At 38.9% G+C, this 72,089-nt stretch overlaps 1 protein-coding gene across 1 annotated transcript; it reads left to right on the forward strand.

The window, feature by feature from the left end:
- Window positions 1–28,574: 28,574 nt before the first annotated feature.
- hk2 (hexokinase 2) lies at window positions 28,575–59,479 on the forward strand. Its single transcript, XM_039768431.1, has 18 exons — window positions 28,575–28,744; window positions 39,433–39,595; window positions 40,602–40,750; window positions 41,645–41,764; window positions 44,645–44,740; window positions 44,868–44,967; window positions 45,292–45,475; window positions 45,755–45,910; window positions 47,779–48,012; window positions 48,173–48,477; window positions 49,188–49,336; window positions 49,422–49,541; window positions 50,755–50,850; window positions 51,310–51,409; window positions 51,492–51,675; window positions 53,818–53,973; window positions 55,731–55,964; window positions 58,972–59,479. The coding sequence occupies exons 1-18, from the start codon at window positions 28,682–28,684 to the stop codon at window positions 59,114–59,116; spliced, it is 2,754 nt and encodes a 917-aa protein (XP_039624365.1). The 5' UTR covers window positions 28,575–28,681; the 3' UTR covers window positions 59,117–59,479.
- Window positions 59,480–72,089: the final 12,610 nt, after the last annotated feature.

Genomic DNA, 72,089 nt, shown 5'->3' on the forward strand with positions numbered 1-72,089 from the left:
GTCTTTGAAGATGAGTCACGTTGCGCCTTGTTAGTATTTAGTGACCCAACGTCACTCGGTGCATTATTTGCTTTATTGTTATCGAACTGCTCCATTTTAATTACTTTATTAAAATAAAAAATGAGACTTTGCCCCCATAGTATTGTATCATATTCCTTGCCACTCAGGTACCAAAGCTAAGCTGATGATTCAGATTGCTTAGAGGGACAAGACGTACACACAGACATAGTAAATATATATATATATATATAACTTTATAGTATATAGTTCAGTTTATACAGTAGATAAACTGAAATATCACATTGACACAAGTATACAGACCTTTTCCTGTGCCATTTAAAATATGCCTCAGGTGCATCCCATTCTAATTATCTTAATTGAGATGTTTCTAAACCTTGTTTGTAGTCCACCTGTGGTGAGTTCAATCGACTGGTCATCTTTAATAACAGCGCATATCTTCTATAGAAGGTCCCAAACTTGACAATGTGTATCAGAGCAAAAACCAAGTCACATGGTTGCAGGAACTGTTTGAAGAGCTTAGAGAATGGATTGTGTTGAGGTATAGATCTGTGGAAGGCTACACAATAATTCCTGCAGTATTAAAGTTCACTGTTTCATAAATGAAGGACATCTGGAACAACCACAATTCCTCCTAGTGCTGGCTATCCAGCCAAACTGAGCAATTGTGGGAGAAGGACAATGATAAGAGAGGTTACCAAAAACCCAATGGTCCTTCTGACTGATGCTCAGAGAGTCTGTGTGGAGATGAAACAAACTTCCAAAGTTTAACCAGCACTGCAATAGTCCACTTTATGACAGAGTGAAAAGACAGAAGTCACTCCTTAGTAAAGAATACATGGAAGCCCACTTGGAGTTAACAAAGGACTCTCAGACTGAGAGAAACAAGATTTTCTGGTCTGATGGAACCAATATTAGTGTCATGTCTGATGAAAACCAGACACCATTCACAACCTGTGCAACACCATGAAATCTAATAGTTTTGAGTCAAATATGAATACCCTCCTGAAAACATTGCACCTTAGGACTCTTTCTTCAACTTAACAGTCACTAGTGTGCAACAATATGCCACAGAGTTGCTGCCATGACAGACTTCAACAACCTTTAAGCTGGAGATCTTTGCAACTGTCTCCACTACTAAGTTCTTGAATGTAGTCCTTTCAGTGACCTTATCCAATAAGCAGTTGAGGCTCCTGCAGAGGTAGATCTGCAAATCATTCCTACTATACGTTTTGATCTTCTGGATCTGTCCAGTGGTTACACCATTTATCTGTGCCACCTTACCTCTAAGCAATGATTGGTTTTTGCTCAGTACCTGTCTTGTCAGAGTATCCAAAAGCCAGTTCTTGACATTTGGCCAAATATATTCTAATACCATGATCACTCATACCTACTCTAACCATGTGTTTGAATATGGCATTTGTGATTCACAATCTATGACTCGAATCTATCACAAGAACATTTTCTAGTTGAATTCAGATTAGCATGGCTGGGCTTACTAGTCATGTTCCTCCTGGTATTTCTGTCATTTGTCACATGAGCATTAAAGTCTACCAGTAGTACTAGCCCAGGTATACCAGGACTCACTCACATCCCATAAGACACAGGACATTTTCTGTACTGGTAAGGCTTACCAGCAACCACAACCCCCCAAACAACTTCAGTCTACCCACATTGGCTGCCAGGATAGCCCTCAGATTGCCAGTGTGGGATTTTGTTTCACTCCATCAGACACTATATCTTCCATGTTCCCCTTTGGTGCCATTTTTGCTTGTGAGAGAGTTTGATCAGTAGTGGACTGGTACCCCATCCAGGCTTTTCTTCCACTGAATGATACCCTGAATTGGACACTGTACATACAAAAAAGCGATGGTTGGAATATATACTGTATATAGATCAAAATGAATCCAGATTTAATATTTTCAAATCTGATGCATTTTAATTTATTGTCATGGGGGCCAAAGCCTATCCCAGCGGCCTTATGCAGAAGATGAATCTATCTATTATTCATTTCTTTGGGATGTGACGGAAAAACCCGCAGAGACATGGGAAGTACGTACAGGAAGTAACCGAGTGCAGGATTCAAACCCAGGGAACTGAATCCATGCAGTAGCAGTGAAAGCCACAGTCCACCATGCCAATACAATCCCTGTAAATATTTACATCACAGATAACCTGTGAGATAATTTATACTACTGGAATAATTACAATGTAAATGCATGTCTTACTGAAATATCGAATATTGTAGATGTCAGGTATTTTCTGCCATGTGTTTCTAGCAGCCATATTTTTTGAGTTTATTATGATTTTTCTATCTAGGACTTAAATAATACAATTGTAAATATTGTTACACACATGTGCTTAGGTGGCAGTCAACAAGCCTTGAGGCGAGTGAAATATCGTGAGACAAGGGCTTGATTTGTGGTAATAACACCTTTATCTCTCTTTCATCAGACAAAAAGAAGAAAAATAACTTACCTTTGAAACTTCCGGGTTCCCAAGATGGCCACTTAACATCACTTCCACATTTGGCTTCCTCTGATGACGTCACTTCCGGCTCCATCGCAATGACATCACATCCTGTCTCCAGAAGATGACGTCACTTCTACCATTGCACCACTTCCGGCTCCATCTGATGACATCACTTCCGTCTGCCAGTCACGACATCATCTCCTGCCATTTCATTTCCGCCCGCCATTTTGCTACGGTATATAAACACCATCTTTGTCATTCTCATTTATCAACTGCTGTAAAAAGTACTTTGATCACCAAGATTGCCTTTTTTGCATTCTTTGTCCATTGAACATTATACGGGGACGGTCCCCAACTCTTTTTCTTTGTGGAAGCTGTCTTATTTCATTACACTATATATGCTATAAAATGGGATAAAGGAGATCAACTGAAATTGTCCAGGAATGTTTAACACAGACTGCTAAAGAGGATGAAATTCAGTAATGCATTTTTAATGGTTAGAAATCATGGAAATGAGCTGTCTTTGTCACTGAAGCCCCAGCCAATGGTGTCCTGGTTATCACACTGAGTTTTTGTTATTTTGTTATCTAATCCCATAATGGTCATGTTTAAACAAAATAAGGCCTATCTAGTATGCAAGAGAGTTGATTCCTTAATTAGGTTTCATTGTAATTTGTGCCCTTCCATTTACTTTTACTCTACTGTGTAAGTTATAGGCAATTAAAGTTTAAGTTCAAATTGCCCCACGTAGAGAATGCAGTCAGATACTTAATTGTACATCTGACTCACATGCATCACATCCCTCTTCACCAATGCCACGATCACATTCAAGAGGCTGCTTAGGGTGGGGCTTTTTAGCTCAAGTCTTTGTGTTTGGTGACCTATATCTTTAGGCTCTCCTGTTTAAACCTGTTAGAAAACAAGTAAAACAGGTAAAAGGAAATATTATATTCCTCTTGTGCAATGAATAGCCCCATTTTAAAAGCAGAAACAACAGTCAGAAATAATACAACAGCTAAATGCGTACACCTAGCAGATTCTTTAGGCTGTGCTAATGAGGAAATGCGGTTCAAGATAAAAGGAAAAATGGCAAATATTTATGAGGTGTGAGCTGAATGACAAAGTGACTTAATGAGTAGCATGTGCACATTGGTCACAAGATGACAGTCCAGATGATTGCAGATGTTTAGGTGAGTGAGCACATTATACAGGAACTTGTGACATTGATATTTGATGTCCTAATTGAAACTGACCATTTCTCAAATATTATAAATGTCTTCTTCATTACAAAGTAAGCCTAAACAGGGGGTGCTTTAGTTGGTGTAATCAGCCTTGATTATTGGGTTTGCCAGGTGCCATGGTAAATGCCATCAGCCTTTTTGTGTTAAGAATCTGTTCTTAATACTAATAATAATCTCTTACGTGATACAGCTGTGATTCATCTTACATGCAAACTTACTTACATGCATACTTACTGTATGTAATCCATGCAATGCTTAAAACCAGTAAATCCAGATAGCATTGGTAACATTAGGTGTATATGTGAACCTGCCTTGGGCAGAATGCCTGTGCAGGCCACACTCATACTCTTTCATATCAGATTCAGTTTAATTCAATTAAACTTTGTTTATATGATCTAGTCACTTCACCTGCCTCTGCTCCAATTCGAAAACAAAAGAAATGTAACCAATAGTGTCTCAAATGTTGTCTTGTTGGATAAAAGCGTTAGCCAAATAAAAAAGTAATAATAATGATTGTAATGATTTTCCTAGATATATAAGATTCATGAATATTTTACTAGATGACAACGCATAATCTATGGGAGGTTCCTATAACTCCCTGTGACAGATGGCCGGGGTCCATGCCTGGCCGGGATGCCCCTTCACCACATCTGCCAGGGGGACAAGGGTGGGAAGCCCAGTATCTCCCCCTGGACGCTAGATAGCAGCATCCTTGGGTTGAAGCGGTGCTTCGGACTCCCCCAGGGCTTCATGGAGGTTGGAGTTCTGTGCAGCACTGTGGGGTTCCACAGACACCGCCAAGGGGTGCTGCAACAGGAGCGGCTGGCCCCTTTTGGGCACTGGTTTCACCTTACCCTTCTGGGTGCCTGATAAAAGGGGGCCAGCAACCACCACTCAGTGGCCAGAGTCGGGAGGAGGAGGACTAAGCTTGTGGAGGAGTGGTGGTGGAAGAGAGGATAGTGCTGTTGTGGTTTATTTGTGTTTGGGATTGTGTTGTGGTTGGAGGGATTACGGGGAAGACGTGCCCTCCAGCTGAAGAACAATAAAGGTCTTTTATTTTATACATGCCTCCCGTGTCAAGTCTGTGTCATGTCAGGTGCAATATAGTGCCTTTCTTACACCCTATAAGTTGAGTGAAATTGGTATATTCTAGCTATTTCTATCTGCTCTGAGTAAATCTTATTCTTCAGTTAGTGACCAGCCTTGCCATGTGTAAAGTGTAGAAGGCATATGGTTTCAAACAGTGCCTGGGCACGTGCCTACGTGCCAACGGGCCTACAGGCCTTTTGAGTGTGTGAAGTAACTCGTAAAACAGCACTTATTTAAGTGTTGAGCCATATGTTTAAAGCATACAGAAGAAGAAGCTAAGAATCTTTAAATATGTAAGATGTTAATGATCCTTAAGTATAGAAGAAGAAGTAAAGAACTTTTAAGTACAGAAATAACTAAAGTTTCTCAATAAAAGCTAAGTTTAGAGAAGATTTATTTTTCCTTTTTTTTTGCCTTTTATTCTATGTGTGTAACTATTGTTTCTTTTATTCTTGTGTGGATTATTTGCTTTTAACTTTCACTAAATAATTTTAAAAATGAACTTTTGGACTGAGACATTTTACCAGTGCTTGGTCTTGCCTTATACGTTGACAGCTACAATAATAATAATAATAATAATAATAATAATAATAATAATAATAATAATAATAATAATTCAATTTATGTTTGTACAGAGTACAAGTTTGAGCACTGTATGCATTTATATAGTGTCACACACGTGTGCATGGGAGGCAGCTGAAGGGCTTAGAGAGGACTGATGATACATCTGCCCCCGTACGCTACCACTCTTTCTGAGTTCTCTACAGGTCTTTCCCGGGAAATCCCACCAGGAGCCGACACCTCGAAGCGGGACACATCACTTCCGGTCCCGGCCCCGAGGACGACATCACTTCCGCCATCCGTCCTATAAAGCCTCCTGCCTTTGCTCTGGCAGGCAGTTCTGTTTTGGACTCTGTTGAGTAAACTTGACTCTGAATGAATCAATTACGTTTGCAGCCAGGAAACCAAATTAAACGGGTGGCTGCCCCAAACCTTGCCATGCCTCAAGTCTCTTCTTTCTACAATAGATATAACTCTATTTATATAGATATAACTTTTATTTATCTCTAGGGAAATCTAGCTTTTCACAGAAACTATTTAACCAAATAAGTATGTAAATCGATAAATAGATATACATACATGCACAATATGGTTTAAATATACCAAAATGATAAAACAGAAAGAAATATAAAAAGAAAGAAAACTTCTGATTTGGAACTCCCAGTAACACTGAGGCACTACAGGTAGGTAGGCATATTGCTGTTGGTATAAAGGAGTCCCTGTAACATTTCTTCATACACTTCTGCTGAATGAGTTGTTGTCTGAAAGTTGTCAGTGTTAGTGTGTCAGAGAGAGGATGTGAAGCATTGTTCATAATTGCACTCCTTGAATAGTGACTGGAGACAAAGGTGTTTTGGTGCAATGAAAGTCAATAACCAGTTTCTTGGTTTTGCTGATGTTAAGGTGCAGACAATTCTCTTTGTACCAAAAAGCAAAGTATTCCACCTAACTCCTCTCCTCTGTCTCATGCCCCTTATCGCCGCATAAGTGCAGAATCATCTGAGAACTTCTGCAAGTGACAAGACCTGGTGTTATATTTATAGTCTGAGTTGTGCAGGGTGAAGAGAAAAAGCAGGCAGGACTGTTTCTTGTGGTGCTCCAGTGTTGCTTACATCTTTATCAGAGTCACAGTCCTGAGGTCTCACAATCTGTGGTCTGACCAACAGATGCTCCATTATCCAGGACACCACAGGTCTATCCACCTGCATATCTCTGATTTTACCCCTTAACAGGGATGGCATTATGGTATTGAAGGCACTGGAGAAATCAAAAAATATAATCCACATATTGCTGCCAGCTTGCCCAAGTGAGAATAAGCCTTGTGGAGCAAATAGATATTATATACTGTATACACTACCATTACAATTTTTACAAGTTACATAATGCATACATACAATTGATCAAAATGAAAAGATCCAAACAATGTGTGTCTATTGATATTAAAATTTGAATGTAGCCAATTGACAATGAGAAGAAGAAAACAAAATCTCCAGTTACTAACTCCCAGTATCTCTAGTGCCTTCTCCATGGGCAGGATATCTTCTTAGCAGTATATCAGTGACACCACATGCCACAGCAAGATGCACAGAAGAGAAACAGAATGGAGAAGGGTTAGTAACAGTTTATAATAAGTTGTAATGCATTTGCTTTTGTATAAATGACTGAAACAGAGATACAATAAGAAGAGCTCAACACCATCTCTAATCTCATTTACATTTACATTTGTTTGTTTAGCAGATGCTTTTATCCAAAGAGACTTACAAAGGAAGTCAATATAATCAAGTAAACATTAGACTGGGGGTCTGTTTAGAAACAAGTATTACAGTGCATAGTTACAAAGTTCACCATCACATGTGAAGAGCTGAAAACAAAATAGAAGCTTGTTACAATTCTTAGGTTACAAAAAACATCAGTTGTATTTCTTTTATATTCTAGCAATAAATAACATCTCTCTCATATGTTTTTGCTTCTTCTTTGATTATAAATTCATTTTTGTTATACTTTTATTCACGGTTTGTTCATTAGGTGTGGCACGCTAGGTTGTTGTTGCCATAGCTGGAGAAGCAGTCATATAAACGTAGTTTATAAGTGAATGCTAATATTTACACAATAATCAAAGGAAGAATTTCAGGTATCGACCTTTGAGTTGTGACATGGCAATGTAAATCAGACACAATGGTAGAATAGGAAGAGACTGGAATTGCAAAATGAGAAAATGGAATCTACTGTATATCTTATCGTGATATTAAGATTGTATTACTTTTCTGTTAAGGGCAGAATAGTTCGGTAGAGTTGAAATTCTGCCAATGTTATTGGAAGTGTGAAGTGAAAGTTTGTTTATAGTATATTTAATATTTATTGGTATTCCTTTCTTTATTTTATGGATTGGAGTTGCCTAAAACTAAATCTGTAATCAATAGTATAGATAGTAAAGACTAAAGACTTCTTTGTATACAATGTTTTTGATAAACTCTCAGGTCCCACATGAAAAGTTGGGCATCAAACTAAATAAACTGGAAGTTTATTTTATAGTGTGTATATGGGAGCAGAATGGACTGAAACGTAGGAAGCAGAGGGTGATGGTGCAAGAAACCTTATCTGAATTGGGTGAAGTTAAGAGTGGTGTTCTATAAATGTCAGTGTCAGGGCCACTGCTATTTTTAATATATATTGTCACAAGAATGCGTCAAAGTCATCATGAAGGTTTGGGGAAGCCACCCGCATATTGTTCCGAGGCTGCAAAATTGGTTAAATTGAACAGAGATGTTTGCAGATCTGAGTCCAAAACAGAACTGATGACATGGAGGAAAGATGGCGGCTTTAAAGGCCAGTACAGGAAGTGACATCATTGGAGCCGGAACTGGAAGTGATTTCATCGATAGTGCCAGACCTGGGAGTAACGTCTTCAGGACCGGAAGTGACGCCATCAGTGGCACCGGAACCAGAAGTGACATCATCAGTGGTGCGGGATTTCCCACGGATGGTCTGCAAGAGATTGAGAGAGACAGTTAGGGCACTCTGCTTCCTCCTGATCTGGCATGGAATTACTATCATATAGGCCCTTCAGCTATCTCCCAATCGCACGTATGTGACTAAATATATATATATATATATATATATATATATATATATATATATATATATATATATATATATATATATATATATATATATATATATATATATATGATTTGGATAGGAATATAAATATCAGGGTCACATTTGCAGACACCAAGATATGTGGATTGGCAGATAATCTGAATCTTTTGAATCATTACAGAGGGGCTTGAAGAGCATTACGGGTTTCAGCAGATTAGTGGCAGATAAAATAGTAAGTAAATGTAAAGTATTACATGTTGGAAGTAATAATATTAGGTTTGAATGCACAATGGGAGGTCTGAAAATTTTAATTACACCTCATGAGAAGTACCAAAGAGTTATAGTGGACTTGTCACTATCGACCTGTAACTGTACTGGGTACAATTTTGGTCTATTAGCTACAAAAAAGACATTGAAGCACTAGAAATGGTCCAGGTTATTAGAATAGGTGAAAAGTGACCAGGCTGATTCCAGGACTACAGGTTATGAGTTATGAGGAAAAAGTGAAGGAGTTGAACCTTTTCAGTTTAAGCAGCTGGAAATTAAAATGTGACATGATTAAAGTGCTTCAAATTATGAAAGAAATGATTACAGTGGATTGAGGCTGTTGTTATAAAATGGGTCCAATAAGAACAAAGTAGGCCAGTTGAATACCTGTTAATGATTAATTTCACACAAATATTAGGAAGTTTTTCTTCAGGCAGTGAACTACAGACACATGGAGTAAATTACCAAGTAGTGGGGAAGAAAGTAGAACTCTAGGGACATTCAAAACTCGACGATGTTATTATGGAAGAAATAGATGGAAAAGATTAGAAAGCTTTGTTGGGTTGTATAGCTTGCTGTCATCAAAAAGTTTTCTAATACACTAATTTACAAATGAACCCACTTCATGTGCAAGTTTCCTCAGTGCAATTTATTGCCCATGCTGCACAATCGTAAACATTTTCTCCTAGGCTTCTGACCCTATAACATCCAAGTGTCACCTATTCTTTATTGCATTCATCATAGGTTTCCTGCAACAAGCTTCTTGGCATTTTGCTGTATTCACTTTTCCCTCTACCCTCACAAATCTTCCAGGGCTTACTGCAGAGAACCATCCCCATGGTCTGATGCTGCCACCACCATGCTTCACTGTGGGATGGTTTGTTTTTGATGATGTGCAGCCCGCGGTGTTTAGTTTGATGGCCAAAATGTTCACAGAACCCTCTTCCAGCTATCTTCAAATTCTCCCATGTGCCTTCTGGCAAACTCTAGCCGCCATGTCATGTGTTTTGTTTTTTTCCTTTTCCATTCTTCTTTTAAGCAGTGACTGGTGGAGTAGCTGGTCGGCAGTTGTTGTCTGCACGGTCTCTTCAATCTCATCTAGCTCCTTTAGGGTTCTTTAGGGATCTCCTTTAGATCTTTTGGTGGCCTGCCTCACTCATCTTCTTCTTGCACAATCACTTAGTTTGTGTGGACAGCCTGCTCTGAGGAGATTTACAGCTATGCCATACTTGTTCCATTTTTTATGATTGATTTAACTAGACTCCAAGGGATATTCAGTGACTTGGATATTTTCTTGTCTCCATTCCCTGACTTGTGCTTTTAAATTACCTTTTCATGGAGTTACTTAGGGTGTTCTTTTGTCTTCATTGGGATGATTTAGGTGCGTGATATGAAAGGGTTGCAGATACTTACGCAATCAATTATTTTATATTTTATACTTGTAAATATCTTGGACAACTTTGCATAGGTCTGTTTTCACTTTGAAATTAAACAGCTTGTTCCTGTTGATCAGCATCAAAAAGCCAAATTAAATACACCAAGATTCAATGTTGTATGAATGGATGAGTAGTAATTTTCTCAAACTAAAGAAGAAAACAGAAATTTTAGTGATTGGCAATAATGGATATAATGAGGTTATTAGAAATAAACTTGATCCATTAGGATTAAAAGTCAAGACGGAGGTAAAGAATTTAGGTGTAATTATCGACTCTGACCTGAATTTTAAATCACATATTAATCAGATTAATAAGATAGCATTTTTTACTATGAAATATAGTAAAAGTTAAAACCCTTATAACATTGCAAGATGCTGAAAAATTAGCTCATGCTTTTGTCTTCAGTCGGCTAGATTACTGTAACGCACTCCTCTCAGGACTATCCAAAAAAGACATAAATCGATTGCAACGAGTGTAGAATGCAGCTGCTAGAATCTTAACTCGGAAACGAAAATCCGAGCACATTTCTCTGGTTCTGATGTCACTACATTAGTTTCCTGTGTCATTTAGAATTGACTTTAAAATCCTGCTTATGGTTTACAAAGCCTTAAATAATCTCGCTCCATCCTATATTTCGGAAAGTCTTACGCCTTACACTCCAAATCGTAACCTTACATCTTCAAATGAGTGTCTGCTTATAATTCAGAGAGCTAAACTTAAAAGAAGTGGTGAGGCGGCCTTCTGCTGTTATGCACCTAAAATCTGGAATAGCCTGCCAATAGAAATTCGCCAGGCTAATACAGTGGAGCGCTTTAAAACACTGCTGAAAACACATTACTTTAACATGGCTTTCTCATAGCTTCATTTTAGTTTAAACCTGATACTCTCTATATGCATTTAATTATCAATATCATTCCTGATAACTCCATAATCCAAACTAACCCCTACTTTCTCTTCTGTTCTTTTTCTGTTTCTTTGTGGTGGTGATCTGTACCATCACCACCTAATCAAAGCACCGTGATGTCCCTACATTGATGGATTAAAGGCCAGAAGTCCATATGACCGTCATCATCAAGTCCTTCCACGTGAACCCTGAAAACCATGAGGACTGATTTAGGTCATTTATGTTAGGTAGAATGCCTAGTAGGGGCTGGGTGGTCTCATGGCCATTGGAACCTCTGCAGATTTTTTTTTTTTCTCCAGCCGCCTGGAGTTTTTTTTGTTTTTTCTGTCCTCCATGGCCATCGGTTAATGTTAATTAGTACTCCCTAATTCTATTGTCTTATTTATTTTTTATTTTTTCTCTTTCTTCATCATGTAAAACACTTTGAGCTACATCATTTGTATGAAAATGTGCTATATAAATAAATGTTGCTGTTGATGTTGTATACTAAAAAAATGAGAAGACTTCCAAGGATACCTTTTAAAGGCACTGAATCACTACCATGTCTATCCCAAACATGAACTGCAATGGATGAAGAACAGATTCGTGGTAGATCCTCATCTTTTCTTCAGAACATTTACTGTGCCTCATTCACCATCCCCTGCAGTGCTTTATGTTCATGAGCTGAGCAGGTGCCACACCGGGATGAGATGAAAAAAATGGTGATGGATTGTGGGAACAGATGGAGAAATGTGAGCTGTCTTTAGATATCTGAGAGTTGAAGTGCTTGTAAGCCTTTTTGAAAAGGGTCAAAATGTGGTGTGCTCACTTCAGTTCATCAGTGATGAGCATTCCAAGACATTTAAACGTGCTCATCCTTTCAACAACATCCCTTCCAATATTGTTGGAAATGTGGTCTGCCTTCTGCTTACTGAAGTCTCCAACAAGCCCCAGGCCTTCTCCTACATACTGTAATACTAACAGTTCATCCTAGTGTCCACCTAACTATAGTCTGTGACTGCATAGTGCAGCTTCTTTTGATTTATTATATATTTTTGTTGTAGTTAACTCAAAACAAAGATCACGTCTGTGGTTCTTTTTCTAGACATCGACTGAAATGCCTTCCCAAACACTCACCTAGTTCCTGATTTTTTTTTCTTTTGCACTCTCTGAACTCCTTTACTCAATGGCTGCCAAACCTTGCTCACTCATAAACCTTACATCATTCCTAACCCATCATTCCTAAAATGAGCAGCCTGTTACTTCAGTCTTCCAGAATACTAAGTGAAATTGCATTTTTAAAATAATTTAATAATGTTTTGTGTGATACAATGGTTAGGCACAGCTCTGGTGACAAGCATTTACCCAAACACTGTCTGTTCCTTCTCATGTGCCTGTGGGTTTGCTCCAAATACTTCTGTTCACTTCCAAAGTTTTAAAGATTTGGTTCATTAATTCAAAATTTTCTAGATATGAGTTAGTGGGGTGCATATGTGAGGGTGCACTGTACAGGTTCAGGTAAAGCTTAATTGTTTGTTTCTTTAAAATTTAAAGGGCACTTAAAACAAAACATTGTTCTTTGCCCATGTATCTGCTTTTCAAAGTATTACATATATTTAACAAATTTGTTTTGTAAAATGCAACTTAAAGTTTTATGATTATGATAGTACAAAAGTGTTTAAAATAATTTTGTTTTTTCAGGATGCTGCTGAAAATGTGCTGTAGTTCTTATCATTATCTGTTATTATCAGTCAGAGGAAATTGTTTTTTAGAGATAGGGATAACTCCACCTTTTATGAAAATAAGATTAAATTGCAGAAAGAAAAGATGATGAAAAAAAAAACGTTCAGTAGTTCCTCATTTTTTAAAGGTACCCACACCTTTTAACTTACAGCTTGCTTTTATTTCCATTTTGAATTTAGGTCTATGAAGCAATGGCACAGTGGTACAGTGGCGGCTGTTGCTTCCTCACAGCAGAACACAACTGGGTTTGAACCGTAGTCTGGTTACTGTTTATGTGGAACTTAAACAATCTTCGATGAAGGCATATTACTTTTTGTACATGTAAGTGATCAATTGATTTACTTAAAACCCAATGTTATACAATAATAAAATGTGAAACTTCTAAAAAAAATGTGACTACTTTTTATTGACTACATGCCATCCTTAACATAAACTGCAGCTGAAGAACAATGGATTCCTGGTAAAGCCCCATCTTTACCTCAGAACATTAGCTGTGCCTCCTTCATCAAGCTCTGTAGTGTTTTATATTCTGAGATGGAACCAGTGACGATGGACCTGCAGAGAGAAGATTGAGAAATGAAAGCTGTCCACCAACGTCTGAGGAAGTAAAAGAGCTATCTATCTATCTATCTATCTATCTATCTATCTATCTATCTATCTATCTATCTATCTATCTATCTATCTATCTATCTATCTATCTATCTATCTATCTATCTATCTATCTATCTATCTAAAGAATGTGGATACCATTCACACTGTTCATCCTGAATTTGCTGTCCTAAAACTGCACTGATTATCTTGGCAGGGTAATTCTGCAAATTCATGATATTATATATCATGTGGCTAAATATTGTCAGGCACACAAACAGTTCTTCTAAAATTTTCTCATAATATCAATGCACTTTGTAAAATAAAGGAAGAAATGGAAAGAAAAAATACTGAAATAAAAATGGAAAGTAAGATAAATAACACATTTACTGAAATGGATACAGTACCAAATCAAAGAAAAAAGTATGAACCTGCACCTGAAAGAAATAAAGTAAGGATATTGAGCAAAAAGATAGCCTCTGTGAAGCTGAGTGTGGCACATCATGGGATTTGGAAGACCACCCATAAAGGGCTCATGTTGATCTTAAAACATTAAAATCAAACATAGCTAGTATGCAAAAATCATATTAAACAATTTATTAGGGTTATCAGAAGCTGGGGAGTTGTATAGAGTCTGTAAGTTAGAGTTGGAATTGTTTAGAGAAATGGCACCAGATTTTGTCACCCACCTGTTTTCGAAAATGACAGAGCCAGCCTTGACTTACAGTAATTGCTCATTCAGCCTTTCTCAGCTGGTAGTGTTGAGGACTCTCACATGTTTGACAAAATGAAAATCACTTTTGTGATTTAAAGATGAATTACATCTGGGACATATGAAATACTAGGTGTGATACCTGTTACAGATAGAGAGAGAAAGAGATAGAAACATTAACGGATGTTTGCTGTCTCTTGCCTTACATGTACCTTCTGCTGCTTTCCTCCATATCTGTGTGTGTGTGTGAATGCCTCTTCACCGGTGCTCACTCTCTTGAGTGTTTTTCTGTAAAGCCTTCATCTCATACTCTTTCATTATTTGTTAGGCACCTTTCTCGCCTCCTGTCTGGTTTTATACTTACCGTCTTTGAACTCACACTTGGACTTCCTCTTTTGGCGTGACACCAAAGCCAAACTAACCAGTCAGTTTGCCTAGAGAGACTGGACACCCATTCCTTAGCATTTTATTATATAGTGGATAGTCAGTTAAGTAAATGTTACTGCATACATTTCATAATAACTGAATAAAAGTAATCAAATTTATTAAAATAAAAGAATCAAGATAACCAGAAAATTGAAAATTTAACTTAAAATCAAGACCTAAATGAGTGCTGTTAATCTGATGAAATTCTCCAGCAAATGATGTTCAGATAGTTTTTAATTACAAAACAGAATTGTTTTCATAAAACAGTCCATTTAACTCAACAAAGCTCATCAATTTTAATTTCTCCAAAACAGTCGAAAAGAAATTATAGTGTTGTTGGGCTGAATGGCCTGCTATCATAAAAACATGTCATAATGAAGTCTTCTGATGTTCAGTGCTCGTTAAGAGTATGAAGCTTAATAAGCAAAGCATATTAGAAAATCAAAATTAAAAGGACTGATCAGTAGCTGGATTGTGGGTATTTCAGAGAGTAAGGTAATATAATCTCGTACATTTATTTAAAGGTTTGCATGTTTATAAATAAAACAAAGGCTTTTGTTCTACCATGACATTAAAGTATCTATGACAGAAAAATTTGCTTCATAGAACAATAGCCAGGATGTTACAGCATTCTGTAAATGATAATAATAATAATAATAATAATAATAATAATTCTTTACATTTATGCAGTGCTTTTCTCACTACTCAAAGCGCTTTTCAAAGTGAGTTGGGAGCCACTTCAACTACTAGTAATGTATAGCATTCATCGGGATGATGCAATGGCAGCCATTTTTGCGCCAGTACGCTCACCATACATTAGCGGTCAGAGGGTGAAGGGATACGAGATTAGTTTCAAAATGATGTGATTACATGAATACATCTGGAAAATATTCCAAAATAAGAAGTATGAAAATATTTCAGATTTATGGGTTCTGATAAAAGGCGGCATGGTTGCGCAGTGGTAGTGCTGCTGCCTCGCAGTTAGGAGACCTGGGTTTGCTTCCTGGGTCCTCCCTGTGTGGAGTTTGCATGTTCTCCCCGTGTCTGCGTGGGTTTCCTCCCACAGTTCAAAGACATGCTGGCTAGGTGGATTGGCGATTCTAAATTGGCCCTAGTGTGTGTGTCCTGCGGTGGGTTGGCACCCTGCCTGGGATTGATTCCTGCCTTGATCCCTGTGTTGGCTGGGATTGGCTCCAGCGTGACCCTGTGTTTGGATTCAACGGGTTGGAAAATGGATGGATGGGTTCTGATAAAATAAATATATTTCAAAGCAAAACCACATTTGGTTGACATTGATTAGACAAGTGCAGGAAACAAGCATTGTGAACTCAGTTAAAACTAGTAAAAAAATCCACGATTAGATTAAATAAAATGCAACAATAAGGTTTTCCACATGAAAAATATCAAATATCTAAGAAAGATAATCTCTCATAAAATGTACAAAACTGTTTACCCAAGCAGATGACGAATTTCTGATAATATCTGGCCAAGAACTGAACTCCTTATCTATGACTTTTATCTGAAGTCTTGTAATCTATGCATTTATTTCATTAAACACAAGCAAAATTTGGTCAATAGCAGCCACTGTATCTTCTCTTCACATATCTGCAAGCAAACCAAATGTTCCTCATGATATGTGACTCACACACCCTTATCATTGTAAAACTCCACACCTGATCTTCTTGTAGATAGCTTGCATGTCTGCCAAGTTGTTGTTATAAATTGTGATTTAGGTCATGGAATAGTATTTGTAGTTTAATCCATCAATTATTCATACCCACTTATTCTAGTTGAACCTATTTCAGCAGTACTGAGTGCAAGGCAGGAGCTAACCCTGGATATTTCCCAGTCCATCACAGAACACACTTATGTGTGCAGTACACCCACGTTAACTTATACTAATAGCATTTGGTACAAGGCAAGAACCAGTCCATCTTAGGCCCCAGCCTCTCACACAACCTCATAGCACCAGTTTAGAATCACCAGATAACACAGTCTGCACATATTTGGTAATGTGGGATCAAAAAGGAGTTCCTGGAAGAACGCTCACACAGACAGCCAGGTGTGAGATTTGATCACTGAATGCTAGATGCGGTAGACAACAGTGCCAACTACTGCACCACTAAAAGTGAGTATACTTTACAATATTCAGAAAATTATAAGCTGGTCAGCAGTTTTTAATAATGACTTGAAACTTGGGGTGCACCCAAACAATCCTGAGCAGCCGTATATCACCATTGCTGGCGCCTGAGAAAATGCACAAAGCAATATTAATTGAGGTTAACTGAAGTGACCTTCTCCCTCTAAGGTCTACAATAGCTACTTATGTCTGGTATTATTTGGAGATTGAGTGAGAAGAACTTTTACTTTCATCTTTGCCAGGCTTACCTTCCATCAACCATAAACAACGCCAGCTAGCAAAAGAAATCTATTAAGTAGCCTAGAGAGACAGAAAATGTAACTGTAATTATTAGAAATGTTTCAGCTGTAAATTGGCTAAAACATAATTGCATTTCTGTCCAGGCATTCATATTAGGCTTATAATGAAGAAATGATATATGTATTCACCACTTTAAATTCTTATAAGGAAAAGCATTTGCTTTGTATAGCAAAACATCCTCAAACTCACTTAACCAAGAACAAGGTTGCACGTAGCTAAAGCCTGTCCCAACAGCGGCGAACAGCCCAGGACAGAGTGCTAGTCCATCACAGGGCATGCAAACCACTAATGACAGCTAAGGAGAAAGTCCCTTTTAACCTGCCAGGCATGTCTTTGAGGTTGTGTGACAAAAAACAAGATTACTACCCACAAGACATGGAGGAATAGGCTAAATTTACAAGAACAACAACAAGGTGTGGGACTTAAACCCAGGACACTGGATGAATAAGATGGTAGCACTACCCACTGCCCGACACTCTATTAATGGAATTTCTATAAAAACAAATTTACAGGATGAACAAATAACAGAATTTGAGGACAGAAAGGCTACTAAAAAGCTGCATGTTATGAAGTTTAAGAGGCATGACTATTCTTAATATGTAAAATCGTTATACTCTATAAGCTGATGTGCAGTGCCTTTAGAAAGTATTCAGACTCCTTAATTTTTCACACATTTTGTTCTGTTACAGCCTTCTACTAAAATTATTTAAATTGTTTTTCTCTTTCAATGAGCAACACTCAGTACTTCAGAATGACAAATCAAGGAGAAGATTTTAGACATTTTTGCAAATTTATTAAAAATAAACAACACATTTCACATTGACTCAAGTATTCATTCCCTTTTACTCAATACTTTGTTGAAGTTCCTTTGTCAGTGATGACAGTGTGAGATCTTTTTGGGTGTGACGTGAAAAGCTTTGCACACCTAGATTTAAGGATTGTTTGCCATAACACTCTGCAAAACCCCTGGATCCCCTTGGAACTAGGCTGTCAGTGGATAGCTATTTATCTGTTATTTCGCTGCCCACCTTTACCCAAGGTGAGTTACAACATTTGAGAGGTACAATTGGTGACATTTCTTTTGTTTTTACAAAATGAAGCACAGGCAGGTGAAATGATTTGCTCATGTTCACAAAGCGTCAGTAGTGGGATTTGAAACAACAACCTTGGAGATTGAGGTCCAAAGCCTTAACAACTATGTGACAAGTCTCTCCAGAGATGTTTGGTTAGGTTCAAATCTGAGCTCTGGCTGCTCCACTAAAGGACATTCCTAGAATTGTTTCTAAGCTACTCCCATGGTGCCTTTGCTTTGTGCTTAGGGTCATTGTCTTGTTGAAATGAGAGCCTTAGGCCCAGTCTGAGGTCCTAGATGCTGTGGAGCAGGTTTTCATCAAGGATATCTCTGTACTTTGGTTGGTTCAGCTTTCCTAAAGCAGTATCTAGTTTTCTAGTGCTGACAGCTGAGAAAGAATCCCACAGCATGATCCTACCACCACCAGACATTCAAATGGTATTATGCTGGTGAAGAGCAGTGCCTGGTTTACTCCAAACATCATCAGAATTGAGGCCAAACAGTTTGTTGCTGGTTTCATCGGATCAGTGAATCTTTTTTCTCATAGTCTGAGAGTACTTTTGGTACCTTTTTTGCAAACGCCAAGTGGACTTTCATGTGTCATCTGGCCATTCTGCCAAAAAACCCAGATTAGTGGTGTGTTGCAGTGATGGTTGTCCTCCTGGAAGATTCTTCTATCTCCACACAGGTTCTGGAGCTCTGCCAGAGAGACCATTGGATTTTTGGTCTCTTTTCTTACCAATGCCCTTCTCCTCTCATTACTCAGTGTGGCCAAGCAGCTAGTAAGAGCAGGTTGTTCCAAACATCTTCCATTTAAGAATCATAGAGACCACTGTGCTCTTAGGGAACTTTAATTCTGAAGAAATTTCTTGTAGCCTTCCCCTGCTCTGTGCCTTGACACAATCCTATCTCTAAGCTCTGCAGGTAATTCCATTGGCCTCATGGCTTGGTTGTTGCTCTACCATACATTACCAGTTGTGGGACCTTCTATAGACAGTAGTGCTCCTTGGATAATCATGTCCAATCAACTGAATTGACCCGAGGTAGACTTCAAACAAGGTGGGGAATCATCTCAATGATGATCAATAGAATGTGATGCACCCGAGATAATTTTTAAGTGTCATAGCAAAGGGTCTGAATACTTGTGTTAATCTGATATTTTTGTTTTTTATTTTTAAAATATTTGCAAATTTGGGCATTAAGTGTTGTCTGATGAAGGAAAAAATCAATTTTAATAATTTTACCATAGAGCTGCCACATAAAATGTGAAGAAGTGAAAGCACTGTACGTTGATTAATGATGTTTCAGGAATGCCATTTGGTGTTGCATTACATGAGTATGAACTTTCACCCTGTTCAAGACAACTGGTCTGAGCATAGAATCGTATGTAAATCAAGAGTATTACTAGAGACTCCACAGAGCTGAGCTGTTTATAAACAAATGTAATGGATGTAAATTTTTAATATCAAAGAGGAGTCCTTTACAATGCCTTTATTTCTGATCATAGAATCAACTTGTGTTGTATCAATTAGGGTTGGGGAGAGCACAATCATTTTGCTTATTTGCTTATTCAAGCCCATGACTAGAATTTCATATTTACCTTATAAATCTCATACTACAGATTTCCATATTAATAATATATTAAAGTAAAGATCTGAAAAACTGAAAAAGCATGAAGATTTCGAAGTGAGGCAGACTGTGTCCTGAATGACCAGCTTTTTTCCCCAAAGACAGTGGAGTGGTGGGGCCATACGACTTGATGTAGAAATATTTTGCTTTCTGCACTCATCAGTGAACACCACACAAAAAATACATAAATTGAAGTAAAGTAGTGCTGAATTTAAGAGCAAAGGCAGGGTGGCCACATAGTTCCTTAAATTACAGCTGATCCAACTCATGAGGACGTTGTCTTAGTCGGATGTGATTAATGTGGCTAATCTGTTTCAATCTACTGCTAATCATCTTAAATTAACATGTTTAAATACATCATGTAATGGATCTGATATACTTATCTCTCCTTCTGGGTTTCATGAAGCTCCTGCCCTGCCTTAGACTGAAAGGAATGTATTTTACTTACATATGAGCAAACAGATATCTGCAAGAATGACTGCTTGTATTTACTTAATTGACTCAAAGGTCTTCCAGTAATTCTATCCGTCCATCCATCATGATCCAACCCTCTGTATCGTAACTACAGGGTCATGGGGATCTGCTGGAGTCAATTCCAGCCAACACTGGGCACAAGGCAAGGAAACAAACCCTGGGCAGGGCGCCAGCCCACCGCAGGGTGCGCAAACACACACACACACCCACACCCCAAGCACACAGTAGGGACAATTTAGAATCACCAATGCACCTAACCTGCATGTCTTTGGACTGTGGGAGGAAACCGGAGCACCCGGAGGAAACCAACACAGACACGGGGAGAACATGCAAACTCCACACAGGGAGGACCCGGGAAGCCAGTAATTCTACTTGGTAGTTAAGTCCAGAAATCATCAGGAAACAAAACCGGAATACTTAAGTAGGCATTATTTGTGTTGGACAATATTAAACATAAGCATCAAGTATACAGTGTAAAAACTATGCTGTGACATTTGGTGAACTCACAAAAGTCCACATGCCATTTATCACTTGTACTGCACCATTCATTTGTGTTGTGATAAGCATGTCAATGTACTGTGTGTTTGTTGGTAGACACTCCTTTATCAGGTAGGTTATTGTGTTGTTTGTTAAATTTTTTATTAATGTATTGCTATTTGCTTCAGTGCAAATACAATTTTCAGATAAATGTGTGCCCTTTTTTCAGGGAACAGAAAGTGTCTTGGCGTCTCTGAACCTTCCAATCCTTCAGTCCACAATTCCTTATCACTTCCGGGTCGGATAAAAAGTCCTTTTCTTCTCTCCGGAATCACGTCATTCCTCTTGTCCATGTGACTCGGACGTACTTCCGGGACGTAGGGCAAATAATCTCTGAAGAAAATAAAAAGGCTGACAAATAAATGCAGACCATTTAGTCTTGGAAACATGTCTGAGTATAAGCTAATGGCAAATATGTCTCAACAGCCCATCTAGATACTGCGGTGTCAAGGTTTCCATTTCAACTGAATGGCTTCCTAGCTTGTTTTGTTTCAGATTTCCACAACCCTCTGTCTGAAGAAATGCATTGTGATTTCATTCTTAAATAATGCACTTCAATTTTTGCTTATTGCAGGTGTGAGAAATGAAACTTTTTTTAAGGATGAATAGTAAGTTTTATTTTCATTCATGAACACAATAAAAATATAATTAGAATGTTCCATCACATCACATTTACATACAAAATTGAAAAGAAATATAACTAAAAGTTAAAAATAACAAAATTATTTAATTTATACAATAAAATAATTTAACAAGAAAATATTGAATCTAATCTAATCTAATATTTTTAAAAATATATTTAAGATAACCACAATATATATTGTGACAGATAGGAGCTGCTTTCGCTCCTTTGAACCCTCAGACTTGACTCCAGACACCAGGTAAAAGTCCAAATGTTGACTTTATTATTACACAACAGTGCACAAAGCACCCTTCTCTCCACAATACTCATTAAATACTACGGTAATCACAATAATAAACTCTCCACCACTCCCAGACGCGTTGCCACCCTTCCACCCAGCTCAGCTCGCCGTCTGGGAGTTCCCACAGTCTTTTTATATTCTCTGACCCGGAAGTGTTTCCAATCCTTCAGTCCACGATTCCTTATCACTTCCGGGTCAGATAAAAAGTCCTTTTCTTTACCCCGGAAGCACGTCATTCCTCTTGTCCATGTGACTCGGACGTACTTCCGGGGCATAGGGCAAATAATCTTTTCTCCTCCCTGCAGCTCCATCTAGCAGCCCCTGTGGTATCCAGCAGGGTTGAGGATGAAAACTCCACTGTCCATAATTCCCTGCTGGTATTCGGGCCACCTCCATGCTGCAGGGAGGGCTCCACCTGGCGGTTTTGGGGTATTGGCCGGGAAGACTGGCCGGTCATAGACCACAATATTTGTTAACTTACATATTCAGTCATATGAAAAAGTTTGGGAACTCATCTTAATTTTTTGGATTTTTCTTTATCATTGGCTGAGCTTTCAAGGTAGCAACTTCCTTTTAATATATGACATGCCTTATGGAAACAGTAGTATTTCAGCAGTGACATTAAGTTTATTGGATTAACAGAAAATATGCAATATGCATCATAACAAAATTAGACAGGTGCATAAATTTGGACACCCCAACAGAGATATTACATCAATACTTAGTTGAGCCTCCTTTTTCAAATATAACAGCCTCTAGACGCCTCCTATAGCCTTTGATGAGTGTCTGGATTCTGGATGGAGGTATTTTTGACCATTCTTCCATACAAAATCTCTCCAGTTCAGTTAAATTTGATGACTGTTGAACTTGTCATGGGACTGTGACGGTTATTCCAGAACATTGTACTTCTCCCTCTGCATGAATGCCTTTGTAGATTTCGAACTGTGTTTTGGGTCATTGTCTTGTTGGAATCCACCTTGTGACTGATGCTTGAAAATTATCCTGAAGAATTTGTTAATATTGGGTTGAATTTATCCGACCCTCAACTTTCACAAGGGCCCCACTCCATGAACTAGCCACACAGCATAATGGAACCTCCACCAAATTTGACAGTAGGTAGCAGGTGTTGTTCTTGGAAATGTGGTGTTCTTCTGCCATGCAAAGTTCTTTTTGTTACGAACAAATAACTCCATTTTTGTCTCATCAGTCCAAAGTACTTTGTTCCAAAATTAATCTGGCTTATCTAAAGGATCATTTGCTTACAACAAACGACGACTCTGTTTGTGGCGTGAGTGCAGAAAGGGCTTCTTTCTCATCACCCTACCATACAGATGTTCTTTGTGCAAATTGTGCAGAATTATAGAGCGATGTACAGATACACCATCTGCAGCAAGATGTTCTTGCAGGTCTTTGAAGGTGATCTGTGGGTTGTCTGTAACCATTCTAACAATCCTGTGCATATGCTGCTGCTGTATTTTTCTTGGCCTGTCAGACCTGGGTTGGTTTAATAGAAACTGTGCCTGTGGCCTTCCATTTCCTGATTACATTCCTTACAGTTGAAACTGACAGCTTAAACCTCTGAGATAGCTTTTTGTAGCCTTCCCCTAAACCATGATACTGTACTGAACAATCTTTGTTTTCAGATCTTTTGAGAGTTGCTTTGAGGGTCCCCTGCTGTCACTCTTCAGAGGAGAGTCAAAGGGAAGCACAACTTGCAATTGACCACCTTAAATACCTTTCCTCATGATTGGACACACCTGTCTATGACGTTCAAGGCTTAACGAGCTAATCCAACCAATTTGGTGTTGCAAGTAATCAGTATTGAGCAGTTACATGCATTCAAATCAGCAAAATTACAAGGGTACTCACATTTGATTTAATTTCATACAACTAAATACTGCTTCACTTAAAATCTTTCTTTGGAAAACACCCCAGTACTCAGAAGTTCATAGGAAATGAAAGACATACTACTGTTATCTTTTTTGTTGAAAGTAGAGTCAATTATTATGCAGGCTGCAAACTTTTTCATATAACTGTAACTTTTCTAGTGTTCCACAATTCGTAGTTTTTGATCTAAAATGCCATTTGGTGGCCTGTCATTCATATACTTGTTGTGGTGCATCACTATGAACCAACCAGCAGTAGTCCACCATCATACTGACATCCCAACGTCACTTTTTCCATATTCTTTATATCCCAATGGAATCTCTTACTCTGCTCTTTACTCCAGGATTTTCCAGGTAAAATTTCAAATGTGAATCCAAAAGTGAACTATAAGACTCATGTTACAATTCAATTCCTTAAACTAATACATTTTTCACAATTTATTTATAATTTATTTATTCAAAGGATACCTAAGCTTCTCATTTGAGGTTACACTATTAAATTCTGCATCAGAAAACTGTTTTATAATATCAGATCTGGTAAAAATGTCCTCTTTTTAAATTAATCTTAGGCAAACAAGGACACATTTTGGCACAAATACATAAAACAGGCTCCATCTTTTGGTAGGGTTTGGACAAACTGCTTCATTATACGAATATCAGTATTTAGTGGTAGTAGCAGAACTTAATCTGGATCCATCCAGTTAGAACCTTAGTTTTTAGAACCAAGCTGTTGTTTTTTTTTCTAGCAGGCCATTTCTTCTGAATCCAAAGTAAATTCTTGGCTCTGCTGTCCCACTCAGGGGAATTTCGTGCATCCTGATTTCTGTCCCTTTAAGATACACAATGCACAGAACTTTCACAATCATATGAGCCTCAGTGGACCATGTGGCAGTTACCAGATTCTAATTTTGTTTTATTGCACTTGCAATTTTGCACCATATAGTCAACAGTAAATCCTGTAATGGAATATTTCTGTGGTGCCCCACTTCCTTTGATGCCCTAAGGATGTGCTTATTTTGCACAGGGGATGCACAAACCAGTGTGTCTCTTCGTGCCAGTCCCAAGCCCAGATAAATGGGGAGGGTTACGTCAGGAAGGGCATCCGGTGTAAAATTTTGCCAAATTAATATGCGGACAATGATACAAATTTTCATACCCGATCGGTCGAGCCCCAGGTAAACAACAACCGCCACCAGTAATGTTAGTCAACAGGGTGCTGGCAGAAATTGGACTACTGTTGGCTGAAGAAGAAGAAGGAGAAGAAGAGGGGGGTGACGTGGCAGGAGGAGAGGAAGAAAGTAAAGAGAGTGGAACTGAAGGTAGGAACTGAATGTTGGCAGTATGACTGTCAAGGGGAGAGAGTTAGCAGATATGAAGGAGAGAAGGAAGGTTGATATATTGTGCGTGCAAGAGACTAAATGGAAGGGGAGTAAGGCCAGGTGAATTGGAAGTGGATTCAAATTGTTCTATCATGGTGTGGATAGGAGGAGAAATGGAGTAGGGGTTATTCTGAAGGAACAGTATGTCAAGAGTGTTTTGGAGGTGGAAAGAGTGTCAGGCAGAGTAATGATTATGAAGCTGGAAACTGGAGGTGTGATGATGAATGTTGTTAGTGCACATGCACCACAAGTTGGGTCTGCAATGGGTGAGAAAAAGTTTTGAAGTGAGTTGGATGAAGTGATGAACAGTGTACCCAAGGGACAGAAAATGGTGATTGGAGCGGATTTCAATGGGCATGTTGGTGAAGGAAACAGTGGAGACGAGGAGGTGATGGGTAGGTATGGTGTCAAGGAAAGGAATGAAGAAGGTCAGAGGATAGTGGATTTTTCCAAAAGGAGGGAGATGGCTGTGGTGAATATGTATTTTCAGAAGAGGGAGGAACATAGGGTTATGTGCAAGAGTGGAGGAAGATGCACACAGGTACATTACATCCAATGCGGAAGAGTTGATCTGAAGGAGATTGAAGACTGCAAAGTGGTGGCAGGGGAAAGTGTAGTTAAGCAGCATAGGATGGTGGTCTGTAGGATGATGTTGGAGATCAAGAAGAGGAAGAGAGTGAGGGCAGAGCCAAGGATCAAATGGTGGAAGTTGAAAAGGAAGACTGCAAGGTTGAGTTTAGGGAGGAGGTGAGACAGGCACTGGGTGGCAGTGAAGAGTTACCAGACAGCTGGGAAACTACAGCAGATGTAGTAAAGGTGACAGCAAGAAGGGCTTGGCATGACATCTGGAAAGAGGAAGGAGGAAAAGGAAACCTGGTAATGAAATGAGGAAATACAGGAGAGTATACAGAGAAAGAGGATGGCAAAGAAGAAGTGGGATAGTCAGAGAGATGCAGAAAGTAGACAAGAGTACAAGGAGATAAGGCGCAAGGTGAAGAGAGAGGTGGTGAAGGCTAAAGAAAAGGCGTATGATGAGTTGTATAAGAGGTTGGATACGCAGGAGGGAGAAAAGGACCTGTACTGATTGGCTAGATGGAGGGACCGAGCTGGGAAAGATGTGCAGCAGGTTATGGTGATAAAGGATAAAGATGGAAACGTACTCACAAGTGAGGAGAGTGTGTTGAGCAGATGGAAAGAGTACTTTGAGAGGCTGATGAATGAAGAGAATGAGAGAGAGAAGAGGTTGGATGATGTGGAGATAGTGAATCAGGAAGTGCAACAGATTAGCAAGGAGGAAGTAAGGACAGCTATGAAGAGGATGAAAAATGGAAAGGCCATTGGTCCAGATGACATACCTATAGAAGCATGGAGGTGTTTAGGAGAGATGGTAGTGGAGTTTTTAACCAGATTGTTTAATGGAATCTTGGAAAGTGAGAGGATGCCTGAGGAGTGGGGAAGAAGTGTACTGGTGTTGATATTTAAGAATAAGGGGGATATGTAGGACTGCAGTAACTACAGGGGAATAAAGTTGAAGAGCCACAGCATGAAGTTATGGGAAAGAGTAGTGGAAGCTAGGTTAAGAAGTGAGGTGATGATTAGTGAGCAGCAGTATGGTTTCATGCCAAGAAAGAGCACCACAGATGCAATGTTTGCTCTGAGGATGTTGATGGAGAAGTTTAGAGAAGGCCAGAAGGAGTTGCATTGCGTCTTTGTGGACCTGGAGAAAGCATATGACAGGGTGCCTTGAGAGGAGCTGTGGTATTGTATGAGGAAGTTGGGAGTGGCAGAGAAGTACGTAAGAGTTGTACAGGATATGTAAGAGGGAAGTATGACAGTGGTGAGGTCTGTGGTAGGAGTGATGGATGCATTCAATGTGGAGGTAGGATTACATCAGGGATCATCTCTGAGCCCTTTCTTATTTGCAATGGTGAAGGACAGGTTGACAAACAAGATTAGATAGGAGTCCCCGTGGATTATAATATTTGCTGATGACATTGTGATCTGTAGCAATAGGGAGCAAGTTGAGGAGACCCTGGAGAGGTGATGATATGCTCTAGAGAGGAGAGGAATGAGGGTCAGTAGGAACAAGACAGAATACATGTGTGTAAATGACAGGGAGGTCAGTGGAATGGTAAGGATGCATGGAGTAGAGTTGGTGAAGGTGGATGAGTTTAAATACTTGGAATCAAGAGTACAGAGTAATGGGAATTGTGGAAGAGAGGTAAAAAAGAGAGTGCAGGCAGGGTGGAATGGGTGGAGAAGAGTGTCAGGAGTAATTTGTGACAGACAAGTATCAGCAAGAGTGAAAGGGAAGGTCTACAGGACGGTGGTGACCAGCTATGTTATATGGGTTGAAGATGGTGGCACTGACCAGAAAGCAGGAGACATAGCTAGAGGTGGCAGAGTTAAAGATGCTAAGATTTGCGTTGGGTGTGATGAGTATGAACAGGATTAGAAATTAGTACATTAGAGGGTCAGCTCAAGTTGGATGGTTGGGAAACAAAGTCAGAGAGGCAAGATTGCATTGGTTTGGACATGTGCAGAGGAGAGATGCTGGGTATATTGAGAGAATGATGCTAAGGATAGAGCTGCCAGGGAAGTGGAAAATAGGAATGCCTAAGCAAAGGTTTATGGATTTGGTGAGAGAGGACATGCAGGTGATGGGTGTAACAGAGCAAGATGCAGAGGACAGAAAGATATGGAAGAAGATGATCTGCTGTGGCAACCCCTAACGGGAGCAGCTGAAAAAAGAAGAAGTTAATCTAGAGCTGTGGAAGTTGTAGAAAAACCAGGCAAAACTAGTTTGGATGCTACTATATCTCTTGAAAGGTGGAAGTGGAACAAAGAGACCATGGGAGGGATGGGAACCGACCTTCACAATGTCTGAGGCTTTGCGGATGCAACACTTTATAAAAATGTCTTTACTTAAGATCATAGAGGCCCTAGTGTGTGAACTATCTGTTGTGGGAGCCTTGTGGTCAGAGACACTGCAGTTGTCAAACGAGACAAGGATGCATCTGGCTAGTACAGCTCTGATGGTACCCCACTAGAATGCAGTGAAGGAAGTTGACATTTCAGTTCCTGGAGGTGGCACAAAAAATATTGAGTAGCCCTGCTTAGATTAATCAGATGATATTTGGTCATATGCTGTATTCACGAACCGTCTGTTATACTTAAGCATTAGCTTTGAATTATACAGTAGATCTGCTATTATCCAAAATCACGCTTTGGGACCGCTGTTGGCCAAAACCGAGATCCATGATCATGTCTAGCTTCGCACAATTGGGTTTATAGTAATGGGAAGCCTTGACCAGGTGGTACAACACTTTTGGGGCAACTTGCCTTAAAGAAAGTGTGTGAATCTCTGCTTTAGGAAGACTAATTAAGTTAAGCAAGTTCAATGGAAACGGTGAACAGTTTCCATCCCAAATCTGCAATATTAAAATTACCACTCAACACTTCACATCACACGGAAGCGCCAGCTCGTTAAGAAAGAATTCGATATTCTTTTGGATTCTGGCAAGTGAAAGTCAGAGGCTTGCGTGATTGATTGCGTTTGAGTGTGTGTTGGGAGGGGACTCTCAACACAAAGGACGAACCCATAGGCGCTGTCTCCTTTATCACACTTTGATTGGTTGCTGCTTACCACACCTTCGTTTCCCGCCAATGAAGTCATCGCAGCTGTGTGCGTCACTACACTCGAGTTACATGTGTTTGAGTGCGGTAGCCGGTCGAGTAGGAGAGACGGACACGGACACTAAGAAGGGAAAAGTCGGGGTGTCTTTCTCCACGAGGTTATCGGGAACATGATTGCATCGCATCTTTTAGCATATCTTTTTGCCGAACTGAGCCATGATCAAGTGCAAAAGGTAGGTATAGGATGACGGAGCCATGTGGCTTTCATCATTTTCTAAATGTTTGCCGGCTTTTGGGAGTTTCAACTCCCAATCATCTCTTCTTCATGATATAATCCGAATTATACGAAGAAAGGTGTACTTGAGTAAATCAACGTAAAAACTTTGTTGGGTGGGTTAAACGCCGGCTTTCTGATAAATGAAGGCTGACTCAGTTGAAGTTTCATTGTAAAAGTCTTCAAAGTTCGATGTACCTTTTTATCTGATATTTTGGGCCAGAGGTGAGCTTTGTATTTAGGAACTAAACTGAATCAAATAATACTTGAAGTAGATCGTGTATTGCACGAAGTTAAAATATTACTGTTTCGAGTCATGTGGTAAGCAGGAAAACTATGTGGGAATGAGCCCAAAATGAGAATGACGCTTGCTAATTTGTGATGGGTTTTTAACCGTTTTTAACACATACTTTTGAAATTCATTTTTTAATCCGTTCACGTTCTTCCCGAAAACTTAAACCTTTTAAAATATCAGCACAGGCAGAAGTTCCCTTTTTTTTTTGTGTGCGTGTGTATAATTTCCGGAAAGGCAATTTGATACCTGCCTACGTTGTTGCATTCAAGCCAGATGTGCCTTGTTGTATCCGGCCGGTTCCGTGTGGATGGTGTTAAACCTCGGCGAGGACGATCATCTGTGCCCTCCCTAGTAGTGTCTGTCTCCTTTCCAGAGTGGTAGGGGTAGCAGGCACCGGGCACGTACGCCAGTGTTTCGTCACAAAGAAACTTTCCGATTTTTTTGGGCCCTCCCAGTTCTTTTGAAACGTACCATCGTCCTTAGTCACCCTCAGTACGACTCAGAAGAGCTGGGGGCTGGGTTAAGGATCAGTTCCCTTACACGTCATTTATGTCTTTTTTTTGTCCGATTGACCTTTTTGTGTGGGTTAGCAAACCGACTATTAATGAAAGACAATTTTCATTTTGACTATTGTAAATTATCCTTACTCTTTGTTTTTTTTATTTAAACATACAACTGATTGATAGAAAGTATGCATTTTCTTTGGGGAAAAAAAAATCATCTTTGAAGAGGACAGTATATTTAAATGTAAAGGGGGAAGGAGGCAGTTGCTTACAATCGATATCCAATGAAGTAAAACAAATTTATTGCTTCTAGTCCAATTTATTTTTCAAAAATGGTAAAGAGTCGTCAGAGTACAAAAAGTGGCTGGGTGCAAGACTAATAATACATTTGTCTTTAACACTAGCAAACAGTTTTTGGTTATTTTCATAATCCTGAATAGTTCAGAATTTTAACAGTGTGAACTATAAATGATTGTGTATATACGTGTTCATTAACACTTCCACAAAGCATAATGTGTGTGACTGTAAAATTTTTCAGGGGGTTAATTCTTAGATGAACTGATTTAGTCCCAAAAGCTGAGTGTAGTTAAGTCATCCTCTAGCAAAGTTAACACATATAGTAATATTAATCTTAACACCAACAAAAATTGATTTTAATATTTATTAGTATCTGTTGTATTGCTCATTTTTTAAACCTGTGAAGTTAATAGTTCATTTGTAATAGTGAACATGGTCTTAATTGTACATTTAGTAACATGCACATAATTTACACTAATTTATTTTGCTTATATAACTTGAAAGTCAATTATTTATAAATATTAAGTTTTATGAAATAAGTTGATTCTTTTTACTATGAATCAGTTTTTTTTGTTTTTTTTTAATCTAAATACAGGATATTTGATTTCAATGGATCAGTTTTACCACTTAGATATCTATCTATCTATCCTTTTTTCAAAAAAGAAAAAAAAGGAGCATTGACCGTTTAGTCAATTGTTCTGACCAAAGACTTGTAAGTGGAAATCAGTCTGCGCTTAGTTTTTTTGGGGGTAAAGGAGCTTTGCTGATGACCGCCATTTAGTTACATGAATAAACCATTCATGTTGTCATTCAGAACTGTTTCAATAAATATCTAGCATTATACTTTGGTTTTTCATTCATGTGAAATGTTCATTTTTGTTATGTAAATTTAATAGTGATAATTTTGCTTGTGAAGAACATGAAACTTGCGTAAATTCACTTTAAAACATGCTTTACCCAATTTGAAAAATAATAGTTTGAAGCATCTGGGATGCTCCACCTTCCAAAATTCCTTATTAGATTTGTGACAGCCGTTATCTGTAAAAAGTTTAATTGAGCGGCATAATGTCACAATTCCAATTTTGTTTTTTAGTTTTAGCAGATGTCTTGAGATAAGGCAACTTTAAAAAATTAGGTTTGATGCAATATTGAACACTTCAGAAAACCTGGAGCAGTTTTGGATATCTATTCCAGTGGAGTCATTGAAATACAGCAACCTTGATTAATTAGAGGAACTACAGTATAGTGCCTCACGTAGTTTTATGACTACATGGAAAAAGAACAACCATTAAAGGACATGGGTTATCACAGGACCGTGACTTTCAAAAATTGTTTCTGATCCTAATTACATCTTAATGGTAGAAAGATTAATCAACTCCATGCTGATTATTATGGCGAGACAATGATAGTTTAACTTTATATCGCAGGAGCAGTTTTAGCATGATAGTGTAAAGGCTGATTCGACTATTTTATCTCTTAACTGTCGTTTCCAATGACATTCAAAAAAACAATCAAATGGAATATTTATGAAAAATTGCTCATGTAGTACAGTATGTGTTTTTAGATATGTAGTGTGTGCTGCCCTGCAAAAAAGGATGAAAATGATCAGATGTTGAGTGTAGTTGTATTAGATTGTTTATATGCAGTAAATTTCATTTAATGAGTCAGTTAACAGAATTTGGTGTTTTAATTACTGAAATTGTATAGTATTTAGATGTACAGCTTGGGCTATGTTGTCAGGCTGCAAATATATTGTAAGAGTTTTTTGAGATCAGATGTATTATAAATACTGCACAAGCGATCATAGTTCAGTTATAAGATAGATAAGGTTACAATTTCTTCTGCTAATTTTACATATTTTTCACAGTACAGTGAGGTGTATTGTTTTCATATCATTTGTGAAAATTTTACCTAGGCATGTTGAATTTTTTTTTTTTCTCTCGCGTCCTTTTAGTCCAAAGACATGGTAACTGAATAGCATCTCAAAACTGATCCCTTTATGGATGTGTTTGCGAGAACATTAGTTTGCATGCTGTAAAGAACTGGTATTCCAGTCAGAAATCGTTTCTACCATTCACTTGTTGCTGAAAGATTTTTCTTGAAGAAAAAACCTGATTAATAAAACCTTGGCTCAGTTAATACAACACAGTGATCCTCCTTCAGTAGTACTATATGTGTCATTTGAATGCGTTTTTAGTATTGTATAGGATACATTCTTTCATAGATGAACTGCTGCATGGTTGTTTTGTATGTGTGGCCAGGCTTTGCGGGCTACAGCTTGTTGTTTGTGTTTTTTTATTTGCACACAAAATATTTATTGCTAAGCTCCTGGCTGTCTTCAGTTGTTTGTTACAATAATAGAGGTTTCGTTTTAAAATGAAGTACAGTTTTTGTCGTATAGCTTTGGTTGGTGAAATCCTAAATGGAATATGCTGTTTTAGCATTAAACATTTTAAAGAAATCTAGGAGTCCTTTTTTCTTTTCTCTTAAATACGCTATAGGACCTGTATTAAACTTCAATGATAGCAGTATGAATATTCTGATGGATTTAAAATAATATAGAATTTGTACCTTGTTTAATCAGTTGTGAGCACCAATACTGTACATTATAGCTCATTGATGACTGACTTCTGTCTTTATATTTTAGGCAAATTTGGTTATTCCATCTTGTTCGTTTATTAGGCCGTAGTATAGGCTAGGAAGCGGTGGCCTCAATTTTACCTGAATATTCTTATGAGCTAAGTAAGTAAGTCAGTCAGTCATTGTCTAACACGCTATATTCTAACATAGGGTCTTGGGGTCTGATGGAGCCAATCCCAGCCAGCACAGTCCGCAAGGCAGGAACAAATCCCTGGGCAGGGCGCCAGCCCACCGCAGGACACACACACACACCCACACATCAAACACACACACTAGGGACAATTTAGGATCGCCAATGCACCTAACTTGCACGTCTTGGACTGTGGGAGGAAACCCACACAGACACGGGGAGAACATGCAAACTCCACGCAGGGAGGACCCGGGAAGCGAACCCAGGTCTCCTAACTGTGAGGCAGCTACACGCTACCACTGCGCCACTGTGCTGCTGTTATGAACAATGTATTCTTATAATATGGAATGTCCATTTTTTTTTTTTTTTCTCTAGATGACTTTTAAAAGTAAGATTATATTCATTCTTGCTGACTACTTATCAAAGGATTTTTCTTGTTTTCCTTTTACTGCCCCTCCTTTTGGAAGTCTGGGTATAGCTCTGGGAGACCTGCAGTGTGAATACTGATTTTAATTTTAATTTTTTTTTTTTGGTAACCATTAAAATAATTGTAGTGATTTGGGACACCAAGTGAAGCCTGGATGAGCACATATATAACAGAGGCCCTAGACGTCTGGATGTTATATGATCAACTGTTTTTTAATCCCTATGTGCATGCTGTTCTTGTTCATCATCTGCAGGCCCTATGACCGAACACTCTCATTATGTGATGACTCTGTACCTACTGTACTTCTAGGACAGCACACTTTTTCTGAGAATAGCACTGTAGTTCACATATTGCCCTTAATGACTCTTGGAACATCAGTTTCATCTGAACTGGAAGGTGTAAAATTATGTGATTTGAGCTGAGCTTTAAGTACACATTGCCCCCAAATATGATGTTTTAGTTTATATGAAATAGGCAAATACGTAATGTAGTCAATAGGTTTTATATTAAGTTTATTTAAAAAAAAAAAACTGGATCCAGACATTCTATTGGAATCAGTAGTTTTAGAAAATAAACAAATGAGTTTCAAAATTAGAATGTTTTCTGATGCATGCTAAGAAGCTTTACAGATGCATAATACAGCTGAGCTTAAAAATAAGAGGTAGTAGTGTTAGGTTTTTGTTAGACAAAAAGTCTTCTTTTTAAAGCAAACCATAAAACTGTTTCTGAAGCAGCTGCCAATGCAATCAGAGGAAGTGTGTTCAGTGTCCCGTTTTTTCCTTTTTCCCCTTTGGGCAACCAGTTTGTGTATTAAAGTCACATGATGGTCAGATCTACTGCTGCAGCAGAAATGAACAAATGAGTCGAATAATGCAGCCTCCTAGAGAGAGAGAGACACACACACACCGAGAAATAATGTATGGGAAGGGTCACCATGAAATTGGATCATTGCCTTATAGGGATTTGCTAACTGAATATGGATGTTTTCAAATGTATGCTGTCTATAAAATGCTTTTTTTTTTGGGTCGGGGGAGTAATACTAAAGTATAAAGTAAGTAGAATAGATGCTTTATGTCCAGTGGTCTGAGGACAGTACAGCAGACATGTGAGAACTGTGGAGTGTTATGATGTTTTACACTGTACCTGCAGAAATAATGTTCCAGTTGTGAAGAATATGTACATTTGTATAAGTATGACTGATGCATTTATCATCCGGTTTCTCCTCTTGAAAGCCAGAGTACTTTTGTAGGTTGATAATTCTTTTCTTTTTCCTGCTCAGAGTGGGTCGTGCTGTAGTTTCATAAGCCATTTTAGTATGCCGAGCATTTTGAGACTTGTAATTTGAGCCTTTTGCCCAGTTCACGTTTATTCTCCTGTTAACTGTTTGGAATACTCTGTCTGTTTTTCGCTGACAGGGTGTCCTTTTCCTCCAGAAGTGGCTTGCTGTTGACCTTCTACTAAAATTCCTCTAGTATATGCAAATACAAATATTAAGGGAAGTGATCTCTCCTGGCAGCTGAAATTGTTTCTGTTAACGCACAGCTTAGGACCTGCTTATGGAAGTATGAGAGGAGTGTCCAGAGTGCGTGATTCTGAATCATCATCTTGGAATGTAGCCGACTGCTATTTAATTGCAGCTGGGCTTTAAGCTGGATTAAAACAAACTCGAGCGAGCCTGAGACTGTTCCTAAAATGAGTTTACAGTGAGTGAACAAATAAAGAGGTGCAGCCTTCCCGGTAATCACCACTGCTGATCTCACAAGCTGCTGCAATGGCACAGTCATCAAATCAGCAGATTTTATAAACCAGGATTTCCTGTAGAGATAAGAAATTTAGTTGTAACAATATATAGTAGATGCATGTGTTAAAGCAAAAACATAGGCTAATGTTAAGTCCTGAAAGCAAGAGTTGAACATGCCAGTTTAGCTTAAATGGGGAGTAAGCTTAGGTGAATAATGGACACTTACTATGGCCGTATAATACGGAAGAGTGCCCGTGTTGCCCATGTAAGCATTGAGAACTTAAAGTTTGCAACCTGAGTTCTATCTCGTGTATGAAGTTCAATGTGCATATAGGCTGGTAATTATATTATTACATATAAATGTTAAACGCTATCTTGCAATTGGCATACTTTCAGTTAAGATAAAATTCTTATTATCTAGGCAGTGTACACAAGTGGTCAAAAATATAATAAAATGGGTAGTTTATATCAGTATTACATGCAGAGGAATCTTGGGTTAAAATTCCTGATTTGCTAATGAGAACATGTCTCTAGTCAATTTGTTGTAAAAATAAATACTAGATGCTATGCAGAGAAGAGCAGACATTAATGCAGGGTTTGTCCATTTAATACCATAAGAGAACTCTATTGGAAAGACAGATGTGAAGTGCTGCTTGCATACTAGTAAGAATTGTGCTTTGATTGCTAATTAAACTAAAAGAAAAGTCTGCTAGATGCATTGTCTACAGAGGCCTTTTATGGCAAGTGGCTTGTGCCAGCCATAACACACTTTTTTTGGTAACATGGTCACTCTCTTGGGGCCATTTTGTTTGTTTGAGTGGAAATTTAAACTGTGGTATTAATTACTTTATTTCATTCATTCACTATGTATGCTTCCTCACCTCAGATTTGTTCAGCTGCATTCACAGTAGTTAATGTATGTTGGTTCAGTTGCTTGTCTTGTATACCTTCAGTATCCTCTGGTAGCCCAGAATCATAATGATTTTAAAATTAAACATTTTCCTTTGGATTCTGTTTATTTGAAGTAGCAGCTGAAAATTCTGCAGATTTTGTTTTGGACCACCTGTCTGTTTATCCAGTTCCAGTAGGGAATTCAACAAAAATCATCTGTTTCTGCCAGCCCCCATTGAAAATGATTTAATTTGTTCATAAGAATCATTCTTTGATGCTCTCCAAAGGTCATGGATGACATACAGCTGGAGAGTTAAGCAAATTGTAATTGACCTTTAGCGGGCACAAAGATCAGTTATCTGAATGTTCCAGAATGGTGAAGACATGTACAGTGTACCCTCTATTTGTAACTTTAAGTCTGTATAACCTAATATACAAGGCTGGAGATGATTTGCTCTTGTAACGTACCTCATATTTCTGTATAGTGCTTTGTGTGCCCCTGTTTATTTGTCTTGAGCATAAATCATTGGATAGGTTATCTGGGTAATTTTAAAAGTTCATTTTGTTTGCCACTGTTGTCCTTACTTTTTATAGATAGGAATGCCCCATTTACTTGATGAGGGAAATATTGATTCATGACTGTATTCTATGGGGAGCAGTAGGCCAAAAGAGTCTTGTTCTGATTGAAATGCACTTGCTATTCTCCCAACTGATCCCTCTGCCAAACACCTCTGTTTCTGTTACATTCCATTTTTTTGGCATTATCAGATATGTGAAGAGGTGCCTCTAGGGCAGAGTGTTCATATTCAGTCCTTTTGATGTAAGGTTGTGATCCTAACCATTTTCACAATTGGTGAATCATTTTTACTTTTAATTATTGTGTGTTTTCCATTTCCATTTTTTTGTTTGTAATATCCAGTTCAGCGTTGCCGAGAGCTACACTGGTACTGATTCAGCCTTAGGGAAGATACCAACCTCGTACATATGGTTTACACATCATTCCGAAATAAAATTAACTAACTTAGTTACTGTTTTAAAATGTGTCACATTAGCAAGCTATTCATTAAAGTTTTGAAGCACAAGGCAAGTTTCTTTAACTGTTAAAAATGCAACGTGTTAACAGAATTGCATGCTATCAGAGATGTGCAACTAGTGGGGCTACTGAAATGGCATATTTAATTACTGAAAATGTAATACATTTTTATATTGTCCAAAGTAATGTGCCTTAGTATAACAACTAAAATTTGAGTAAAGCATATATATGACACATTATTTATTTGAATGGTGTAAATGAGACGTGATGTCTCTAATTTTTGCCCTTAGTCGGTCCAATTCAGTGACTTACTATTGCTCATGCCCGTGTATTATGGCAGTGTAACATCTAGCCTCTTGTGTGAGGCAGCTTAAAAGCAACAGAACAAAGCCTATTTTATAGGAATGACAATGAAATAATAATCTTGAATAGACTAATTTGATTTCACAAAGGCCGGCCTACACCTAAGAAAAATCTAAGAAGGCAGAGATTTGGAAAATTAAAGCATCAGATGTGTGACATTTTTAATTACTTTGGCCTATCTATTTAAATCTTGCTTTTTAAGTGTCATTAACCAGATCATGTCTCCTCCATATACTGATGTAAACATAAATCTCACAAAACCAAATGTAACAAAATTAACAAAGTAATTTTATTTACAAACCTTGTATAAAAACTGTATTTTGGAAGAGTTTGTGTCAATGAAAATATCCTGAGTTATTGTATTCAACTATTATTGTCACTTGTATTACTGAACTTGTATGATTAGTATTAATTTTAACTTCTTCACTTTTGTGCTCATTAGCAAATAATGGCTTAATTGACAGGAACATTGACAAAGAATAAAATATTAAACAACACTTTTTAAAAAAAAACAAAAAACTGAAAAAACTCAAATTAACACAGACACACATGCTTGTTTCATTTGGTAACCATTTAACATTATCAGTTTCTGAAGTGACACAAGAAAACAGAAAATCTGTAAAATTCAGCTGCAGGGGCTCCCCAGGACTGAACTTGAGAACCTGCTCTAGTATGTTTTCTTATTACAACATATGAATACTCTGAATTCCAACAGAGCAGTGAAGCATTTAAGGCAGAACATAGATTCTTTCAGTTGAAGTGGAGAAATAATTCTCAGTCAGTGAAACAATGAAGTGATGGTGAAGTGAATAAATCTACAAGACGTGGAACTCTTAGGACCTCTTAAAAATCCAGAGAAAAAGGCCATGGTCGGACATAGCAATAAGGTCCACCCAGTGATATTATTTCCCCCTCAAGCAGTGGATAGTATAGATGGTGGTATTTGATAATTAGTGCTGCTCCAAATATTTATATGATGTTGAATAAATTATTTATGATCAGAAAATATAAAGTTTCATCTTTTAAAAAGTATCCGTTGTCCGTCCGTCCGTCCATCCATCCATCCTCTTCCGCTTATCCGGGGTCGGGTCGGGTCGCGGGGGCAGCAGCTTAAGCAGAGAGGCCCAGACTTCCCTCTCCCCGGCCACTTCTGGCCACTTCTTCCAGCTGTTCCGGGAGAATCCCAAGGCGTTCCCAGGCCAGCTGGGAGACAGTCCCTCCAGCGTGTCCTGGGTCTTCCCCGGGGCCTCCTACCGGTTAGACGTATCCTGAACACCTCACCAGGGAGGCGTCCAGGAGGCATCCTGATCAGATGCCCGAGCCACCTCATCTGACTCCTCTTGATGCAGAGTTGTAGCGGCTCTACTCTGAGCTCCTCCTGTATGACTGAGCTTCTCACCCTGTCTTTAAGGGAAAGCCCAGACACCCTGCGGAGGAAACTCATTTCAGCCGCTTGTATTCGTGATCTTGTTCTTTCGGTCACTATCCACAGCTCATGACCATTGGTGAGGGTAGGAACGTAGATTGGCTGGTAAATTGAGAGCTTTGCCTTACGGCTCAGCTCTTTTTTCACCACGACAGACCGATGCAGAGCCCGCATCACTGCAGATGCCGCACCGATCCGCCTGTCGATCTCGCGCTTCATTCTTCCCTTACTCGTTAACAAGACCCCGAGATACTTGAACTCCTCCACTTGGGGCAGGATCTCTCCCCCAACCCTGAGAGGGCACTCCACCCTTTTCCGGCTGAGGACCATAGTCTCGGATTTGGAGGTGCTGATTCTCATCCCAGCCGCTTCACACTCCGTTGCAAACCGTTCCAGAGAGAGCTGAAGATCATGGCCTGATGAAGCAAACAGTATCAGTTGTGTGAAGGGTAATTGACTACCTAAAGTGGCATGTGGAGACCTGTATATGGGCCCCCCATCTGCATCACACTTGATTATCGTTTTTGTGAAGGAAATATTTTTTATTGTACTAAACTTATGTCTTTTAAATGCTGAGTCTCCAGCAACTTATTTGCCATGCCTGGCCACTTGTATTCTGTAGTTCTGCAGAATTGTGAGAACATGCTCCATATCCTGATTCAAGAGACTGTTTAGGACTTTTGCTTATAGTCTGATCATGTGCAGTAAATGGATAGTTAACTGTTAGAGATAAAGGACACTTAGTGTTTTCTCTTACTGTTTTTGAAAAGGCTTTCTAAGTCTGTTGCATAGGACCCATAGACAGGATAGGCCTTGGATCTCATGTTGCTGTTAGGGTTTCTAGTTTTCTTTCTCTGTTCCACTGTTAAACCTTTTGTTTTATTTTTCTCCTCCTCTCTAGGTTGATAAATATCTCTATCACATGCGATTGTCAGATGAGACACTTCTGGAGGTCTCAAACCGCTTCCGGAAGGAGATGGAGAAAGGGCTTGGCAGAGATACCAACCCCACTGCCTCAGTAAAGATGCTGCCCACTTTTGTCTGCTCAACCCCAGATGGCACTGGTAAATATACTTCTACTTTGGGAGCATGCAGGTTATTTTCACCGTTTGTTGTTGTTGTTTACATAAGTCCCCAGTTTTAATCTTTAATTTTTTTTTTTTAAATTCACAAATACTATATGACCTTCCTGAATGCTGCCTAGTGATTCTTTAGAAGGTCAATTATAATATTTTCATTTTGTGATGAACGGTTTGGTTGGTAGTCATTACAGATTACTCTTATACTGCTTTGGTCAGAGAAATGCTGTATTTTGGGATAATATGCTACATTAAAATTAAAAGTCATTCAGCAAAAGAAATGTCTGGTGATTAAGAAAAAGTTGTTTTGTTTTAAGATTAGATTACCTTAAGTGTCCAAAGACCCTCAAATGGTTCTTTCTGTGTGGGTCATGGTGTTCTTGATGAGTTAGTTTGTGAAGTACTGTATTTGGATTGGGGGGGGGGTTAAATATACAGTTTAAAACTTATTTTCACGCTTGCTTAAGCCCAGTGTTTGCCTTTGCTGTTTACTCTGGCATATTGTGCCTTTCTGTGCTATCATCTGAGATAACCCTATAGTTGTGCTGGCAGTTTTAACTTTCAGGAACAGGGGCCTGCTATATGTGATGTTTCTCAGCCAAAATCCTTCGTTCCATTTCTTCTTTTTTAATTGCCAGAATTACTTTTTTTTTTTTTCTTCTTTATTTGATATTCTTAATGTTTTATAGTGCTACCATTTTGTGTTTGGACAAATGATGTGAGGTTGTAACAAGCCAGTCTGCTAGTTGTTTAGCACTGGGTTTTAAACTGGACTTTCATGCTTCACAGATGTGACTTCACCTCTTAACTCCAACCACAAATCTTTTTCTCTAACCTTCTCACAGAGAGCAAGTTCCTAATCCAGCAGCACTGGGCATAAGATGTTATCCAACCTTAAATGAGATGTCGGTTGGAGACCACTACTTAAAACTTTTTCACGTTAAAAATTGTACTAACTGACTTTATTTTCGTTCTTTTTTTGTACCCCTAGAAAAAGGTGATTTCTTAGCTTTGGATCTTGGTGGCACCAACTTTCGGGTTCTGTATGTTAAAGTCTCAGATAATGGGAAGCAAAAAGTTGAGATGCAGAATCAAATATATGCTATTCCTGAGAACTTGATGAGGGGAAGTGGATCACAGGTGAGTAAAAGTTTGCATTGTTGTGACTTCAATATGATGATGTCCATAAACCACAGACTTCACCCTGCTGTTGAACACCTTCTATGGAAAGAGTTTAGTCAAGTAGCAGAATCTGTCCAGTCTGGATACCTTCATGGATAGTGAACTTGTATAGAGAAATTTTGCTTCTATCAGTGAAGTGTGTTCAAATGACACTGGTAGCATCATAGTTGTGGTAATTTTATATTTGGCATAATATTGGTTAATTTTATCAGAGATGCTGTGGAGCTTGGAAGTTTAGTATGTTTTTGAACATACTATATATGTTGCCTGGGCGGCACGGTGGCGCAGTGGTAGCGCTGCTGCCTCGCAGTTAGGAGACCTGAGTTCGCTTCCCGGGTCCTCCCTGCGTGGAGTTTGCATGTTCTCCCGTGTCTGCGTGGGTTTCCTCCGGGCGCTCCGGTTTCCTCCCACTATCCAAAGACATGCAGGTTAGGTGGATTGGCGATTCCAAATTGGCCCTAGTGTGTGCTTGGTGTGTGGGTGTGTTTGTGTGTGTCCTGCGGTGGGTTGGCACCCTGCCCAGGATTGGTTCCTGCCTTGTGCCCTGTGTTGGCTGGGATTGGCTCCAGCAGACCCCCGTGACCCTATTCGGATTCAGCGGGTTAGAAAATGGATGGATGGATGGATATATGTTGCTATGCTTGTGTAGCTAACCTTTTTTCATCAGATATATCTCCTTATAATAATGTGGAAGACAGACACTTGTGTACATTTTTACTAATATGAATATGAAGCATTTAAGTTGTCTTGGAATTTCCTTTTTTCACTTCTTGGTGTGTTAATGTGTTATAGACAAAGTGTGCCTTGAACCTTCTTCCAAATTACTCTTTTCTTCTTTTTGTTCATTTGCAGCTCTTTGACCACATTGCAGAGTGTCTTGCCAACTTCTTGGAAAAGCTTGAAATCAAGGACAAGAAGCTCCCACTAGGATTTACATTCAGCTTTCCCTGTCAACAGAATAAACTGGATGAGGTGAGATCTTCCTGCCATGTGTTGTGTGTGTGTGGTGTGTGTGTTTTTTTTTTTTTTTCCTGTCAGTGGGGGCAGGCGGTGTTAATTTAAAACGCCTTTGACATTTACTGTTCACTTGTATGTATGACAAATGTGCAGCTTTCTCTGACAGATATAGACCGGTCAAGGCAAGTTATTTGTCATGCAACATTATAGGAGTATGTATTTATGGGAGACAAAAGAACTTTCTTGACCTGTTGGTTTCTTTAATTTTTGACATGCAAGGTGACATTGGGCCGTGAGAGAAAAACACCAAGAGAGCTGTATTATATGCTACTGCTGGATTGTGAAAGAGTTTGCAAAATGAAAGGAAACATTTCTGTTTAATAGAAAATTCAAAGTTCTATGTGATATCTTTCAGCTCTGAACATACAGTAGAAAGCCAGTTTTAATTTTCCTTGCTGCTCCAGCCATGCAGACTGGGAAGGCAATTGCGTGCTTCTGCCCAGGTGTCTATATCTGTGATGGGTTTTTGTGGTTAATGCTTTTCCAGGGCATGCAGCAGATATACAAGGGGTGGATGTTAGTTTTTGGCAGGCAGGCACCTTTAATACAAGTGTAACCCCTGTGTATAACTGCGATAAAGAGAACTATCAAAGTTATTTTCAACTTTCTAAACTTTTTGTAGAAATGATGTCAGTTGTTCATAATTTGATTTACCTAAGCTTATATAAATGTAATACAAATACATAAAATCCACCCCACAATTAACCAATTCATAAATACATGTAATATTGTATGCACTACTTTAAGAACATATCTAAGGTCAGATTGGTAAATTTTGAAATGTGCTGTAAGGAAGTACTACTGTTGGTGCTTCTAATTCTTAATACTGCTAATGTTTTGGTCACCCTTAAAGCACTGTAGGCTAGAGTCTTTAACAGTGCACCTCTAGAAACCAGAGTGGATCTTGCAGACTGATGTACTAACCTTTCACTTAATGTTTTGAAAAGTGTGGTTGTATTATTCTGGGGTTAGTGGAACTTGTCTGTTTATAGCTTGGTACACTTTTGCACCTACAGTTTAACCCAAAGCCCCTATCCACTTAAGTGATGTTTGAACACCCATCACTCCTTACGACTCCACATTGGGAGAACTAGTTTTAGCATGAACAGCACACAGATGTCACCAGATATTAGCTAAACCTAAAAATTCACACATTCTGATACTCAAGAATAGCCTAGACCCACTGAGGCTGATGATACACAATTGCCACTTTGTTGGGATGTGTCTCTCCGCCTGTTTACTCTGTTGAAAAGAAAGTGGCAGGCTCTCACACCATGTGCACTTAATTTACTTCAATCACTCAAGATATGCAAAGTATAGAAATTTTAAAAGTATAACTGTATTTATTAAGAATGATGGGGAAGCAAGTTAACTAAATTAAACAATTGTTACGGCTTTACATCCAGAATTTGCTGCTATTCACTTTTGAGATTTTTGCTTTAAAGTCACATACCTGAAAAAAATTCGGATCTGTATCCGAGGAGGAGTCGTTTTGTGTAGCTTTTAGATTCAGCATTCAGATTGGTGTATGGATGGTGTCTTCAATGTCCAGGTGAATAAAATGTCTGATGGAATTGAGTCTCTCTCACTCACACACACAAACATACACACATATACTGTATGTCTGTGTTGTCTCTGTTTTTTGGAAGGTTCATTCTTTATACAAAAAGACATGCCTGGGGTTCTATAGTTCTTGGCATTATAGAAAGATAATTGGCTAGCGGCTCTGCCTAAAAGCTCTGATGACAAATGTATATGCAAAACACTTAATCTTGCTAAGGATGTTTTTCTGGTTTTTTTTCACCAGTTCTGTTGATGTCTCTCATTCGCTTAGGAAAGTAATATCCCCCCATCTAACATTTGAGTTCTGGAATATCTGGTCTTTCTAATTTTAAGATTATAAATAGATAACAATGAAAGAAAATGTGCGTACAGTTCAAAGTGTACAATTATATGTAGCATTTAAACTGTGTCTGTGCCACTTGCAGCATTGCTCTTCACAGAATTTTAAATGGTGCATTCTGTCTGGATGTTTCATTCACTTGACATCAGTCTATCTGAGCACAAACTTGTGAATGAGGCAGACTGCATTGTACTGTTTAATGTAGTGCCTGTAGTCCTAATATGATGTTTATCTACTCCATAACTGGCTACTTTCATAGAAAGGTACAAAATTATGTGCCCTTTTAAGTAGCTATTTCTGTTAATAATGTAGGTTGTACTATTTATTCTCCACCAGCTGTTTATTTTATACATTACAAAATGATTAGCATATATTGTTTGATGATGAAAATAGCTAAAAATTAGAGACTTTCATCTTGGATATTATCCGAAAAGAAGGCATTTTACTAGCCCTCTGAGCGAGAAGAAAGGTGTTTTTGTTTTTTGCTTCATTGTAGATTCTAGTTTCCCTGTTGTATTTAAGAAAAATATATTGTACTAGGGTGTTGTACCGTGTTAGCCATTATGAATGTAGAGAAAAGCCAAGCAAAATGACACCTTTTATTGGCTAACTAAAAAGATTACAATATGCAAGCTTTCGAGGCAATTCGGGCCCATCTTGGCAACCCAGGCCCCTTCTTCAGGCAAGATGGGCCCGAATTGCCTCGAAAGCTTGCATATTGTAATCTTTTTAGTTAGCCAAGAAAAGTATATTAAAATAAGTAGATATCAACAACAACAGTTGTTGCCTTATGAAATCGTCCTTGAAAGTTTGTAAATTCTTTATTTTGCGGAGGAATTTGACCAGAAACATGTACATGGCTGAACATGAACTACTATTTCAGAGCTGAAACTCTCATGTGCTGTTTGTCTTTATGATTTTGTTTTTTATAGAGCATCCTTCTAACGTGGACAAAAGGTTTCAAAGCTAGTGGTGTTGAGGGTCGAGATGTTGTTGGACTGCTGCGAAAAGCTATTAGGAAGCGAGGGGTGAGTTTGTGTGTTTTTTTTTTTTTTTTTTTTTAATTTATTTATTTTATTTTTTTTTGGAGAATTCAAAAGGTTTGTCATTATCTTAGATGTCTCACTTAATCTCTGAGGTCTCTGTGTGTTCCAGGATTTCGACATTGATGTTGTTGCAGTTGTTAATGACACTGTAGGAACCATGATGACCTGTGGCTATGATGACCATAACTGTGAAGTAGGGCTGATTATTGGTGAGCTGTTTTTTTTAGTTTCTTTAATTTTGCATAGCACCTGAGTTTGTTTAGTGTTGTGAAGAACTTTTCAGCATGCCTAGCAAGAACCTTTTTGAGTTCTTATTTCTGATTTTCATTATTGCAGTGCTACTTTATTGTTTTGACTAATATTCAAGATGAATGTTGACAGCTCTTCACCTCTACTTAGGCTTGAAAACTCTTTTGCATGCTAGATTGTAGCCAATAAGCATTTAACATGAATGCATTCTTGACATGACTTTTCTCTTCTGATTTGCTTATGTCTAGAAATGAGCTATTTAATAGAACACTCTCTACTCACAGGCACTGGTACTAATGCATGCTACATGGAAGAGATGCGCCATATAGATCTTGTGGAAGGTGATGAGGGACGGATGTGTATCAACATGGAGTGGGGTGCGTTTGGAGATGATGGTGTTCTGGATGATGTACGAACAGAGTTTGACCGTGAAATAGACATGGGCTCCCTCAACCCTGGCAAGCAGCTGTGAGTAACCTCCTTGTGCAGTCATTTTCTGAAGAAGGGATTAACATAAGATTGAGTGCCCTCATGTGGGCCCTCTTAAGAGACATTAACAACAGGAGCTCCAGTCTGTAGGGCGTGTTTTTTCTAAAATATAAGCTAAGTTTGTCTTAATGTAATATTCAAGCTTGGTCTATTTGCTTACTTTTCACTTTTGTAGTTAAGGATTTAAAAAATCTGATTTTGCACATAGCCCAAAACTACAATAAATTGAGGTCAATTTTGCATCGCTTTCTACCTTAGTTTTGAGAAGATGATCAGTGGAATGTACATGGGAGAGCTGGTGCGACTTATTATGGTTAAAATGGCCAAAGAAGATCTGCTGTTTGGTGGCAAGATCACCCCCAATCTATTGACCACAGGACACTTTGAGACCAGATTTGTCTCTGCCATTGAGAAGTAAGTTTGTTTTTCTTATTTTATTTATATAATATTATTATTATTATAATATATATATATACTATCTCTATGCGCCACCAAGAAACGCCTGTTTATTAATTCTTCGTAATCTAAAACCTTGTAAAAGCTTCTGTCAGTTCACCCAACAATTAATGTTTAGACAGCTTAAAAAAATCATACATATACACTTTGTGTATATAAACTGTATGTGTGAAGCATCTCCCACTTTTGGGTCCTGTTTAGTTAGGTGACACACAAACATTAGTCCTCCTTTTACATGCTGTGCACATAAATAAAGTTCTTACAAGAACATTTCCTAAAAGCATCACAGCATAAGTACTCGATCTGACTCGCACACACCAAAACTTGCAGCATTCTTTTTTTTTTTTCTCCCCCCCATATAGAGAGTGTCTCCTTTTTTACTTTAAAATTATCAAAAGAACAACCCTTCATTCAAAGTATGGCCAGTACTTCAAATGAAGGTGTTGTAGACATACCAAATCTGAAGACCTTTTCATTGTAACCAGTTATTGCATATACATTGTTTTCTGCTTAAATTTCGAGATCTTGCAATTCAAATAAACCTATAAGTATATGCATTTTTAATTTTGTATCCACTTTCAGCAATTGCTTTATTCATTCAAATGGTACCAAACACTTTCACACGTTGTTTTTTAGCCCATAACTGGATATTCTCTGACTCGGCTAAACTTTTTCTGATAGACATGAGGCAAAGAAATTGCCTTCACATATTGTACATACTGTATATAGATTGCTAGAGGATTTTTCAATCGAGGTATTACAATCTGAGAACAAAGCCCATTTTATAACAAAATCGGCATAAAATTTTTAATTTTTGGCTGCTCCCGTTAGGGGTCAACATAGCAGATCATCTTTTTACATCTCTTCCTGTCCTCTGCAGCTTTCTCAGTTTACACCCACCACCTTCAAGTCCTCTGTCACCACATCCATAAACCTTCTTAGGCCTTCCTCTTACCTGGCAGCTCCATCCTTAACATCCTTCTTTCTCACAATATACCGAGCATTTCTCCTCTGCACATGTCCAAACCAACAAAATCTCGCCTCTCTGACTTTGTCTCCCAACCTGAGCTGACCCTCTAATGTACTCATTTCTAATATCCTGTCCATCCTTGTCACACCCAGTGCAAATCTTAGCATCTTTAACTCCTCCAGCTCTCCCTCTCCTATTTTTTTTTATTTATTTTATTTTTTGTTAATGCCTCCATCTCCAACCCTTATAATATAGCTGGTCTCTCTACTGTCTTGTAGACCTTCTCTTTCACTCTTGCTGATACCCGTCTGTTACAAATCACTCCTGACACTCTTTTTTACCCTGCCTGCACATCACCTCTCTTCCACACTCCCAATTACTCTGTACTGTTTATCCCAGGTATTTTAAACTCCTCCATCTTTGCCAACTCTACTCCCTACATCCTTACTATTCCTCTGACCTCTCTCTTATTCGCACACATGTATTCTGTCTTGTTCGTACTGACCTTCATTCTTCTCCTCACTAGAGCATATCTCCACCTCTCAAGGGTCTCCTCAACCTGCTCCCTACTCTTGCTACAGATTACAATGCAAACCTCCTAGTCCATTGGGATTCCTGTCTAATCTCGTCTGTCAACCTGTCCATCACCATTACAATTAAGAAAGGGCTCGGAGCTAATCCTTGATGTAATACCACCTCTACCTTGAATGCATCTCACTCCTACTGCCACTGTCTCACTTTCTTTATATTTATCCTGTACCACTCTTAAATACTTCTCCGCAACTCCTAAAATCAGAAAATGTGAAAGTTTCTTTTTTTTTGTTTTAATTTCTTCACCATTAAACTTTGCTTTCAGAGATAAGGAGGGCCTGGAGAAAGCTAATGAGGTCCTTTCAAAACTTGGCCTGGATCCCTCACATGAAGATTGTCTAGCAACACAAAGGATCTGCCAGATCGTTTCAGAGCGTGCTGCCAAACTGTGTGCTGCAACACTGGCTGGCGTGCTGCGGCAAATCAAAGAAAACAAGGCTGTGGATCGTTTGCGAACTACAGTTGGGGTGGATGGTTCGGTGTACAAGAAGCATCCTCAGTAAGTGGTTGTTGGGGTGTTTTTGAGGTGTGGGTTCCTTTAAGTGTTTGGCTGCAATGTTCTCTGAGCAGGAAAAAAATGTATATCTAAACCAGTAGGAGCTCAGCCAATTTGTGAAATGTTTTTATTCATTCAAGCACATTTCTCTCCCTTTTGGTAGGTTTGCACGACGCTTGCACAAGATGGTGCGCCGCCTGGTCCCTGACTGTGATGTGCGCTTCTTGCGCTCTGAGGATGGCAGTGGCAAAGGTGCTGCTATGGTGACCGCAGTGGCATATCGGCTGGCTAGCCAGCAGGCAGAACGGCAGACCACATTGGACATGTTTCGCTTGAATAAGGAGCAGCTATTAGAGATCAAGCGGCGAATGCAAGTAGAGATGGAACGTGGTTTGAAGAAAGAAACCCATAGCAGTGCCACAGTTAAGATGTTGCCAACTTATGTACGGTCCACACCTGATGGCACAGGTTGGTATACACTTTGTGATATATTCATGAATAGAATTAAATTCTGCAGAGCCTTCAAAATATCAGGCCCCTGGTAGCCTGAAGAATATTAACAAAAACTGAAGAAACTGAAATAATGGTGTTGCATATTTCATACAGGCATTTTACATATGTGCTTGAGAACATTAGAAAAATGTTTAAAAAAAATGGGATTGGTCAGCAAATTTTGCCAATCTTGTCCATCTAATTTCTCCAGAATAAGTTGAGTTTTCAATGTCTCTATAGTCCTACTCTCTACTACATTAGTGTTGTGAATCCACTTTATATTTTTGAAAAGGATATAAACTTTTTAAATCTTGCAATTCAGATTTTTTTACTTTTAAGCAAATTGTAAAAGGATTCCTGTTTAGAATCTGAAACAAAATGTGAAAAATGTTTTGGAGGTCTGTATGTACATCATGGCAACATTTATTTAGCTCCAGTGTGTTGTTTTTTTTTTCTAGCATACATTTTAAAGTTTAAATGGACGTTCTGTTGTCATTTGATGGTAGACAATCCCATTATAGACTTGAAGCGCGTATGTTGCTAAAGCTCGCCCAAACCTAAGTTTAGGTTATGTAAGGATATGTATTATGTATAATCTTATAAAGGGACAGTATAGAATTTTTCTTTTTCAGTCCATAGTTTTACTGTGTTTAAAACGGAAACTATATATTTTGCATTGCTTTTAGAAAAAGGGGATTTCCTTGCTCTGGACCTGGGTGGGACAAATTTTCGAGTGCTACTGGTACGGGTGCGTAATGGGATGCGACGTGGTGTGGAGATGCATAACAAGATCTACTCGATCCCAGCTGAGGTGATGCAGGGCACTGGTGAGGAGGTGAGTAAAAGTGTTTGAATGTACAGGGGAAAATCTCTTGTTTATTGTGGATGGTCATAACACAATTTTTTTTTTTTTCCTTTAGCTCTTTGATCATATTGTGCACTGTATCTCGGATTTCCTAGAATACATGGGAATGAAAGGTGTGTCACTACCCATGGGCTTTACTTTCTCCTTCCCTTGTCACCAGAACAACCTGGATGAGGTGAGAAATTTTAGCCAGCATTTTGAATCTTTGTATATAAGACATTCACAAAACTAACCAGTACTTAGGAGTAATCTTTATCCAAAATATTTAAATTATTTAAGTCACTTTAGGGCTTAACTTATTTTGGAAGATATTTCAAAATGGCCTTCATTTAATTGTCAACTTCAGTTAAATGTGTTTTCTGAGTCCTTTAAAGCAGGTGAAATAGAAGACTTTTTAAGTATCCTACATAGATGGTTACATTATCTCCTATGTATATTTATGACTAATGTGGACGCTGAAGTGGGAAAAACAATGGGAGTCAAAAACACCAATTAAAATAAAAAAGTAATTTCTTTATTCTTGGTGAGAATAGGCAGCAGACCCTGAGAGCTTGGTTTGTTACAGGCAGCCTAGTCAAAAAATGGCAGTTAACTCGGTTTTATACTAGTTTGTTTACTAAACAAAAAGAGGAAGTATGTCAGTTCAATTTGAGGTCACGCAGAGTTTACAAGTAGCTTAAGATGACACATGAAATCAGTATGTACAAAAGTACATGGTAGTCGGCATGCCCAAAGTCCCAGGTTCCAAATCCAAATTAGGCTATGCAATTCAGCTATGGCTAGTTTTATAGAGACCACACTTTGCAAAGCATGTACTTCCTTATTCTTCTGCACCATCATGGTTACAACACTTCAATGGCTATGTGGCAGTTACATTTTAAGAATCTTTTCTCAGCTTGTCAAAGGATTAATGTTATACTATCGGTTAATGTACAGCACATTCTTATTATAGCTTACATTTCAGTTGATGTTTTTTCTTTCTTGCTAATTTATTTATCCAACGCCACTTTTAATTCATACAGTTGTTCCTCTTATACAGTTACAATGCTCGCTGTTTAATCGATTTAAGTTAACACAATGGGTTCAGTGTTCAGGAGATAACCAGGCAGCTAGTGGTTGAAAGCCCACCACCTTATAGAGTACACCATTCCTAGTGTAGGTAGAACAAACGATGGCGTTATTACCTTGATTTGTGGTAGATTTGTTAGAATATGTATTTGAGTGTTTGCCTGCACTTCTAAAAGTTAAAAGCACATTCCTTTATTACTTACATTTAAGAAAATGGACTTGCACAATTTGAAAATCAAAAGTAACTGTTTTTTGATAGAATACTGGACATCCTTCTAGAAAAAAACAACCACTCATACAAACTCTCTCTCTTTCCACAGGGTATCCTTTTGAAGTGGACAAAGGGGTTCAAGGCAACAGGCTGTGAAGGAGAGGATGTTGTTACTTTACTAAAAGAGGCCATTCACCGAAGGGAGGTCAGATACTTACTTGTCAATAATTCAAAAATAACTTGACTATTTAAAGTAATTTAGAACAGACACAATTTCCTGTCCCAACAAATCAACAGCTTTATGTGCACTTGTTTGCATTTAGAGTTCTGGTCAGTTTCTAGTCTTTCAAATGAGGCGTGTACTTTGTGTTTGAGCCAAGACAGTATCTGAATTCTCCTCCTTGATGTATTTTATTGTCACTGGGGAGTCATCCTGCTCAGAAGAATTATGATTGTAGTTCAGCACATATAGGACTCTGCTTCCAGTTTGAATGCGAAACCATTCAGGCCCCATGTATACAATGGAAGACTGCTGTTTGGAGGCGTAAATTACTTTTTACCTGTGCCCTGAAAAATTTTCTTGAAGATTCAATTTGTAGTTAACTCTTGCAAAAGATTTTAATATTTTTAGGCTGAAAAAATTTCTTCTTATTGTCTTTCAAAGGAATTTGATTTGGATGTGGTAGCAGTTGTAAATGATACAGTTGGTACAATGATGACCTGTGGCTATGAAGATCCTTATTGTGAAGTTGGCTTGATTGTAGGTGGGTACTCTTGCTTGGCCAGTGGTGATGTAATGCCATCTGCGGTACAGAGTCAGTGACTTTTTTTTTTTTGGTCATTTAGGGACTGGCAGTAATGCATGCTACATGGAAGAGATGCGAAATGTGGATCTAGTATCTGGGGAAGAAGGACGCATGTGCATTAATATGGAGTGGGGAGCCTTTGGAGATAATGGCTGCTTGGATGACTTCAGAACCCCCTTTGATAAGTCTGTTGATGACCTATCCCTCAACCCTGGAAAACAAAGGTAATGTTACAGCAGATGTCTAGCGTGTACAGTGAGTGATGTGCACAATTAATTTTATTTGTCAATCTGATAAAACCTGTTCTGCCAGAGCCGAAGGCATGCCTTAATTGGGGGGAAAAAAATCCTTTGTAGAACATTTACTTGGATTGCCAAGTACAGTATATATGGGTTGGTTTCAGTGTCTGAGGGTGCTTTCACACCTATAGTTCGATTGCTTTAGTCCGCACCAGTCAGAAAAATGTTACAATGTAGTAAACAGACGTGGGTACAGTTTGCTTTCACATATGCCTTGTTCTAAACGAACCAAAATAGACCGCGAAGCCCATCGGCACCAGAGAAACTTGTCTTTCTCTTTTCCAGAACTTCCCGTCTTGCTAAGTGCATCACGCACTTCTATATACTTCGCCCGAAGTTTTTTTTGTCTTAATACGGCATTGTTCAACTGTCTGAGGATAGCCTTTCTCCCTTAGCTGCTTACTGAACAGCGCGTAAATGCAGCTGTTTTTATGTGTCGTGGACAGTTGCTTTTGGATATGCTCATCCGACCATATATCTATGAGGCACTTAATTTCTTCGGCACTCCATGTTTCTCCGCAGTTTGATTTCATTGTGAGTCGATAGCGTGAAAAATTTAATGGAGTCAACAGGAAGTGAAAAGAATTTTACCCACAACCCCGTATCTCTTATACCCAAAGTGCATTAAACTATACCATTTCGTCAGATTTGGTTTTGGTTGCTTTCACACCAGACGAACCGTACCAAAGTAGAGTGGATAAAGCGGTCCGAGACCACCCCTTCAGGTGATTTTGATTTGATTTTTACCAAAGTACCGAGATTGCATTCACATCAACGCAAATGAACCGATCCAAGGGACCAAACACGTTTGGTGCACACCAAATGCTGTAGGTATGAAAGCATGTTTGCTGCACCAGAATTTTGCTACTCTTGTTGGACAGAAATGTCAGTTAAGCACTTAATGGTGCCTACCCAAGATTAGAACAGGATATTATAGTAAAGAATACTGAATAGGTATATTTAAGCCAATATCTCATTATGCAGCATCAAGTTTGAAGGGCTGGCGATCTCATCAACTGCGCATGTCATATGACACAACTAGAAATTGCAGTGTATGTCAAAATAGAGAATTGCATAAACATTTCCCATCACAATTTTAGATTTCCAAAGTATTGCAAGCTTGCCCCATTTTCACAGCCAGTAACATGTTGCCCAAAGGATCCAGTGTCTGTGTCAAGGCATTACAAATATGGCAAGTCCCACCCCCTAACCCAATGTACAATCACATACACAGAAATTCACCCCAAAAACGGATTTTTGTCAGAGCAATTCACAAACTGAGTGTACCAAGTCATTGGGCTTGTTAAACTACATGACATCCTATCCTGGGAGTTCACTGCAACAGACTCGCTAGGATTATGTAAATAAAGTCTGCCACTGAAAATTTTTGTAAATGTCATGTAACACGATGTGGCTCTTATTGATAGACTTTTTTCCTTCTAAGATAAAGTAAAATTCCTCTTCATAGGCCACAAAATTGCTTTTTGTGACTTTTAATGTCATTGTGTCACATCACGGAAGTAGAGAATACTCCTGTCCCAGTCATGTATGACTTAAATTATATAAATCTGTGACAGTTGGGTTGTTTGCAGTAGATTGTTTTATCTAGCCAATAATTCTATTCTTGCATTCTTCCTGCAACTATTTTTGACTAGCTTTAGCAGCCTTGGTGAGCTTCTCATAGCTGTTTAGAAACTATAGAATGTGGTTCATTTTAGTCTGGCAAGGGGCAGACAAATACAGGAATAATTTAGATTTATTTTAAGGCTGAAACATACTTATCTGCCAACTGTGCAGCACTGTTGGTATACTTTAACATTGTAAACCAATTTACTGATGTTGCAATAAAAATTGTTAAAGCCTTCGAACACCTTGCAGCTAAGGGACTTTTATGTGAATAGAATTAACTTGATGGGTTTATATTAATTAATAGAAGTACTGATTCTAGATGGGTTTCACATTGGACCAGGGGAAGAAACTGTAAACTTCCATACTTATAAGTAGCAGTATCTTGAGACTCCTTGCATCATATCTGCTATTAATCTGACAACTACTTGTGTCTGACAGGTATGAGAAGATGATCAGTGGAATGTACCTTGGAGAAATTGTCCGTAACATTCTTATTGATTTTACCAAAAGAGGCCTGCTCTTTAGGGGCCGCATCTCTGAAAGGCTGAAAACTAGAAGTATCTTTGAGACCAAATTCCTGTCGCAAATTGAGAGGTATGTTTGGGGAACTAGATTTAGAAGATAGGGTATGAAGAGAATGAAGGAGATATGCACCTTTCTATAGAAACTTAAATGATTTCAGTGAAACATTTCAATTACACTTAAGCTATTTTTCATTTATTCATTGAATCTCTATGAAATGTAGTTGGTGGTTTCTGTAAAGTATGACTTGCTTTGGTCCATTTTGTCATTGTATTTGAATTCCCAGGCTCCTTTTCTTGTTTTCTCAATAATCTGTGTTTTGCATTTTGTACATTAAATGACAAATTTTATTTATTACTAGCAGATTACCCAGTGGCTTCGTTCACTGAGTGGAAGGGAAAAATGTGTGGCTCTCATGATGCAACGGCATTAGTGACCCAATTCTATGATAGATTTGCCCCCGCATTTTAAATGTCAACATAAAGCCAGACTCCTCGGTAGCAGTCGTGGTGTCAAACGATGTCGTCTGAAAACACTAATTGTATTTCCTAATGTTCTGTAGAAAATGAGTTGAATGTGGATTTGCGCCATAAATAGGAGACAACAACAGTTCAGGCGGATGGCTTAAAGGTGTTAATTTCACCTTGCCGTCTGAACAGCACATCCCACGTGATTCAAATGTAACCCCATTGTAACTTTTGGATGTAAGCAATAATCTTTTTCAGTGTTATAATTGAATCCCTCCATATATAGACCCTGACACCTGTGTGACGTGGTAGCCTGTGAATACTACATCTGACGAATTTGATTCTGTTCAGCACATTGTTCGGGTGTTTGTGAGGCCATCAATTGTGATTGTCGTATACGCTGATCAGTGAGCCTTCTCTCTTAATCTGCTTCTGTCTCACTTTCTCTGTGTAACTTGACTGTAGTGGTCATACGTAATTTCTGTTTCAAATGCGAAAATAATTTTTTTTATATAGAGATAGATGAAAATTACTTGCCACTGAAAAACACACAGAAAAGCTGTTTCAATACCTTTTACAATTGGAATGCTACTGTGTTAAATCGCTGGTTAATGCTGTGTTCAGGTGCCGTAGGACAGGTGGGAAATTTCATGTGAACTCCCTGCTAAGTGATAAAACCCAGCGAAAAAAATAGAAAATAATGCTGTCTGTCTAAGTCATGCTACAATGTTGATGTCTCTCTCATTGAATAATAAAACAAAGTGTCATTTCTGGATAACATGATTTTTCATATTTTGTTTTTGCACCTGAAGTTAAAGGGAAGTATGCTTCCTGACCTCAGTCTTAAATTCATATTTACTAAAAGAGTTATTCAGAATCTGTAACAAACATCCAAGTCATGTGATTTGCATGCAACCTTTAAGAAGTCCCAGAATGAGACTTTTGGGGCAGCTTAGCTGAACAAACTTAATGAACTGAATAGTCTTTTCAAGAGTCAATTTTCTTGTGTAATTTTGAACGATGTGATAATCGTCTTGCACTTACCAACTTTTATTTTCACCAAAAATTAGAGCTGGTCATTAACTGCATTTTGTGAGCACTCAGTAGCAATTTTTTGCATTTTTAAATTTAATTCCAAACACCTTTTGCGAAAATATACAAGATGCATTTAGGCACTGTTGGTATTTTTGAAAATTTGCAGATAAGTATAGTATTCATTGTATTTCTTATCCAACATAGATAATCTCTGAATGCTTCTGAATGAAATTATGTAAACTGTTCAATGTAAGGGTTACTTTCCTTGGGTCTATTCAATATTTTCATGCGACAATGTTTAATCAGCTTTCTCTTGCTGTTACACAGTGATCGTCTCGCCTTGCGTCAGGTGCGCTCAATCCTGCAACACTTGGGTCTGGACAGCACTTGTGATGACAGTATCATTGTCAAGGAGGTGTGCACTGCTGTAGCCCGGCGGGCTGCTCAGCTGTGTGGTGCTGGCCTTGCTGCTGTTGTGGATAGAATCCGTGAAAACCGTGGCCTGGATTTTCTCAAGATCACCGTTGGAGTGGATGGCACCCTGTACAAACTACATCCCCAGTAGGTGACAAGCCTCTTGAGGCTCGTATAAACACTTCATGTTATATAAGGAAACGCAGGCTGATCATTGCTGTTTGAGAGCGGAGGACTAGAATTAATATCTGCATTAGAAGAGTCTGAAAGTAATGCATGTAGACACCTACTGACCGAAAGAGCAGTGTGCTGGACTGTGGTAGAACTGGCACAGCAGCTGAAGAACCTACTCAAACATATGTTACAAGTTCCTGTAATTTGAAGTAGACTAATTAAGAGAGAGGTCAGGGAAACTGTTTGTGTGAAATTCCTTTACTTTTGCATAACACTGTCAAAATTTGCAAAAAATATTTTTATAATGTTGTTGTATAGTTTGGGTATCTGTTAATGCATAGATGGTAAGACCATTTGAGCGTCTCTTCCCTGTCAAGTTCAAGCCAAGTCAAATGGCTTTATTGGCATACCTGCAATACACAGTATTGTCTCATACAGTGGCATGAGGCAACATTCCCCAGGACCATTGCGCAACATATGCATACGTGCAAAACAAGTAAATAACTATAATATACTATTAATGATAAAACAAATAATAAAGAAAACCAGTAGTAACAGATATCCTGTATATAAATAAACTACTAGGAGTGTATCTGAGGGGTGAGGGGCAGCTCAGGGTTCAGAGTCCGGACAGCCAAGAGGTTGAAGCTGTTGCAGAAACTGGCAGAACTGGTTTGATTGCTGCCGTACCTCCCAGCAGATGGAAGTCAGACTATGAAACCACGGGAAGGGTGGCAGTGCACCTGTCAGCTGTGCAGGTGCAATATTTGATAATGATGACTTTATTGGAAGGTAAAGAGGTCGCAATGGTCTCTGTTTTTTGCTGTGTGTACAATCAGTCGTAGGATTGTGGTCCTACACTGTGGTTTCCCAAACCAGATCACAGTGCTTCTGACCACAGTACTGTCAATGGTGCCCCTGCAGAATGTGGCAAGAATGGCAGTTGGGGGGCACTCTGTCCTTGAGCATTACTGTTACTACATAGTGTTACAGATGTACTGCTAGTGTCAAGGGTCCAAGCCTTCTATTTAAGAAGAATCTGCCTTAGTTTGGCAATTTATTTGTTACTGTATGTTTAATGTCTATATATAGAAATGCTCATTTGTTTTATAAATTCATTAGAAAAGTAAAGCAAGGATCTGTTAGTAATATTCCTAAACTTGTATTAGTTAGTTTTATCTTCAACATATTGCACAACTTTGGGTTTTTTAAAACCACTTGATGAGTACATGTTGTATATGTTGAATGAGCAGACCCTATTCAGTACATGGTGTCCCTGACACTGTTGCTCATAAAATATTTAGAATCAATTAAGAGGGTATACTTTAGACCAGTGGTCTCAAGCTCCAGTCCTGGAAGGCCGCAGTGGCTGCAAGTTTTCATTCTAACCCTATTCTTAATTGGTGACCAGACTTTGCTGCTGTTTAAACTCCTTTTCCTTTTATTTTAATTGACTTATTAAAGATTTGTTCCACTGATCATTCCTCTGCATTGCTTCATTTCTTTCCTTAAATGGCACCTAAATAGAAATTAAAATGTGACGTGAGTGAGCCAATATAGCACCAACTATGTCTGGGCCTCAAAGTCTAACCAGTTGTTCAATTAGGTGCTGAATCTTGTTAATTAAACTTATTTAATTACATGGCTTGTTGCTGCTCTAATTGTGCAATAGAATATATTTCCAAAATTGATTTTTCTCTTTTCTAAGAGCACCGTTAAAATTTTGGTGACCTGAGCAGATCAACATTCCTGAGACCTTCATCTTTCCTTATTTTCAGATATTGTATGATGGACAAAGTTTGCTAGTCATGTTTTGGCTCATTTTTGTATCTTATTGTTTGGCTGCTAATTAAGAAAAGAAAACAATTAAGGGGTCAGAAAAACCAGGTCACTAATTAAGAAAAGGGTTAAAATGAAATCCTGCAGCCACTGTGGTTCTACAGAACCGGAGTTTGAGACCACTGTTTTAGACTGATGTCTCGTGAATGAATCGTTTTTTATTGAACCATTTGTTTTCTATAGTTAAATTACTTATTCCTGTTGTCAGAAATCTTGGTACTTTACTTGATTCATCTCTTAACTTTGAGCTACACATTAGGTCTCTGTCCAAAACCATTGTATCATCTCTGTAACATTACCCACTTCCATCTATTTTTGCCCTTTAATGATGCTGAAACTCTGGTTCATTGTTTCATCATGTCTTGTATTGATTGCTGTAGTTCCCTCTTCATTGGCCTCCCAGCAAAATCTATGCAGAAGTTACAGTACATTCAGAACTCCACAGCCAGAGTCCTCACCCACACAAAGCATTCTGCTCACATCTCCCCTGTTCTCTCCCAACTTTACTGGTTACCGGTTCCATCAAGGATTAAATTCAAGATTCTACTTCTCATCTTCAAAGCCCTACATAACCTTGCCCCTCTCTACCTCACTCAGCTACTAGCTCCATACACTCCTTATCGCTCTCTCGAGTCCTCGAGCAGTAATCTCCTTACTGTCCCACGCAGCAGACTCTCCATCCAGGGAGGCAGGTCCTTCAGTGCTATAGCCCCATAACTCTGAAACTCTCTTCCTCAGTCTCTCCGAGATCGCTTCTCCTTCTGCACCTTTAAATCTCAGCTGAAAACTTTCCTGTTCTACAAACTTTTGTCTTCTGTGGAAATTTTTTTTTAACTCTCTATGTAAAGCAATATTGAGTTTGTTAATGACACTCTATAAATGCAACTTAATAATAATATTACAATAACTACATATAAAGGAAGCAGCTAATACATCATGAATCATGAGTTAATATTAGAATTCATCCCTCAATATATATCCGCGTACTTCTCCCTGAATCATATAAGCATACTTAATTTAGGAGACTCTGACTTAAAGCAGCAGTTTTTTTTTCACAAATATGCATGAACTTGTCTGAGATTGTTCAAATCCGAAAAAGTAATTTTTTTTTTTTTGTTCTCCCCCTCATCTGTTCCCTCAGCTTTGCAACTGTTTTGCATCAGACAGTCCAGGACTTGGCCCCCAACTGCAGTGTCACCTTTCTCCAGTCTGAAGATGGAAGTGGCAAAGGTGCAGCGCTCATCACAGCTGTGGCCTGTCGGATTCGTGAAGCAGGGCAGCGCTGATCAGAACATAAATGAGCCTCTGGTAGAGGACGATTAAAAATGTGGGACAATTTACAACTAGGTTTCCCTCTAATGATCATCTCTTCAGCGAAGGACTGAAACAGCAAAGGGATTTTTGAAAGGGCTTACCTGGCATTGTAGCACCCTGGCAGTTGGGTTTTTTTTTTTTTTTTCCCTCTCCCTCCAAACAAGCCCCCCCAAACATACATAGGTTCTACCTTGGCAGCACTCGAGTGTTTCTTTTTGTTATTTTTCGTTTGGTTTACAGGTATTTGACTTGGGGAATAAGTCTTCCAGTTTTGGAGATTTAAAAAGCACAATCCAATATAAAACCGCTGCTGCTACTGGTTTTTAAACCAGCGAAGGGGCTAATCATCCTCTTAACAGGTGCACTTGTTTTATTTTTCTTTTAAAACCAACAATTTATTTCAAAGAAGAAAATACCTGAATTATGCGCAAAATGTTATTTCGAGTAGCAATAACTGGGATCAATTTTGATTTCTTCTTCTTCTTTCTTGTGTCATTGTGATGTCGGAATTCATTTGTGACCCTGTTTTTGTACAGGTATGTTGACTGGAATAAGAATCCTGGCTTCACAGTGAACCTGAACAGAGCTCTTCCAATGGGTTTTACTATTGCAGTACACTTTGCCTGACCACCATCCTAACATACAGTGCTCTTATTTTTAACCCCGCTCCATTGGCTAGTGTGGGGGACACTTGGGAATGTCACGCGTTTTAAAGATTAACTAGACTGTTAGTACCTCTTGTAAACCAAATGAGTATTTTTGACATCTTGCCGTTTTATGGCCAATATTTTTGCTTTTCTTTTGCACAATGGAATGAGTTATATTGGTTCTTTATTTCAAGTAATTTTTGAGAAATTCAGTGGTGGAAGTACATTTTATTGGGGTTACCGAAGAACTAGAGTGGCAGCTCAGATGACGTCAAGTCAGTTGCTACCTTAAATGGATGCCTGCAGTTCTTTTCTTCTGCATGTCCTCTTGGCCATATACACTTTCATTTTGGTGTAATGATACTTGAAGTTATTTATTGAAGTTTATTTGAGAGAAGAAATCTAAGCCAAATGATTCTGTCTGTAGAGAAATGTGTTAAAGCTGTACTTAAGCTCGGCTGTGCTCAACGTTTGAAGCAAGTTCATATTTATTGTGATATTTTGATGAGACTTTAGTACCCTCTGCTGTTGGCGAATGGCATTGCAGTATTGTGGGAAATGCATGGAGCGATTTAGACAGGGCGTGTTCAGGGCGATTTTTTGGTGCCTGTTTTTTTACTAAACAGTGCTTGTCTGAAGAATGTTTGTTTTCCTTTGGAAAGAAAATGAATTTCTTATGTGTAATTTATTTGCTTATAGGTGCACCCTCATTTATTCCGTTTTCTTTTTTTCTTCTAAGCACAAATAACCAAACCAAAAATCTGGTATCCTTTAATACAACTTACACTTTGTGTGTGTGTGTTTTTTTTTTTTTTTGTTGTTGTTTATAGATCTACTATTTGAAGTTTTTTTTGCTTTGAACACTTATTTAAATTGTTAATACAAGCGTCATTTGTAGTAATATTTATCAAAGTAGCTTAGTTATATGTATTCTTTGATGCAAAGAAGATGGTTATTTATATAGAGATTATTTAACAATAAAATTTCTAATAGATTTATAAATTTACATTTGATCTCCTGTGTTTTATTCATTTTTATGTGTGGCCATTAAATGTGTGTGCATGTAGGCCGATCAGTAATGCTTACAGGCAGAGACAAAGCAGCTTTTAATTGTGACTTATGGAAGGGTAGTCGCATTATTTTTGCATCAAGCTCAAAGTTTTAAAGAATTTGAAATGAATTCCAAGGCTAATAACATTTTTTTAAGAGAATGGACTTTGTGCTCCTCTATTTATCACTGCAAGGTCCAAAGTCTAATATTGATTTCTGTTCAGGGGGGACTGAATTGGATGCAACACCTGCTGCTTACACTCGGCCCATCTCACCTGGCGCTGGTCCTGGCAGTAGCGCAGCCACTTTAACTGTGTAGCACACTGTTTTGTGAACTGTAGTGCAGATGTTATCGGTGGAGGGGTCAAAGTTTGTCGACTGTATTTGATTGGTTAGCTTTGATCTTAGCCCCCCTTTGCTTCAGGGTGGTTTCCAATCCCTCATCCACGCTGATCGTGTGTTATTTCTTCACAGCTCTTGATGCTTTGCAGGATACCCCAATCCCAAATCAATCAATCAACATTTATTTATATAGCACATATTCATACAAAAAAATGTAGCTCAAAGTGCTTTACAAAATGAATAGAAAAATAGACACAATAAAAAATAGGTCACATTAATCATCATCATTAATCAGATCATCAATCGAGTGTCAAACCTTCACTGGGGATGCATCTACAAGTTTATTCAGATTTAAAATGGTAAATTGGTTCAATTTTGTATTCAAATTTAATGTATTGAGTTAAAAGCTTATTTTCACTCAATACTGAATGATCAGTTTGTATTTCAAAAATTTGAAATTTGACTTCCTTATCCTCAAATGTGATATTACTTTTGTAGGAGATGTAGGGGCAGACAATATTAAATGAGACTGACTCGGGTGAATCTTAACTTCATAAGTGGACTTCAAGGTTGAGATATTTGGACAATTTAGCTAATGAAGCAAAAAGCTGATGGACGGAATCCTCTCTTGTTTGTCATATCTTATGTGCTTAAGTGTGCACAGACACAGTGCAAAAACCTGGGGGCTCATTTCTAAAACTGTGTGGATTTGAGCATTAAAAATATATGTGCACCAAAATAACAGGAAAATGCATACAGCAAAAAAAAAAAATTGTAAATACCTGGGGTATGCATACTTTCTACTCAATTTACGGTGTATAAATCACAATTGCCTTGTAAATATGCGTACATGTAATCTCTTTGAGCACCATCCTGAAACATCTATAACATGGAAAATGCTAATCGGCCTTGTACATATGCAATCACGGTGGTGCAGAACTTCGCTGTCTGGTAGAGCAAAATCGAGACCCAACATCAACATTCAAGAGTATCTGGCTGTGCACCTCGACTGGGCTTGCAAGATCATATGTGGCATTTTTATTCCTTCTCCACTGCATTCTGGAGGGTCCAAGAAAAGTGTAAGCGTGGGTAGCCTGGCACATGTAATGGCATGATCGTTTTTACCTTCCCAACAAGCCAGCCACCACATACAGCACCGTCATGTCTGTCAAATGCTGCATTGCCTTAAAGTAAAGGAATCCTGGATCGACGCGGGCCATCAAGACACAATGTCGCATCTTGGATGACTTGTGCAATAATGGAATGAAACCACTTACAGTTAACCAAATCGGTTTTGCTCTCGCTAGGTGCCGTTACGCGGCTATAGTAAAGACGCTCGAACTGGACACTGCCACAAATTACCTTTTTATATTGGCAAATCTTTCTTAGGTACACCTGCACCATATGAAAACTGGATATAGTGCCCCACCAGTCATGTAATGACTTCCATCACAGCAGGCCTAAAGGAGTTGAGATATTCTTGACCTGTCTGCTTGTTTTCTGAGAAATAACAACAGGTCAACTGATTTGGGGGGGGGGTGCAAATATGGAGTACCGTCCCTCTAAAGAGAGCACTAAAATACAGTCCGTACCTCATATTTATCATTTGTGAGGTGTAATCTGTTTGTCATGTCAATGCACTCTATAATAATGACTTGGTGAAATGAATTATTACAGTACGTGGGAGTCGTCTTTTAGCTCGGGGGTCACCAACTCCGGTCCTGGAGGACCACGGTGGCTGCAGGTATTCATTCTAACCCTTTATTTTTAATGAGTGCCCTGTTTGTGCTGCTAATTAACTCCTTGTGAATTCATTTTAATTAAATTGCTTTTTTAAGATTTGTTCCCCTGAATTGAATTTCTTTCTTTAAATGGCACCCAAATAGAAACAAAATGTGAAGTGAATGAACCAACAAAAGATCAACTAAGTCAGGGCCTCAAACTCCAACCAATTTCACTCCAAGCAGTTGCTTAATTAGACTCTGATTTTTGTTGTTAATTAAACCCGTTCTTTAATTCCATGGCTTGTTGCTGCTCTCATTGTTCAAAGGCATACATTTCCAAAATTGTTGATTTTTCCCTTTTTTAAGAGCAGTGTTAATGTTTTGAGGACCTGAGAAGATTAACATTCCTGAGACCTTCATCTTTCTTTATTTTCAGATATTGCATGATGGACAAAGTTTGCTGGTCATGTTTGGTTAATTTTGTATCTCATTATTGTTTGGCTGCTAATTAAGAAAAAAAAGAAACAATTAAGGGGTCTGAGTCTTCAGGTTTTTCAATTAATTCAAAAGACGTTAATTAGCAGCAAAAACCGATCACTAAAAAGAAAAGGGTTAGAATGAAAACCTGCAGCCACGGTGGTCCTCCAGGACTGGAGCTGGCGACCTCTGCTTTAGCTGGTTTGGTTGTACTTCCTTGCTTGATCAAGGGTGTCCTCATTTCCCAGTTTCTGCAAAATGTTGTATACGCATGGGTCAAAGTTCCTGTAAATATTTTCCCCTGTCAAGTTTTCTTTTAGAAATCCCGACGTTTGCGTGGGAAGTTGCTTATGCACATTTTAAGCATGTGTAAGCTTCATAAATGAGGCCTCTGTATACCCAGCACACATTCAAAGTGTAGCGCGATACAGATATCCTAAAGTCTATGTGTCTGTCATCACGGGTTAGGTTGGAGATGGGTTTGATCTGTGGAGGGAGTTTACAGTCAGTAGGCCAGAAAAGCTCCCTTTGGAGACGTTTAGCTCACTATAGTGGGATGAGTCAATGACTTAACGTCATCCAAGACAGAGCTTCATAGAGGATGGAAAGTATTAGTTGTGCAGGCCTCTAATTCTGCCGTCCTCCTCTTTTCATAAAGTAGAGAGTCAGTCTTCCTCAGGGGAGCAGTACATTGAAAACAAAACCTTTTACACTTTGTGTGTTTTCTTGGGATGGCAAACCAAGCACCTTAAGGGCTTCTGTAATTTTTCAGATTTCATTCTGACAGTTGTGACATGCAGGTCCCTTGAGGGGTTCACCATTTTATTTATTTGCCTTTATTTAGGTGGACCTGCCAGGATAAATGTTGGTGTGTTTAGGCTTATCTGAGCAGAGTTCTATAATGTACAGATTGCAGGAGTGAGTTCACTTTGTTTTGGTGAGACCACTTGTTTTGAACACATCACTTATAATGAGAAGATGGGGAAGTCGTTTACTCATTTAGCTCTGCTCATCTGACTGATTTAATAGAATGTTTTAGAAAGCAGTGATCTTACTCAAAATGAAGGGTGGGATGGTCCAGGGAGTCTGTTGAACCTGCTACCGCTGATAACATACCTGAGGGATGAGCCTAGCAGATGAGGACACTCGCACACAAATCAAGGGGTAGGTGCATAAAAGGGCTTTTATAAAAACCAACAAAAGTCAAAACCGTGTTCTAAATGTTCGATAAATATATAATCCAATAAAAGCAAAGGTGCTGCTGGAGGTTAAAACAATCCATTAAATAATCCACTAAAATGAAGTGTAAAAGGAAACGCAAAAGACAGAAAAAGGTTTGGGGTTCCGCCCCGTATGTTATAAATGCTGTAGTGAAGCAAGCTGCGATGCTGCCAAGTTGTCTCAAAACACTGAGTCCAAAACGCGACTGACTGATAAAGGCAACTGGCTGGCTTTATAGGAAGAGGGGTCCCATGGGGAACAGACAGAAGTGAAGTCAGTAGGAGGGTGTGGTCTGGAAATGGAAATGGAATCTGGTTGAGGTTTAGCCGGTCTTTCCTTCTGGTGATCTGCAGAGGAGAGAAAAGACATTAGTGCCCTTGGTCAACCCCTGACCCGGCATATCACCCTTAGTTAAGCCCATTGACTGCCTCCCATGCACACGTCTGTGACAGAGGTTAACAACGCAGTGCAGGGAGCTGTCCATAAAAACATGAGCCCCGGTGCATATCTTTAAAAGGTGACATCTCACTGGCTTAACCCTATGTGGGTCTTTGCAGCCAAGGAGGCGCCTAAGTGGCAGTTCACCCAAAATTCCACGCTGTTCCTAGGCTGGGACCCCTGTAGCCACCTTTGACTCCCAGCAAGGCACAATCTCCAAGCCTCCAACTCCTGCTGCCAGGCTAGTGTCCCTGTGGTTCATGGCTCCTCCGCAGGATGATTCCCTGAGCCTTCCAATTCCCTGGCTGCCTCTCCCCCAGCCTTACATGGCATCGCTACATCGGAGCTGCACGTTAGACACACCAACTCCTAGGACACTCAGCTGGAGTGACCTCCTACAGCCCCTCAGAGTCGGCCACAAACTCCCTCGAAGGACTTCCTCTCAGCTATCTGCCTTCTCTCTCGTCCATCTGCACTGGCCCTCTCCACCTCCTGCCTTCCCTCTCCCTCCTTTAACCTTTAGTTTCTCCTTTTGTTCTCTATTCTGATTCTCTCTTTCTCTTGTGTCGGCTCATCCTTATATGCCTGTGTGGGTGTTGCATTTAAATCGCTCACCACAGGACACTGACATAGCAAATCAGACACCCCAATTACTCCATTAACCCCCCTTCAGTTGTGTAAGCATGCACACCCATGGAGCTCGAGCAGGCCCATTATTTTTTTATTTACTAAAATGGCCACATTTTCTAAGTTGCGGACTCATTATACACAAAGGGAAGACAATTCTTTACAAATGTTTGTAGAAAAAAAAAATTCAACTAAGCACATGTTTCAGTTACAGACCTAACTAAACCGCGACCCTCCATGCATTCCCTCCTAGTCCAAGTAAAGACCCTGTCACATTACACGATGTCGGAAACAATTTTCAGTCACGGACTTCATTCACATAATCTTATTGAGTCAGAGGCAGTCCCAACACAGTGCCGTAACCATCAATCGTGTGGCCTGACACACCCAGTAACTCCAACCAGTCTGTAATTCTCCCAAAGAACATTAAACAGGTTTAATTTTCTCTTAAATCACAGATGCTGTCTCTGTACGCACAAGTGCTGACAACCGCTCAGCACAAACGCAATGCATATAATGCAGCAACGAGGAATAAGGAACATGAATGTTTTGAACCGGACAAAAAAAAAAAAAGAGAAGCTCGTCTGTCTGATGTCTCATGTTTTGTATACCACATTTGAATGAAATATGAATCCAAAAAACTTGCTATGTCTGGAACGCACTCGGCTTGCTCAGGCAGCATGCTATTGCCTGTCAGAAAAAGGGAGGAGCTTGTGGTACTTTGGAAGCATTGAACTGTGGAAAGTCATCAAGGTGTTGTATATTCGTTGAGCACTGTAATATATAATCGTGCACTACAACATCCTCAGGTGATGAAATCAGCAAATGTAGTTGTCATCCCCTGTGACTGGAAGGCATGTAATGCATCGCTGGCTTAATCTGTCACTTGTGTCTTTTTGACAGGAGTATATATGTTTGCCTATTTTATGAAATGCTATGATTTGCTCTTCTTTATTTCTTATCTATTTAAATTGAAATTGATCAGTTGCCTACTTAAATCATCCAACAGCTTGAATAAAAAAAAAACATTGGGTGCTATTGCACACACTGACCACAAGAGGCCAGTATTATACTAATTGTGCTGTTTCCAGACTTTTGGCTGATTTCATGGCTTTTGATCACAAATTCAGGTTTGACTTTAGAAGTTTGGTTGTCTTATCTTTTCATATAAGAATATGACCTCCGACACAGCAGCTTTGGGAATTACTGTTTCAATATTCTTGCTTCCTTGCTCAAAGGCTTGTTTTAAACTGTTGTGTGTCTTCTGCCTTATATTCAAATAATTCTGAGAGTCAGGATTTAAATATAATTTTTTAGGGGACTTGCACTAGGGGAAAGAAATTCTTTAACATTTCCTTTTTATCAGCTGTGTTGGCTCATAAGGTCACTTGGCCACTTACCTCTAAGGCATTCATTTATTTTACTGTAATGGAGGTGGAGATGTAGATTGTGCAAGAGAGCTGCATGGTGCTGGGCTCAGGAGATCACTAACTGAGCATCAGTTCAGCATCATAATGTTTTATAATATGATAGGTGTGTGCTGCCCTGCACAGCAGAGTAGGATTTGCAAGGCAGGAAAGGAAGGTACCCATAATAACCACCAAACACAAAGCCTGCACTAGGAATGAGGATTTATTTGTATCCCCTTTAATGTTCTTGTTCAGATATGGCACATAAATACAGTGGTTATAGACAGCTTTGAGCCTACTGTAAATCCTCACCCATTAGTAAGTTGATTTGGGAATCTGCTTTTATAAATCTCAATAATCTTATAAATGTGTCCCCCGTGAAGCATGAACACTCAATTGAAAATCCAGGGGTTGTGGTATCGGCCTTAGGGGTGTGCGGAGCCTAGGGCTGACCAACCCCACGTAGGGCCGGTTATGTCAAACGCTGTTACCGGTGTGTGTGGACTGTATAAACTTGTGCACGAATTTAATAAAATTGATTTGTGAACATACAGCAGATTTTCTCATTACAGCATTCAGATTAATTTATGACAGATAACATGTGGACTTTATCAAAATATAACAATACAGTATAATCTATTAAAAAGTGCAATTCATAATTCAAGACAATACTACGATAGTAGGAAATGCAGTGCAGTGTTATATGGAAATTAGCAGGGCCTTTTCTAGAAAAGTACAGAAATTGCAAGTATACTCTGAGTCTCGATATGCAGGATGTCACAGTCATAACTCACGTTGATGTCATGTCAGCCGGTTATCATTAGCGATACATGTTTTTGTGCATTATGTTTATGGCCCACAAGTAAAATGTGAGTTTCAGTGTTTCGGCAGGAAGTGTGAAATTAACGTAGAGGTATCATCATGAAATCTCTTACCGGTTTCCAGGTTCAGAGACGAAAATCCACTTTTCTTGCCTTCCGATTGGAAAAGTCGTTGATGACATTTTAGTAGTCTAATCTGGATGCAGTGTCTTCTTCTAAACATAGGAGAAGCCAACCCAGCGACTAATGGGCGATACCTATTTTAGGATGGGATTATACTGGCGACCCTTTACGTGGGATAAAGGTGGATTATGAAATGTGTTCAACGATATACATGTATGGAATTTGACCTTGAAGAGGGATTTTTAAAGGGTTCCTCTTAGAAGCATCTCAAATATATATATATATATATATATATATATACTGGAGAATATAAGTTGTCAAATCTGCTTGAATGGGACACATGAACCTCAAAAGTGGGACCCCCTTAGGTGTGGGGCCTGGGGCGGTCACCCCACTTACCTTCCCCCAAATGCCGCTCTTGTGGTATCCTATGAAGCATCAAGCCCCATCAAGAGGTTTGGGGCAATGGAGACCTTCGTGAAGTGACGAGTGCCTCCACACTGCTAGGCAATGAAATGAGCTTTGTTTCCTGATAACACCACACAGTTAAAATTGTTGTGCTGCAGCCAGGACCTCCAGCACTATTGGGCAGATTCAAAGGGTGTAGGGATTGCTGGGAAGAAGACTAATCAGGCAGGTTCTTAAACAAGGAGCCAAAAAGACACCGAGAGGACTGCGATGAGTTTTGTTTCTCCACCTCTGACACACTATTGGATTATAATTTACCACTGGATGTACTGCATGTGCTGTCCTGTGACAAACCCTGAATAAGACCTGCAATAGATGTGCTGCACAGTTAAAATTGCTGCGCTATTGCCAGGACCGCCAGCAGAAGAGATGGCTTGAGTGTAAGCAGCAGGTGTCACATCCAATTTAGTCCCCCTTGTCCCCCACTGGCAAAAATGTCAATCAAATCTCGATATGAGTGATGTTTCATGATCAGGGCATATACAAATATTAGTACAAGACCGCGCCCTTCTCTATGGATTATTGCAAGGTCCAAATTCCATTCTCTCAAAAAGAGTTATTTGCCTTTATGAAAGCCAGGAACCTGAGATAGCATGCATTTCTGCGGTTCATTTACAAGTGACAATTTCACATACAACACATAATTCTTTTCATATCATGGAATAGAAGCACTAACTAACAAATTACCTATTAATGACGACACCCTTCAAGGCACCGTTTGCACCATAGTAAAGTCGGACAACACACCTTACTCAATTTTGGTGAATCGCAATGCAGCCTTCCTCTTTGTCGCATCTCCTGAAATGTCATTTTGCGCCGCCTGGGAGTGCGGTCACCCCAGGTTGGGAACCACTTTTGTAAAACAATCGTACTTGGAAGGTCCTCCACTGTCACTGGCTCCTCTGAACTGTTAAATTCATTACATGTTGTAACAACTTTGGGACTCTTATGGTGAATAAGCACTAAAGGATACTCTACTATTAAAAAGGAGACAAATTAAACTGAAAATAATAAGAAAATTTTTTCAATATATGGAAGCACAATATTAGCAATCATAGAATATATTCCTTTAATGATGAATTTAAAAAGATTATACTCTACTTTCCTCCATTTTCTACTCATTGATCAGGAGTTGTTCGATACTACTATTATTAGAGTTGGGTCAAGACCCTGTCACACTACAGGAATTTCCAGTAATTCTAAGCTGTTGACTTCATTTTGATAACCTTGGTGATAAAAAAGCAGTAGTGATGCACTCCTGGGAGCAGCAGTCATATAGTTTGACATCCCCAGCAACACATTCTGACCAGTCTGTGACTCACCGTTACAAAATAAGTCATAGTGGTGGGCTCTGTGTATGTGAGAACTGACAACCAATGACCGCTAATCTGCAAGTACCATGCATGCAATGCAGCCACAAGGAAACAGATGGTGCACGTGTTTTGGACCTTGCAAACACAATAGAGGCCCGTGTGTCTGGTCTCATGTTTTACATACAGCAGCATTTCTCAACCTTTAAGTATTTGTGACCCGAGTTTTCATAACAGTTTTAATCACACCCCCCTAACGTTTTCTTGAAAGGAGCCGACTAATACCAATTTGTTCTTTTTTAATTAATAATATATCATAGATGCATATTTTATTATACCTACTTAACTTTTAGCGACATTTATCTAACACTATATTTATTTTTCTAGTATCAGAATTTAGTTTAGTTTAGTTTAGTACTCCAGATGAGGCCTCACCAGTGTGATAAGGATAACCTCCTGTGACTTGTACTCCACACATCAGGGCGCTATATAACTGAACATTCTGTTTGCCTTCTTAATGGCTTCTGAACACTGTTGGGAAGTTGATAGCGTAGAGTCCACTATGACTCCTAAATCCTTCTCATAAGGTGTACTCTCGATTTTCTGACCGCCCATTGTGTATTTAAACCTAATATTTTTACTTCCTACATGTAATACATTACATTTACTGACATTAAATTTCATCTGCCACAAATCTACTGAAGCCTGTATGCTATCCAAGTCCTTCTGTAATGATATAACAGATTTCAAATTATCTGCTAATCCACCTATCTTGGTATCATCTGCAAACTTAACCAGCTTGTTACTTGTATTCCTATCTAAATCATTTATATACAGTATATTAAAAATAGCAGCGGCCCTAGCACTGACCCCTGCTGTACGCCACTCTTAACATCGGCCAGTCCTGATAAGGTTCCTCACACCATCACCCTCTGCTTCCTGTGTCTGAGCCAATTCTGCACCCATCTAAAAAATCACCCTGAACTCCCACTTCTTTTAGGATGATGTCCAACGTCTCATGTGGTACCTTATCAAATGCTTTCTGTCTTCATAGACTTGATTTGTTGGTTTTAAAGTTGTAGCATTTATAAATTTTCTAGTCACTTCATTAAAGTTATTTATTTGTTATTACCATTCTGTTCATTACATAATTTTGTAACAGTGAGTCATATCTCTCTCTCTCTCTCTGTTGTCACACATGTGCAAAAGGGGACAGCCAAAGGGCTAGACAGGATGTGAAAGAACGGAAGGTAGGGGACTGGAATGAAGCATTAATGCGTGGATAGAAGACTAAAATAGTCCTACCTGACATAATTCCCATGTATGCATGTCCATTCCACTCACTACAGAGGACCTCTGTTCTGATTGCCCTGAATTACCTCACTTCCGGTCTCACTGTGATGATTTCATTTGTGTCCCCTGATTGTGATGCCATCCATGACTCCTTTAATCAACATCACATCCGCCTTTGATTTATATATATATATATATATATATATATGTATATTGTGATGGACGGCCGGGGATCTTTCCCGGACGGGACACACTTTTTAGGAGAAGACTGGGGAAATGGGCATATTGCCAGGAATACCTCCCCCGGGACATGAGAGGGCAGCCCCCTTGGTTTACATCGAGGCCACAGAATTGGAGCTTAGAAGCTCAACCCGGTGCAGGTCCGTAGCTACCACCAGGGGGCACCTGGACAGCCCCAGAGTCTGGACATGCAGCACTTCTGCCACACCCGGAAGTGCGGTCGAATGTTAATCAAGGGGCACCTGGAGCACTTCTGGGTGCACTATAAAGGAGACCGACTCACTCCATTCCTGAGCCAGAGTCGGGAAACAGAAGACGAGGTGGTGAGTGAGGAGTGGAGGTGGCAGAAGAAGGAATTAAGCGGAGTTTAATATTGGAGCACGGTATTGTGTGCAGGATGGTTTAATTAAATAAAAGTCCGTGTTCTGAACATTCTGGGTCTGTCTGTCTGTAGCCGGACTACCTTATATTTTATAGATTTATATATATATATATATATATACACACACAATTATATTGTGCCAACCAGTTTGTACACTAGCTCCCCAAACCCAACACATGCATACAGCAGGCACAATTCCAGCCTAACACAGGCTTTTATTTTCGATGTGAGAAACATTTCCCAAGTCTCCAATCTGCACAAAACAGTATAAAGCACAAGCACAGTTAATAGAACAGCACACAGAACTTTGCCCTTTCTCTCTCTTTCTTTCTCTTTCTCCTTCCACCTCATCCTCTTCCTCCAAACTCTGGCT

This window comes from Polypterus senegalus, chromosome 11 (genome assembly GCF_016835505.1).
Source record: "Polypterus senegalus isolate Bchr_013 chromosome 11, ASM1683550v1, whole genome shotgun sequence".
Classification (NCBI taxonomy): Eukaryota; Metazoa; Chordata; class Cladistia; order Polypteriformes; family Polypteridae; genus Polypterus; species Polypterus senegalus.

Coding starts and splice junctions, on each gene's coding strand:
- hk2 (XM_039768431.1), top strand. CDS start 28,682: ATGATTGCATCGCATCTTTTAGCATATCTTTTTGCCGAACTGAGCCAT. Junction 41,765..44,644: donor AACAGAATAAACTGGATGAG/GTGAGATCTTCC, acceptor TGTTTTTTATAG/AGCATCCTTCTAACGTGGAC. Junction 49,542..50,754: donor ACCAGAACAACCTGGATGAG/GTGAGAAATTTT, acceptor CTCTTTCCACAG/GGTATCCTTTTGAAGTGGAC.